The following is a 72089-nucleotide window of genomic DNA, read 5'->3' as shown; positions in this document are numbered from 1 at the left end:
TCAAATCAATAGAATTAGAAATGAAAAAGGAGAAGTAACATCTGACACCGCAGAAGTACAAAGGATCGTGAGAGATTACGACAAGCAACTGTATGCCAATAAAATAGACAACCTGGAAAAAATGGACAAATTCTTAGAAATGCACAACCTTCCGAGACTAAACCAGGAAGAAATAGAAAATATGAACAGACCAATCACAAGCACTGAAATTGAAACTGTGATTAAAAATCTTCCAACAAACAAAAGCCCAGGACCAGATGGCTTCACAGACGAATTCTATCAAACTTTTAGAGAAGAGCTAACACCTGTCCTTCTCAAACTCTTCCAAAATATAGCAGAAAGAGGAACACTCCCACACTCATTCTATGAGGCCACCATCACTCTGATACCAAAACCAGACAAAGATGTCACAAAGAAAGAAAACTATAGGCCAATATCACTGATGAGCATAGGTGCAAAAATCCTCAACAAAACACTAGCAATCAGAATCCAACAGCACATTAAGAGGATCATACACTATGATCAAGTAGGGTTTATCCCAGGAATGCAAGGATTCTTCAATATATGCAAATCAATCAACGTGATACACCATATTAACAAATTGAAGGAGAAAAACCATATGATCATCTCAATAGATGCAGAGAAAGCTTTCGACAAAATTCAACACCACTTTATGATAAAAACCCTCCAGAAAGTAGGCATAGAGGGAACTTTCCTCAACATAATAAAGGCCATATATGACAAACCCACAGCCAACGTCGTCCTCAGTGGTGAAAAACTGAAACCATTTCCACTAAGATCAGGAACAAGACAAGGTTGCCCACTCTCACCACTATTATTCAACATAGTTTTGGAAGTTTTAACCACAGCAATCAGAGAAGAAAAAGAAAGAAAAGGAATCCAAATTGGAAAAGAGGAAGTAAAGCTGTCACTGTTTGTGGATGACATGATACTATACATAGAGAATCCTAAAGATGCTACCAGAAAACTACTAGAGCTAATCAATGAATTTGGTAAAGTAGCAGGATACAAAATTAATGCACAGAAATCTCTTGCATTCCTATACACTAATGATGAAAAATCTGAAAGTGAAATTAAGAAAACACTCCCATTTACCATTGCAACAGAAAGAATAAAATATCTAAGAATAAACCTACCTAAGGAGACAAAAGACCTGTATGCAGAAAATTATAAGACACTGATGAACGAAATTAAAGATGATACAAACAAATGGAGAGATATACCATGTTCTTGGATTGGAAGAATCAACATTTTGAAAATAAGTATACTACCCAAAGCAATCTACAGATTCAATACAATCCCTATCAAACTACCACGGGCAGTTTTCACAGAACTAGAACAAAAAATTTCACAATTTGTATGGAAACACAAAAGACCTTGAATAGCCAAAGCAATCTTGAGAAAGAAAAATGGAGCTGGAGAAATCAGGCTCCCTGACTTCAGACTATACTACAAAGCTACAGTAATCAAGGTATGGTACTGGCACAGAAACAGAAGTAGAGATCAATGGAACAGGATAGAAAGCCCAGAGATAAACCCACGCACATATGGTCACCTTATCTTTGATAAAGGAGGCAAGAATATACAGTGGAGAAAAGACAGCCTCTTCAATAAGTGGTGCTGGGAAAACTGGACAGCTACACATAAGAGAATGAAATTAGAACACTCCCTAACACCATACACAAAAATAAACTCAAAATGGATTAAAGGCCTAAATGTAAGGCCAGACACCATCAATCTCTTAGAGGAAAACATAGGCAGAACACTCCATGACATAAATCACAGCAAGATCCTTTTTGACCCACCTCCTAGAGAAATGGAAATAAAAACAAAAATAAACAAATGGGACCTGATGAAACTTAAAAGCTTTTGCACAGCAAAGTAAACCATAAACAAGATGAAAAGACAACCCTCAGAATGGGAGAAAATATTTGCAAATGAAGCAACTGACAAAGGATTAATCTCCAAAATCTACAAGCAGCTCATGCAGCTCAACATTAAAAAAACAAACAACCCAATCCAAAAATGGGCAGAAGACCTAAATAGACATTTCTCCAAAGAAGATATACAGATTGCCAACAGACACATGAAAGAATGCTCAACATCATTAATCATTAGAGAAATGCAAATCAAAACTACAATGAGATATCATCTCACTCTGGTAAGAATAGCCATCATCAAAAACTCTACAAACAATAAATGCTGGAGAGGGTGTGGAGAACAGGGAACCCTCTTGCACTGTTGTTGGTGGGAATGTAAATTGACACAGCCACTATGGAGAACAGTATGGAGGTTCCTTAAAAAACTAAAAATAGAACTACCATACGACCCAGCATTCCCACTACTGGGCATATACCCTGAGAAAACCATAATTCAAAAATAGTCATGTACCAAAATGTTCACTGCAGCTCTATTTACAATAGCCAGGACATGGAAGCAACCTAAGTGTCCACGAACAGATGAATGGATAAAAAAGGTGTGGCACTCATATACAATGGAATATTACTCAGCCATAAAAAGGAATGAAACTGAGTTATTTGTAGTGAGGTGGATGCACCTAGAGAGTGTCATACAGAGTGAAGTAAGTCAGAAAGAGAAAAACAAATACCGTATGCTAACACATATGTATGGAATCTAAAGAAAGAAAAAAGAAAAGAAAGAAAATGGTCAGAAGAACCTAGGGGCAAGACAGGAATAAAGATGCAGACCTACTAGAGAATGGACTTAAGGATATGGGGAGGGGGAAGGGTAAGCTGGGACAAGTGAGAGAGTGGCATGGACATATATACACTACCAAACGTAAAATAGATAGCTAGTGGGAAGCAGCCGCATAGCACAGGGAGATCAGCTCGGTGCTTTGTGACCACCTAGAGGGGTGGGATAGGGAGGGTGGGAGGGAGGGAGATGCAAGAGGGAAGAGATATGGGGACATATGTATATGTATAACTGATTCACTTTGTTATAAAGCAGAAACTAACACACCATTGTAAAGTAATTATACTCCAATAAAGATGTTAAAAAAAAAAGAACCTGCTGTATAAAAAAGTAAATTAAATTAAAAAAAAAGTTAACCAGATTGCTCACATTTTCTGCATAATTAAGACAATTTTATAAAAGGCAAAATAAATTATAATGTAACAAGCACTTTTGTTGGAAAAGAGTACCAAATTACATCCCTGATCACAAGAATTGTTTATTGTAACCCAAGAAGCCAAAACTATAAGTTAGGTTGTTCTCTTCTTTGTGTTACTATTACCTATTCATTATAAATGGTATGTGTGTGTGTGTGTGTGTATTTAAAACACACAGCTCAAAATGTGAAAGATTGTGAGCTGCTTTTTGTCCCTGGATAATGTGTAGGTAGAAAAGCAATTTAAAGCAATAGAATGCATTCTTTAATGTCAGTACAGCTTTCAATGTGACTCAAACTTAATGATTTTTGAGGGGAGGAATAAATGGGTTGAGCTCCGTCAGATGTCTACTCAATTTCACACTGTAGATAGTATTTTAAGAGAAAATGTACTATGGAAGTTAGAAAAGTAATTACTCTGCAACTACAGAACGATTGTCTTTTTAAAGATGTATGTATAATTTGGCCTTGGCCTCAGAGAAAAGCTGTCACAATGTTGGGGGAAGATCCACTAGCACAGAAATGCCCAAATTTAGAAGAAATGGGGAAAACAATCACGGAAGATATAAACTTAATGAAGTATACAGTATTGTCATAGGGGATTTTTAAAACCCAAGGAATTTATGACATAAATTACAAATCCAATCAATCCATCCTAGTCTTTCTTAGGTATCCCCAATTGGTCAATACTCTTGATGGGCTTTTTATTATTTTTAAAATATGTTCATTAATCAACCTTTTACCTCCCTTTCATTACTGGCCTCATTCTCTTGCTAGTTTGCCAAGAGAGTTCCAAACTATGAAGCCAAGTATTTGTTTTCAGAAGAGTGTTTTCTGTCTCTCCTTAGTATAAGCTTTAGAAAGGAAAGGCCATCTATTTGCCTCTCAAATATCCATCCTTAATCTCCTTGGAGTCACTTATCTGTTACTATACATGTACCACATGCTCTGCACTGGTCCAGGCGGTGGGGAAACAAAAAGGAACCAAAGGGTCAAGTGCCTTTTCTAAAGGAACTTATGTTCAATTCTTTTAGCAAAACTATCCTTACCAAATTCTATACCAGTTCAGCTTGCGGGATTTTAGTTCCCTGACCCGGGATTGAACCCAGGCCCCCGCGGTGAAAGTGCCAAGTCCTAAACACTGGACCGCCACGGAATTCCCACAGTTATCTTTATTCTTTATTAGAGTTGACTGAGAATCATTCTTCTTTTACACTGCAGCTTCCAAAGACTATATAGCTTTTACCCTCTGAACACTATTTTTGTATATAATTTGAAGCTGCATGCATACATTTTCCTCTTGAGAATTTCCTGTGACTCAACCTTGATTTTTTTTCCTTCCTTCAAAACAGCAAATTTTAGACAAATGAAATTATTTCTAATGCATTTGACAATATAAATGTATTGAAGATCTAATAGTACCATGCTCAATTCTCAGCAGCAAACATAAGAAATGAACAAAATAGACAAACATCCTTGCCTTCAAAAATGTTAGATATAGTTTTATATATATACACAATTACCTTTGCCGTTTGGGTGACTACAGCTGGAGTAGGATAGTGTGTCTGTGTCTAGAAAATCTACCCTACTCATTAAGAAAGCATTGTCAATGTAGACTTGACCATGCCTGGAAAATACATTCTATGGGATTTCAAATCATAAGACAGCAAAATAGAAAAGGTAAAATAAAAATCCTAACCAGAACTAAAATCTTCAATCACAATGAACTGTTTAAAATGACTTTAAAATTTCTATATTTAACTGCAAATTGTGGGACATAATTGAAAAGTGAATGTGTGAAAATCCTAGAAGTAAGGTAGAAATCTACACTTTAGATTAAATGTATATCCCCCACTACAATACTATCGCTAAAATATTGTGTCTATTCCTTCTTTACAACTCATATTGAAATTGGCCAGTCTGCCTGATTGCTATGCCTCAGGCAAATCCATGAACGGTATTCCTGCGAGCTGCTGAAGAAAGGGCTTCTTTGGTCATAATCCCTGAGATCCTGCATGGCCTGAGCCACAGGTGGGTGTGAATTGGAATGCTCCCTCTCATCACTTCTCTACCATGACAGTGATGGCTAGAGTGGAGAGCCTTCAGAAAGGGTCCTCTTGCCAGGTGGTTATTTACTTTTGCTTGGAGGTAGGGGCCTTTTCTGATTTGGGGAGTGATGAGGAAGGGTTGGGGGTATTGAGACAGACTTGGGCTAGTGCTTCTGGGCTTTCAATTTTCAAATTTTAATATATGTGCCACCTTTTGCCTGAATGTATCCTTTCCATTTGAATTTTACCCCTCACCTTTTGCAAATAATTTTATTATCTGGATCCACAACTTTTGCTTTCTATTATATAATACATGATCATTTAATTGATTTTCACTAACCAGGACTTGTATAATTTCCCAACCATTCTTTCTGACTCTTCTTTAAAGCTCTGTGCATCAAATATCCTGACTTAGAGAAGGAAGAAATCTTTGTTACCTAGCTCAACCTTTTAATTTTATACACGAAGAAAAAAAGACACAGAGGTAAATACCTACACAAAATGGGAACAAAGGCCACCCCAAGGAAGGGAAACCCCCAGGCTTATTCCTCCCGCCCCCACTGTACTGCTAGGCAGAGGAACCTATGCAGTGGCTGCCAGAATTCTTCATGAACGTTACTTTAGGGGTGAATGAAAAGAGCTTCAATTGTCAACAGGATAGAGAGGACTTTCACCTGTGTGAAATATAAAGAGACTTGCCACAAAATTTAAAGGATACTTACATACTGTAGTTGTGTGTGTGTGTGTGTGTGTGTGTGTGGTCTTGACCCCGTTTTGAGATCAGTTCTCCTTCTTGAGCAGTAGATTAAGTCCACATCCCAAAGGACCTCCCTCATTGCCCCAGGGCCGGGTACCAGACAACCAGGGACAGCCCCTGTCCCCCCAGAGCCTGCTGAAATTATTCAAATTAGCCCATCCTAAACCTCCTTTCCTGCCCCTTTTTTTTCCCCACGGAAACTACAGTAAAGGCACCTGTCCAGAGCTCACTTCCCTCCCTCTGCCTGGCAGTCCACCCCACTGTTTCCCTGAGTGGCCCTGCGCGCTGTGCCCTGTTCTCCCCAGGCAGCTGGGAGTAACCAAACCATAAACGTTCCTGTCTGTGCGATGTCTCTCTTGAACTGCAACTGGCCTCTCCTTACCTAACCCATGGCAATGTGGTCAAACAACGTACATGTTGGTTTTTCAGTACTGCTTCGTTTGAGAACGGTAAAAAGGCATATGAATATAAATGGAAACAAATGCGGCCAAACATATGTTTATTTAACTCCGCACAAATAAAGGATGTCAAAGTTTTACAAGAACTTTTTCTAGACTATTTGAGAACCTGTGGGCTAATCATGCCATCTGGTGGAAAAAATAAATAAATGCAAGGAAGGTTTCTTGGTACGTGTGCGTATATGTGTTCTATTAGGAAAGTAGTAAAGGGATTGTAGTAAATTCTAGTACAATAAAGTGACATATTCAATTGAACCTATAAAAAGATCAGTTTCTAAGAGTCATGGCATCCAAACTCATCCCAAATATATCTAACAAGTTCTACTAATTAGTACAAGACCCCTCACCTGTCATTTATACAGGGTAAATGTAAGCAAATTGCTTAATTTCTCTGAATCTCAGTTAATTTACATTCATAATATCAGTTAATTCTCACAATATAACATTACAAGGAGTATATTAGTATTCTCGTTTTTTTAAAAAGAGAAATCAAATTCTATGGCTTGAAAAACTTAGGCATTCTATAGCAGTTAATTCGTCCAGCTTATTAAGCCTTTGAATATTATTTCATTTATTAGAATTTTGGTTAAATGGCACACAAAAACCCATGGTCTTCGGTTTTCTTTGAAATTCTTATAAATAGAAAACAGTCTCTATTTCATTCTAATACACAGAACTTCTATAAACAGAGACCCCAATGTGATATGACCTCCCTTTGGACATAAACTACAAGAAGAAGCCAGTATGAAGGTCTCTAGGGAAAAATAACATCTTGTGAAAAAGGAAGAATGGGGAACTGCTATTTGCTTTGGCCTGAGCAGGGCTTTTGAGACCACTGGAGTAGGAGGAACCTGTATTGTGGACTCTTTCCTCTCTACCCCTCAGGAATGTGGATCTTGGTATATTTTGGCTAACAGTCTTCTATCAGATATGTCTTTTCCAAATACATTTTTCACAGTCTGTGGCTTGTCGTCTCATCCTTTTGAGCTGCAGAGTTTTTGTAAAAGTTCTTTATCAAGTTGAGGAAGTTCCCCTCTATTCGTAGTTTGCCGAGTGTTTCTGTCATGAGTAAATGTTGATTTTTGTCAAATGCTTTTTCTGCATCTATTGATATGGTCATATGCTTTTTCTTCTTTAGCCTGGTGATATGATGGATTACATTAATTGGTTTTCCAATGTTAAATCAACCAAATGCTCTAGAGCTTCAAAAATAAATCTATTTTGTGCTTCTGTAGATGAAAGAGCAGATTTAATCAGTAAGATGGAAAGATTAAATTTAAGAACATTGTGGATATTGCTAGTTAGATTGTATGTAGTCAGAGTGTAATTAAATCCAAGGTTAAAAGAATTTAAGATGAAATACCATAAATACATAAATTTAAATATTGCTGAATTTTACCTTGACTTGGCACTCCCATTTTGCTAATTATTTGTACTTGAAAGTTAAAATATAAATGATTTAATTAACATAAATTGCATTTCTAAAAAACCAAAGATCGATTTAATTCATACATTTCCTTTTACGTTTAAAGTGCTTTTTTTGGTATTTTTTACATGCAGAAATATACTCTGTATTTTCAACATGAAAATACATGCCTTTTCCCAACCTGCTCTTCATAGATAAGAAATTTATATAAATTATCTCTTTCCTTGAAACAAAACATTTTGTTCATATTTAGGAATCAACCTAAGGAAAACTTTGATTGGAATTATAATAATTTGTTTCAAAACTTAGATAGACAAGGATGTGATAAATGATACTTTTAACCAATCCAGGAGTATCCTTTGTATTTCATATCTTTCCATATCTTTTTTCCCCCAAATTTCCAATTGTATTTGTTCAAGAATTTTTCCTGAATTTCTGCAAAATACAATGCCTCACATAATTCATTCCCAAGTGGACTCCTTCCTCAGGTAGCCCTTGGGAGTGACTGCGTTAGCCACAGTAACAGAAACACCGTAATTCTGAAATTCCTTCATTCGTACAATTTCATATCTACTCTGCACTTCTTCCTTTTTGTCATCATTGAAAACTGTTCCACCTCCAAAATCACTAATTCAAGAAACTGAGAATCACTAATTCTTTCTATTCATCCAGTCCATAGATACCTCTACTTCATCCTGTATCCTTTAGATGCCTGCTTTGCACACAGCACCGTCTATTCAGCTGAGATCCAATACCCCTGCTTTAAGAAAATCTTGACAATAGGCCTCTTTGCCCTTTTGTCTTTCTTTTGTATTCATAGCACAACTTTAACCATGGATGAGAACAACTGTCCATTTTTTCTTTGAATGTAACTAGTAGTCTGCATTTCAGCAAAATTTTTTAGTTCTTCCTATTTGGGCATTTTCAATTCTGTGCTCCTCTGTAGAGACACCAGATTTCCTGATCCTGAGTCATCTTTATCTCTTTTCCATATTCCATCATGGTGTTATTTCCATTTTTTAAATTAATTCATGGTGAATACCTCACTCCTTTCTTTTAAACTATAAATTCAATTTTGAGCTGTATGTTATGAGCAGTGACCACTGTGTTACTTAATCCAGTGACTCTTCCTTAGCCCACATCTTATATGATCTCTTAGGAGCTTTGAACACTTTTACTGCTCCCTTGTTCTAGATACACTTTTCTCTCTTAGCTTCAATGACACAACACTCTTCTGCTTTCCACTATACCTCTCTAGCTATTTCTCATCCTCTGCTGGATCAGACTTCATCTGATCTTTGATGTTGGAGGTCATCAAGAATCAGTTCAAAACTCATTTTTTTCCCTGCTCATTTTTATTTTGAAATTTTTCAAACCTACAGTAAAGAAAAAAGTACAGTACTATGAACACAGGATACCCTTACCTAGAATGACCAATTGTTATAATTTTGCCATATTTCCTTGATCTTTCTATGTTTATACAGGTATATATTTTCCGGTCAAATTTTTGAAAATAAATTAAAGCCATTATGACATTTACTTTTAAATATTTCTGTATGCACATCTCAGTGATGAGAAAATGACTCTCTGGAGTTGCTGCTTAGGCATTTTACCTTCCGACAATTCTGCTCACACCCAAATTCTATACATTTAAATAAGGACCTGAGTTTAGGATACCTGCCCCAGGTTCCCACTTTGCTCCTCCAGAGGCACCTTTTAAAATGACCACTTAGAGTTAGTGACCTCTCCCCCAACCATCTTAAAAGTGATAGGTACTTGCTACCCTGCCCTCTATTTCCTGCTCACTCATGACCTCGGTCAGAGCATTGCCCTTTCACTGGCTCATCGCACACCGCTCCCCACCCCAAAACCATTTCTAGGATCTGTAACTAGGGAATCTTGTGGCTTTTCTTCCTCTGCACCTTCATTCAAAATGACCCCAAGGTTTTCAACTTGACTTCTCCAAAGTGGGAGCTCAGATCCTGAGGGGGCTACCTGCTTGTGTCTTCACATTCAGCAAATCATAATCTGAATATTCTTAGTATAATACATCAGCTACTGCCCCCCCCAATACAACCTCTTAATAATAAAACATTTTCTTGCATACTATAATACTGTTATCACACCTAAGAAAACTGATGTTAGTTCAATGATATCATATAATATAGAGGTCATATTTAAATTGCCCTACTTGTCCTCAAAATGCCTATTTTAGTTGGTTTCTTTTATTTCTTTAAGAATCCAATTAAGATTTGCACATTGCATTCGTTATTATGTTTCTAAATCTAGGTTGGAGAGTTTACACACATTTACTGATTTATTTAGTCTTTTGTGCCATTGAAAGACTGGATATTCCTGAATTATCTTGAATTCCTCTGATCGAACAGAATTTTACCTAGATACTTTGGGAAATTCTTTTTGGTCCTAAATTAACGCTGAGTTTCTAAGAAATAACCACTGATATCTTTCTCAGGGAAACGACTTGGATCTTTTTTTATTGCTCATGTTAACCAGATATCTTGTTTTGAAAATAAGCCAGAGAGCTTGGAAGTCTGCTCTGGGTCTTACATCTCAGCGTCTCAGCCACTTGCTATCACAGTAGCTCCATTCCCCCAAACCTTACAAAATCCTCTGCCTGCTTAATTGACTCAAAGCAACGTTTTTGGAGGCTGTTTCCCTGCTGTGCAGCAGTAATCAAGAGAAGTCTGTCATTCCTTCTGATCTCCTTCTTTACGTTAACAATTTTTACTTTTTTTAAAGAGTCTGTTATTAAGTGATGTTTTCTTAGGAGTCTGCAAAACCTTCCCAAAGTGGGATGTTCCTTCAGCAGAATCTCTTATTGGGAGGAAGTTGATTAGTCTCGTATCCACTCCTGAGAGAATGCACGCCAGAGTTAAACACTGGTTTCCTAAGTGTTGATTGCTGTGCTGCTGCTCTCTTATAGAATACTGTGATTATTTTCTCTTCATGTCCCAAACTCCACTAGCCAAATCTTTTGTTTGTCTCAGATTTCTACACAAAATATTTTGGGTCAGAGTGAATAATTACATCACAGATTAGAACAATTTTAAATTGTATGTCATATATCGCTATTCCTATAAATTCATCGGCCAGTCTCCGCTGTAAGGATTCTCAGTGGATATATTCTTTTTTTTTTTTTTTTTTGTAGCCACAAGTCACATGTGGCTGTGAAGCACTGAAACATGCTGTTTTTAATATCCTATAGATTCCCTCAGTAACTAATATGTTAAGTAAAATCTTTGTCACATGTTCATTTTATATTTATATGAAAGATTTTCATTTACTTTCTTTTTTTTCAAACACACACACTGTATTTTATTTTTACAAGAGATAAATAGACTGACACCAAGCATTGCACATGGATGACCACAACAAAAGCAACAATGATTGCAATTACCAAACATGAAACACACTCATACTATGTCATAATATTGACATTCAGTCCAGTAATCCTCCCTCAGTGGATATATTCTTCATTAAGCTCCAGACTTCTGTTAAGTTCCGGTTACCCTAACCCTTTAGACCCTTCCTTCTCTCTCTTTATTTTTCTCTTATCCCCCTCTCTTCCTTTCTTACCTTCTAGAGGCATGAATAGAACACAACTCCCAAATCTCCTTTTGCTTTATTTCAGAGGAATATTTACCCCTTATCTAACTATACCTAGCTTATCTAAGTTAAACATAATGGGGCTCCACCTTCAATAGTCAAACAGGGGTGCTAGGTTGTCTACAGAAGCAAAGAAGAAGTTCTCTTTCACCATCCATGTAAGTTAATGGTTGAAATTGGTTAGCTTTTAATTTACGTTTCCCTCTGGTGTACTTGTAGGTTAAATATATTAAAGAAATAAATTGGATGCAACAACACCCAAAGCAAATTGTGCTCTACCAAATAACTCACAAAAACAAACACTGATGAGCTTAAGGGAGCAGGGCCTGTGGGTTCAGGGTCAGAGCCCAGCTTGGAGACTGCTGGTGAAGATCACCTCTGCCAGCTCTCAGAGCCTTACAAGACGTGCTCTCTGCAGAACTGCTCTGAAGGACCCCTCAGCACGTTGCTGCCCTAAATGCATAGCTTCCTAGTTGACCTGGGGCATCCTTCCCAACGAGAAAGTGGTTTTCCAACTAAGCAAAGATATAATGAAGCTTTGGAGATGAGCTGCAAGTGGTGAAGCAACTTCAAGTCAAATGGAAAATACATCTCTTTGCTGCTATGTGATCAGCTTTTTCAATCATTAAATTTACATGAACTTAAAAAAAAATAAGAAAATTAAAAGTTCCATTAAGCCAACTTGCTCTTGACTCTGTCCAAAAGAGCAGGAAAAATAGCATGGAAAATTTTCTAAGCATCAAAAGCTGGTATAGGCTCATGAGTTAGATGCACTATAGTAGACATTGCCAATGCCCCACCTAAACCCCCTCATACACTCCAGTTTGGCATGTCCTGGCCTGACTCCTTGTTGCCAGCACCTGCATCTCTGCCTGAGGGTTTTATCAGGAGCCTGACTTGCTGTGCATACATTCTCCAGAGGTGCTGGGGAATTAACATTCTCCAGAGCAGCCCTCAATCAGTGTTGACTTCGATAGTATCCCAGTGGGGTTAAGCTCTGTTTGCTCACAGAGGTAGCTGGCTCCCTGGGGGATACTTTATTGGCTGGCTCTCCCACACCCCTGTAGTTGTTTCCTTCACTTCCTATATAAACTCAAATTCTGTTCTCAGGGTCTATTTCTGGACATATATAAATTTTATGCTCTATAGTATTGCCTGCATGGCTTTAGAAATATTTATGCTCATTTAGTAAAATCATGGGTCTTCTCACATCTTTAGATCACTCTTTAAATCTGTTAAAATATAAATTAAATATCCTTATTATAGTGCCCTTAGGCACCCTAAATAAATTCTCTCCTGTAAATAACTGATACATTTTTAACTTTCATTTTCTCGGAACGAAAAGCAACATGAACTAAATTAAATTATACTTAGGATAAACAACAAAAACCAAACTTATGTCTTCTGCTATAATTTAATATTACTACAGAAGAACATAAGTGATTACAATATTGAGCAGTGTAATTTAAATAAGGTAAATATGGTATAAAATATCTTAATATAAAGTAGGTAAATACCAGTTGAAAAACCAGTTGAAAAGAATAGAGAACTCATTACCCATATTAAGGAACATACTAAATTTCTTCTTTGTTTTACATTTAAAAATCAATCATTGGGGCTTCCCTGGTGGCGCAGTGGTTAAGAATCCGCCTGCTAATGCAGGAGACACGGGTTCAAGCCCAGGTCTGGGAAGATCCCACATGCCGCGGAGCAAACAAGCCCGTGCACCACAACTACTGAGCCTGTGTGCCTAGAGGCCATGCTCCGCAACAAGAGAAGCCACTGCACCGCAATGAAGAGTAGCCCTCACTGGCTGCAACTAGAGGAAGCCTGCGTGCAGCAACAAAGACCCAATGCAGCCAAAAATAAATAAATAAAATAAAGAAATTTATTAAAAAATAAATAAATAAAATCAATCATTATAGCTCTCTGTTATTAACGGGCATCTTTGAGTTTAGGTGAAGAAATGTCATACCACATTGAGATGACCAGGATAAACTGTTACTCAAATGGCACGTTCTGATTTTAGTCGAGAAAAGAGGTTGGCAAACTATGGCCCCTGGGCCAAATCCAGCTAACTACTGATTTTTGTAAATAAAGTTTTATTGGACCACAGCTATGCCCATTTGTTTACACATCGTCTGTGATGTTTTCACATTATAACAGGACACTGGAGTATTGTGACAGAGACCACATGGTCCTCACAGTCTAACAGATTACTTTCATAGCTTTATATGAAAAATTGGCAAACTAATAGTAGAAACATCTATGCATCCAAACCAACCTAGCATTCTTTAATTCTTTTTCTTCTTTTTTATATAAAGAACAAGCTTACTTTTATATTTAATATTGTACAAATTTCATATTTTAATACAAAGGGTAAAATAACTTTCGGAAGTCAATTAAACCTGCATTTGTGATGTTTATGAGGGAGTTGGACTCTCTCCATTTATTTAAGGAGAATTACCTACAGCTGTTCTTAAAACTTCAATTATCTGGTACAATATCAGCAAATTTAACAAGTGTTTTTTCTCTAATACAATGTCTAACCTCAATCAAATGCACTTTTGAAATATTTTATAGCAGTTGAAAATTTAAATGAACAGAGTTTTTAATAGCTGGTTGTTTTGAATTGACTATTAGAAATTTAAATAATAGCTTTATATTGATATTTTTAAATATCAAGTTATACTTGATATTTTTATTCGCACAAGCATTATTTTGCTATTTGTACAAAATGGCTGGTTTTACACTGATGGAATGTTATTTTCATCCACATAGAATTAAATGCCCTTTTTTAGTTGTAATTATCTGCTAAGCTGGTTGTCACACTTTTCAAGCACATCTATCTTGTCAATGTCATGGCCCATAGAGTAGAACTTGACATTGGTAAAAAGAGAATAATTTGGTTTTATTTATTTAAATAGGTTATTAAATAACTTTTAATTGATTTAAGGAAATATTGTATTCCCAATCAAACTCTTATACCAGATGAACTTTCTTAGTTACGTTATTAAGGATGTCTTTTTTGCTATTATCTGGTATGATTTTATACATTGCTTAGTCACTTATAGAGACAAATTTTTTAAAAGTCTTAGATTTTATATTTAATATAGGAATGTCCTTTCTATGGAAGAGTAGCTTTGTCTTGAGAGTCTTTATATTTCAGCATTCTGTAATAAAACATTATTTTAATAATTATTTTTCAAAATTTTTAAATAAAAATTTTCCTGAAGAATAATTTAGCCATCCCTTAATCTCCAAAATACACAAACAGCTCATGCAGCTAAATATCAAAAAAAAACAACAACCCAATCAAAAAATGGGCAGAAGATCTAAATAGAGATTTCTCCCAAGAAGACATACAGATGTTTGAAAAGCACGTGAAAAGATGCTGAACATCACTAATTATTAGAGAAAGGCAAATCAAAACTACAGTGAGGTATCACCTCACACCAGTCAGAATGGCCATCATCAAAAAATCTACAAACAATACATGCTGGAGAGGTTGTGGGGGAAAAGGAACCCTCCTACACTGTTGGTGGGAATGTAAATTGGTACAGCCGCTATGGAGAACAGTATGGACATTCCTTAGAAAACTGAAAATAGAGCTACCATATGACCCAGCAATCCCACTCCCGGGCATATATCTGGAGAAAATCATATTTCCAAAAGATACACGCACCCCAACGTTCATTGCAACACTATCTACAATAGCCAGGACATGGAAGCAACCTAAAAGTCCATCAACAGAGGAATGGATAAAGAAGATGTGGTACATATATACAATGGAACACTACTCAGCCATAAAAAAAAGACGAAATAATGCCATTTGCAGCAACATGGATGGACCTAGAGATTGCCATACTGAGTGAAGTAAGTCAGACTGGGAAACACAAATATCATATGATATCGCTTATATGTGGAATCTAAAAAAAGGCTACAAATGAACTTATCTACAAAACAGAAATAGAGTTACAGATGTGGAAAATAAACTTATGGTTACTGGGAGGTAAGGAGGGTGGGAAGGATAAATTGGAAGATTGGGATTGACACATACACACTACTATATATAAAATAGATAACTAATAAGGATCTACTGTATAGCACAGGAAACTCTACTCAATACTCTGTAATGGCCTATATGGGAAAATAATCTAAAAAAGAGTGTATCTATGTATATGTATGACAGATTCACTTTGCAGTACACCTGAAACTAACACAACATTGTAAATCAACTATACCCCAATAAAAATTTAAAAAATAATAAAATATACAAAAAAGAATAATTTAGCCATCCCTTATTCATCATGATCATATAACAGACTAATTAGTCTACAAAAACTTTTCACATAAAGATATTTCTAATTTAGAATGTGTGTGTGTGTGCATATATGTATATGAGAAAGACCACAGGAGAGCTGTCTTCACAGTTATACAGATAGAGATAAAACTTCCTTCAGATTCACTCTATAGCATAAGTATAGTACGATTTAAAGTGCTTAAATATTTTAGAATACTATTAAGCTCAAAGTAAAAACTAAAATCACACCAATAGTGTCTTTTGCTCTGTGTAGGGTGTAGTGAAGAAATTAATATATAACCAATCATTAAATCTTTTATCTCAAAGTGAAAATTTAAGAGAATAACTTTATATATGACATATTTGCATGGGTTACTCTGCATAACTTTTGTTTTTTTCCAGTATGCTTTTAGCAAATATATTATAATAAAAGCTATATTTTAGCTTTATCTTACATGGAAGAATCCTATTTTATAAAGTAGTTAATTATAAAAAGGCTTGTTTATATAACAAGCTGATTTCTACCTTGAGACTCACAGTGTACATTAATACTGCTTTCCTGAATGGAGTCAACAAAATTCACTTAGCTAACTTTTAGAAAATATATGTTTTACAGTTAAATATATCTAGCAATTATTAATAAAGGAAACATGATTTTTGCTCAGGTAGATCAGTGGTTCTTGGGAGTTCAAGGATCCTTTTGAAAAGCTGCTAAAGTTATGACTTTTTTATAGTTATAAATAATACAACATACTTTAAAGAAATGTTTGTAAGCTTACTTGTTTAGCATGCATAATCAACTCATTCAATTTCAGTTATCTTTAAATTTCACAATAATCACTGTTTTATGAGTTGTGTAATTTTCTGAACACTGTTTCTAAAGCATTTGAAACACCTAAAAGACAAAGAATTCTTTAATGTGTGAAACAGCAACACAAACTATGAACTTTATTAACAGAGAAGAATTCTTATCTTGTCTTTTTTAGACTTCATTTTAGCTGGCAGGCACTGTACTCCCTAGAAGCTTCCTACTATTCTTTACTTTTATAACAGCTTTATTGAGATATAATGCACATACCATACAATTCACCCCTTTAAAATGTATGATTCAATGGTTTTTAGTATATTCACAGATATGTGTAATCATTTCTACAGCCCTATGAATTTTTTGGTTGTTGGACTGAAACAAACAGTCTCGTCTGTCACATACAAGGACTTCATATTAAAAAACACTAAGCCTGTATTTGAATGTCTACATAATATTAAGTATGGTGAACACCATCCTTGTTTAAAATGAGAAAGACGACTTAGATATTTTTAAGTAAATTCTATTTCTGTAGGTCAAAGCAAAAAATTGCACTGGACAAAGTTAAGCACATAAGGAAGATGATATTCAGTGTTACTGCAATAGGGGAGAGAGGGCAGAACTCAGTCTGAGCTCAACTCTGCTGAAACAAAGGGCTGGAGAGTATTTAAGAACTTGAGTGTTGAGATCTTAGGGCATCTGTGTTTGCTAATTGGCCTTACCCCAAAGAAAAATAAAACCCTCATATCTTCATGACAAGAGGTAGTTTTACAACTTGGAACAAGGTGCCCACAGAAACTGGGAGGTGGGGGCTCTGTCTTACTTGATGATGTTTCAAAGGCATGGCTCCCAGGTTCTTCCAAAAGACATTCTTAGATTGTAAAAGTGGCAAGAAGTTTTGAAAACATTTACATCTCAAAGGGATAGAGGAAGAATTTACAAGTTTTCTAAAGCAAATGTTCTAAGAAAAGGAAGGTCAGGGTCTGGCTACGAATCAAGAAGAAGTCTGTCTAAAGTTTGGTCAAACTGAGGGAACCTTAAGGCCAGCTTGGTCAGGTATACGGTGTAACGGGTGCTGGCCCCTTCAAGGTGTGAGATTTCTTTGTGAATACCTTCTCAGTTTGAATTCTGGCTTTGCTGGGCATGAGGGACAGCGGTGATGCTCCGAGAGGCTCAGTAATGGAACGGGGAGGAAGGGTACGGAGGTTCTGTGTTGGAGAGGACAGAAGGGCGTGAGGTGGGTTACAAAGCGGAAAATGTAACTGGAAAGATTATTCTGAGTTCTCATTGCCTTTTTCCAAATGCGTGAATGGTGTGGGTATAATGAGTGACTGGTCGTGTCGTCCTCCCCCTTTTCCTATGGTCTAGTTCTGCCCGGCCCCCAGTTGTAACTGACCAGGCTAAAGGACAACTTTGAGAATTGCCTGGAGGGCAGCAAGGGATCACTGCTCTCGTTAAGAAAATGATTGAAGCAGGAGTATTTGTTTCTACTAAATCCCCTCCTAACAGGCCTGTCTGATCAGCATGTAAAGCGGACACTCTAAGGTTAAGAGTATAGAGAATTACGTAAGGTGATGTCTTTGATTGCTCCTGCTGTATGGAATGTGGAAAGACTGAACCGGAGAGAGAGACCAGCAGGGACCGTATGCCTTCACAGACCTGGCTAAGGCCTTCTTTTCAAAGGAAAATTGGAGCCCCGCCAGTCTCACTTTGCATTCTTTTGGATGGAACCCAGTATACATTTACTGTTTTCCCACTGGGATATTTGAATTCACAGGCATTTGTCATAATTAGATGAGGAAGGACTTGGAAATGATAAACATTAAGAGCCAGTTAATGCATTCATTGATGATATTATCATAATTGCCTCCTCGGAGGATTAAGCAAGAGGAGTTATCACCTACTTGACAAATACAGGCTGGCTGGTAAATGCAGCTGAAATTCAAAGCACATTGAAATTCCTGGGAATTACATGGGTTAGAGCAGCCAGGGACATTACCGTCTGGTGATTAAAGGCACACATCTATTCTAGTGGCTTTATTTTATAAATGAGAACACTGATCCTTAGAAAGTTAAGTTATAGAGATGATTAAAGGCTAAAAGGAGCTAAAATTCCAGTTTTCTGACTTTCAGTTTACGTTTCTCAACTACACTAAAAATGATTTTTTCATTTGTTTAAATATGAAATATTTCAATCGTATAGAAGATGATTTAACAAATATCCATTAACCATCATTCACATAAACAAACCTTAATACTGTTTTTTGTATTTGCCTAAGATGAAAGAAATGTGACTTGCCATCTTTTCTGTGTACTCTGCAGCAGTCTTAATTACAGTCATCCTGTTGTACATTACACCCCTAGTGCTTATAACTGGAAGTTTGTACATTTTACCACCTTCCTCCGATAGTTAACACTGCTGCATGATATATAGGAAAGTTATTAAGAGCGTAAATCCTGAGTTCTCATCAAAAGGAGAAAATTTTTCTTCCTTTTCTTTGTTTTCTTTTTATTGTATCTCTATGAGATGATGGATGTTAGCTGAACCTTCTGTGGTCATCATTTCACAATGTATGTAAATCAAACCATCATGCTGTACACCTTAAAGAGGGATGTATGCCAATTATTTCTCAATAAAACTGGGAAAAAAAGAAATGTAAATTTCCATGTTTTGTTGAAATGCTATTCTATTTCCTGTCTCAAGAAGGAAGTTACGCATCCTGAAATTGGTGTGTATCTTGCTCACCACATTGTTACTTTTCTATCACATGTATATGAATTCTCACTTTCAGTCCCAGTCGTACATTAAGTTATTGATCTACTCCTCTGCCAGTACCCGTGTCTGAATTACTTGAGTTTTGCAGGAAGTTTTGATATTCTGTAAGGCAAGTTCTTCTTCCCAATACTTATGCTTCAGAATGACTTGGGTATTTGTGGTTCTTTATTCTGTTATAAGAAGTTTGAGATCAGGTTGTGAATTTTTGAAAAATAAACACAAAACACCGGCTGAGAATTTGATCGAAATTGCTTTGAATGTAAAGATTAATTAGAAGAGCATTCTATTTTAAGATATTGAGTCTTCTTTTAGATGGGCATACACTGCTAAATATGATTTCTTTTTTCATGTTATATTTATTTATTTATTTTTGGCTGTGTTGGGTCTTCGTTGCTGAGCGCGGGCTTCTCATTGCGGTGGCTTCTCTTGTTGCGGAGCACGGGCTCTAGGCACGCGGGCTTCAGTAGCTGTGGTGCACGGGCTCAGTAGTTGTGGCACACAGGCTTAGTTGCTCCGTGGCATGTGGCCTCTTCCTGGACCAGGGATCGAACCCGTGTCCCCTGCATTGGCAGGCGGATTCTTAACCACTGTGCCACCAGGGAAGTCCCTACTAAATATGATTTGATGGTGTTTTATTTAGAATATACACCTCAGTGTTCACAAGGGTTTTGGTATAAAATGTAATTTTATTATACTATTCTATTTTGGTCTTATTAAAAGTTAGAATACATATATAAAATAGATTGAGGGGTCTCTCTGTTTTCTTATTCTGTGATAAAGTTGGTATTATCTGTTCCTTGAGGGTGTATAAAGGCCATCTATAAAATTACCAAGACCTGCTCTATGTCTCTATTATAGGGCAGCAAAGTTACTGAGTCATTTAATGTTTTCATTTTCTTCTATTTTTCTACTTCTTCTTAAGAAAATTATGGTAGTATGTCCTTCAAAATTACTAGCATTAGTTTTTGCTTTGAATTTTATTATGATTTTAAAAATCTCTATAGAATCTGTATTTAAAGCCCTGTTTCCTCTTAAGTGTTAACTTGTACTTCTATCTTTTTATTGATCATTTTGCCAAAGGTTGGTTTTACTTATTTAGAATATCTTGAGGATACATCATTTGACAGGAGAATTTCTTTTTTTTTAATATTATGCTTATATCAGCAACACAGAAGTTAAGAATTTTTGGAGGCCAAAATTTTTATATAAATATTTCTTTTATCAAAGCCTGATATATTATTAGAGGTTTGACCTTTAGATATAGACAGATGACATACATTCCAGACTTCTCCAATTTAGATTTATTCTTTATACCTTGAAAATAGAAGGATGTTTTCCAACAAGGTCCTCTAACTGTATTTAGTTGAAATCAAAGACTGGATTAACTCTTCTTTTGTTGCATACCTTGTCTACCCAGAGGGAGAGAAAAACCAATCCTGAGACATCCTTACCTGGTGAATAAGTTATAGAGAAGAGGAAGAGTTGCTGCCACTTTCTTATTCTTTCCCTGCCCTTAAGAACATCAATCTCTTTTATTTTAAGTAGTTGGTTTTAAGTTGTCTCAGATTAGTTGATACACATTAGATTATAAAGAAATAAAATAGGTCATCTATAATCCCTGTAACTGAACTAGAAGTCATTTACATCAGACCTTTAAGTATCCTTAGAATAATTTTTTACTTATATCCTATAGTTTTACAAATTGCATGATTCTTTTTTATTTGGGGAGAGATGTGATTAAAATAAATTCAGCTACTTCCATTCCAGAATGAATAATTGCTTCTCTCAATATCAAAAGGCCTTGTTCAACAATCTCATATTTTTCTACTTAGAATATCTATCCAAATAACATATATCATACTATTAATATATTAAATGCTCAGATAATGAGCTCTTTGGGTCAATTGTATACTTTATTTTGGCTCAAAGTAAATATATGATCTTTCATCAAATGTTGTGGTAGAGCAAAACATTGTGTACAATAAATGTGAACATTCATTCTTTCAAAAAACTAGCCAATTTATTGATGGCTGTTTAGGGGATAGAACTCAGTGAGGTCAGACTTTTCTATTTTAACTTTACTGGCTGATAAGCCAGTGATTCAACTGTAACTTTTTTCAGAATCACTGGGGATACTTTAAGAAAAATATTCTGATCACAGTCTCAGAAATTCTGATTTAATTTGTCTGGGCGGGTCTATGCATTTGTATTTTTTTCAAAAGATCCCTTGGAGAACCACTGAAATGGGCCAACATGTGGGGTCATGACCCAGAGTTTAAGAACTACTAGACAAAACAAGCTTCAAACACCCAAAGCACTGAGTTCCGGCCAAGTGATCTTTCTCTAGTAAAACACTGTAGAAGACTGCTTAATGACTGAGAAGAATGCCATTAAGACCTTGGCAAGATAATGTGTGAATAGTAATTGAATAATGTCACTGTGTTTTTAAAATTCTGCTTTTGCTTCCTCATGATACACCCACCTAAAACCTTGAAATTCAGGATACTAATGACCTGCTTAGGGCCATATATAATAACGAAAGAATTAACTTTTGTTTTATGTAATTGCTCCTGATTTTATGTCATTTTTATATGTGTGTGGTTTATGTGGTATATGCTCTTTGTATTAAATTATTCAGTACCATTTCCATCTCTACCATTTCTCCACTGTAAACAGGGAATGAGAAATGACACCTGTTATAACACAGAGTACAACAGTTCTAAATTCCCTCATCCTATAGCTATCAAAACCTTGAAGCATTACATTTGTAGAGCTAAGTGCATGACACCCCTTGATATACTAGGCATCACTGCACACCCATTATTTGCCAGGAATAGAATCATCCCTGGCCCAGAAGACGTTACTGTCCAGCAAGAGAGCCAGTTTGCCAAGCATGTCATTGCAACTAATGTACTATCCAAGTCAGTAAACATACACGAATTGTATTGTTGACACTCATGTCATTGGCCCTGGTTACAAAATGGTAGTCCCATAAGCAGTCCCTATCCTTGTAGAGGTAATTGTCTACCTGAATATAAGTATCTATTATTGAAGGAGGCATTATTAGTTCAGAAAAAATTTCTTATGAGTGGGGATATATATGTAAAGACAGAGTTAAGATTTATAACTCAGTTGATTGTGTCCACAGGCCAGTTGAGCAAGAACTTTCTCTTCTGCTGTAGATGAACAAGCAACAGGAAAACCAGCAAACTGGTAATAAGTGTATATTGGGCACAGCAGTGAGTTGTCAGTGGACAATATTGTGGAAATGTATGTAGTTGGAAGAAGCAATAGCCTGTGAGGACCACTGGATCAAGAGAAAACAGTTTACCAGGGTTTGATATAAAAATTGATGGGATGGTTCAGAAGACAGCTTGTACAAAAAGAAAACTCAGATTCAATATATGGGCACTGTGCTGCACTGTCATTTTTTATCAGCCACGTCATCCTATCAAACATATAATTGAGTTTCTAAAGAGCCATAGTTAATCGTTTCCCTATCTCCACATCTCTGTTGTCATGGCAATAAATGTGGAAGACCCACTGAGTGATCAGTCACCTGAAATGAATGAGAGAAAGTCTGATATGAACTTCTCTATTTTCCTTTGCTTGAGAAGAACCAGACAGAAGCCCATTAAATGCGATCCTATTAAATACTGATTTCTCCCAAATTTCTGTGACTCGCTCTTATTTTCAGACTTCAGATCATCTATCAGAGTAGATGTTCAGGTTTTCTGCCAAAGTAGAAGTTTTTCATGTGGCTCTAGTTGTAAAATATAGGCTCTTTTAATTATATTTGTAAAATCTTTCTCTCCTTGATTTATGTCTAATGAACATATTCAAGTCAATTATTTGTCTCCATATATCTTATCATTAGTGATTCTACTATGAAGGAATACCTATCAATAGATAATTGCAAATTTCGTTTTTTAGCAATAGAAGCAATTATAGACATCTTTGCCCCAAACACAATGGAAACGGCACCTAAAATCGATATTACTTCCTGGATGAATCCATCACGAACTTTTGGATTCTAACATTTTTTTGCCTCTTGAAGTTTCTGCCAATGGAACGAAGTAAAAATAAAGTCCATCCACGTTATAAGATACAATTAATACATCTGGTAAAACGATTATAACAAACATGGTGAATCCCCAAATTTTAGTAGTATAGTAACAGGATAATATCTCGAAATATTTTGAAAATATTTTGAAATATTTACTGGTGCATGGTATTTTGTAACTCCTACTTGTCTCAAATCAACTCTCTAACCATTGAATCAAATCATTGTCTTACTTCAGAGGAAGTGCAACTGAGAACAAAGTAATCATTACTTTGCTTTAATTTTCCAAATTATTGTTTTTTATTTTAGAAAGTACAAACAGTAAAACTTAACTTTTTGTGGTGTACAGTTCTGTGGGTTTTCACAAAGGCATAGAGTAATGTATCCACCACTACAGTCATGACACAAAATAGTTTAATCACCTCCCAAATCCCTTGCCCTTTTATAGACAATCCCTCCCCCTGACTTGCAGCCCCTGGGAATCACTCATCTGATCTGTCTCCAATAATTTTGCCTTTTCCTACAATCTGTGCATAATTTCTTTCACTTATCAGAATGAATTTGAGAGTCATCTATGTTGTTACGGAAATCAAAATTTTATCTTTCTTACTGAGAATATACAATGGAATATTTGCCACAGTTGGTTTATCCACTTACTGGCTGAAGGACATTTAGGTTGTATCTTGCTTTCGGTGATAAGAAATAAAGCTACTATAAACAAACATTTGCATGCAGGATTTATACAAACATAAGTTTCTATTCCTCTTAGACAAGTAACTAGAAGTGGAATTTGCTGAGATTTATAGGAAGTCTATCTCTAACTTTATACGTAAAGGTCAAATTGTTTTCTGCTATGGCTGCACTGTTTTGCATTCCCACCACCAATGTAGGAGAGTTAGAGTTGGTCGACATTCTTGCCAGCAATTGGTATTGCCAATTTTTTTTTTTTCATTCTAGTAAGTATGCAGTGATATCTCGTGGTTTTAACGGGCATTTTACTAATGAATAATTTGAGCATATTTTCGTGCACTTATTTGCCATCCACGTATCTTCTTTGATGAAGTACCTGTTCAGTTCTTTTGCTTATTCTTTAATATCAGGTTGTTTCTTTTCTTATGGTTGAGTTTTGAGAGTTCTTATATAATCTGCAAACAAGCCTTTTGTCAGAAACATGATTTTCTCCCAGTTTATAGCTTGTCTTCTCTTTCTTTTAACTGTATTTTCACAGACCTAAAGTTTTTAATTTTGATAAAGCTCCAATTTTTCTTTTATGAATTTTGCTAAAAACTTTTTGACTGACCCAACAAGTTTTTTCTTCTATATTTTCTATGTATAAGTTGTGAGCTATGGGTCAAGATTTTTGTGTGTGTGTGTGGCACCACTTACTTAAAAGATATCATTTCTCAATCAATTTATCTTTGGATCTTTGTCAAAAATCGATTTCCCATATTTATGTGGGTTTATTGCTGTACTGTCTATTCTGTTCCAATAATCTATGTATCTATCCTTTCACCAATACCACACTGTCTTGATTACTGTAGTTTTATACTAGGTCTTGTAATTGGGTTGCATGAGATCAGTCAAGGTACTTTTGATTGGCAATAATTATGCACTTCAGAGAAGCCTGGGAGACTCAGGGTATAGAATTTACAGTATTGACCCAAAAGTCTGCAATAAAGTGTTTCTGTTCCTAGAAAACAGAAACAACTTAAATTTCTCTGATTTTCATAACAAGTTGTAAATGTCACAAATAAGTAGTAACATTTAGCCAGGTCTCACAAAACTATCTTTACTTGCATGTGATCTCATTTGGTATGTGCATTATTGTGAGGACTTGTGAATGTATAAATCAATCACCAAATACTCCAGCTCCTTTTGGTCCCTAATATACACCAGGTCCTAGACTGATCCCTGCCTCACAGTATTCAATTAAGAAAGTCTCTACCTTTGATGGCCTTGGAGTTAGGGGGTGAAAGGTAAGCATAAAATTTAGAGCAACATGATGCAAAATTGCTCTTCTAACTTAAGGGGAAAAACCCCACAGAAATATTCTTTGCTTTAAAAGTCAAGGAAAAAGTAGAAACCAAATTTAATAAAGCTGTAAAACAACTCTATATAGTTGGCATTTTCATATTTTTGTCACCTTACTTCCTGGAGGCATTTACCTTTTCAATACAGTCATTGTAACAAAAATCCAGCACTGTTGAATGATCATAATAAATCATCTGTTCAAAGGAAAAATTTTAATTTATAACACTGTTAACGAATGCGTTTGCTGTAATTATACATGGATCGATCCATAGCATTTGAGAGGGGCTGAGTAATGTTGATTTTCAGAGTTATCCATAAATCACTGAAATGAAGTGCATGTACTAAAGTTAAATTGTTGAACGAAGTTGTACTTTTAATTATGCCAATTATTCCCTGAGCTATGTGATCTGGGCAAAGGGAATTAACGTAAACTATGAATTATGTCATACCTCTAGCTCTTGGCTAAATCAGAGATAATTTGCATATGTATGGCTTCACTTCTATTTCTATTTACATTTAAATGATTTGACAAATGGAAATAGGGGAGCTGATACTTAGAAATACTGTGTTTACTACCTGTGGAAAATTAAATGTGCCATAAAATATTCCCAAGGGACCACAATGGTAAGATACTCTCAGATGGGCCTGCAGAGTTGCCGAGAGAAAATCTGAAATCATGGGTCAGCTCCAAGTACAAGTTCCAAATGTATTCGAGGTCTCTGTATCCAAGATTATTTGGTCTGCCTGGGAATACAGAACCAACCTCAGCAAACATAACATTCATCGTTTTGATCCAAATGTGTTGCTTGCTGTCTCAAATATTTCCGACTCTCATAAATTTCTCTATATATCTCTTTATACTGGTAAACATGGAGAGTAGGAGCCAAAAAAATAACCTTTATTCTTGCTGTATTTCAGCCTGGTAGACACTGAGCTCCAGGGGCATGCTATATATAGGAGACAGGAAAACTGACCGACCATGGATCAGGGATAATTCATGGATAAAATTTATATAAAACTTCTTTTCCTGATAAAGTTATGACTCTTCCTTCTAGATTAATGTTACATTTTCTGATAAAGTCTGGTCATTTTATCAGAAAGGTAGTGTTCTTTGCACTTAGGAAATAAAATTATGAAACAAGAGTATAATTGAAAAATGTTTAAATTTTTTTCATTTTGTCAAATTATTTGAAATACTTTTTACTTAAGTAATAGATTCATAATCTTTATATCGTTCTTCTTTAAATAGTTTCAGATCATACCTTTCTTGTTACTGCCCCCATCAAACATCTACACACACTTTAGGTGCAACTATTGTCTATTTGTTCTGTATTGTGCCTCTGACACAAGCCTTTGCACATGGAAAGGCAGAATGACAAACTAGAAAGGAAATGAGTTTTGAACACTGCGTTCAAAAACTTATCTCAAAAAAACAATTTTAAAACTTGTGTTTGTAGTATTAATAATATTAACATGTATCTAGGGTCTGTATTTAAGACTTCAGGCACTGTTTAAAGAACTTAATATAAACAAACTAATTCATTTACCTATGAGGAATTCTTATTATTTATTATAGAGATGGGGAAAGTGGCTACAGGGAGACCAGGGAACTTGCTAGTAAGGGGCAGTTTGCCTGGTTCCAGCATCTATGCTCTTTAAGCTGTTTGTCATGCTTTTTATTTTCACAAAGTTTGTGACTATGCCTTCTTTAGAAAACAGAATCAGCTAAAATATGCCAAAGTGATTTTAATCTAGAAAATGGCTATCAGAAATTAGATTATTACTGGCTAGTATCTCATTTTCAACAAATGCTTTCATAGGATTTTCATAGTGCAGTTTACCAGTGATTTAAACTTAGGAGGTTATAGAACCCAATTAGACTATTTGTTTGTAATCAAAGTAAAACTTGCAAAACTATTCATAGCCTTTCAAGGACCATAGGCTCATAAAGTACTGCTAGAATTTATTAACCAAAGCTATTTTAATTATTTTATAATTTAAAACATGGTAAGGTTTGCAACTAGATGTACCAAAGCTGCTTCTTTAAGAAATTTTAAAGTTATTCTTAACAGGATATTTCAGAGTACTGAGAGGAAGCTTGGAGATGGTAAGACTGTTTGAATATCCAACGAACTGTAGAATTTAAGGCACAACAGTGTTTTTTTTTTTTTACTTATTTTTATTTATTTATTTATTTATTTATGGCTGTGTTGGGTCTTCATTGTTGCACACGGGCTTTCTCTAGTCGCGGCGAGCAGGGGCTACTCTTCTTTGCGGTGCGCGGGCTTCTCATTGTGGTGGCTTCTCTTGTTGTGGAGCACAGGCTCTAGGTGTGTGGGCTTCAGTAGTTGTGGCACGTGGGCTCAGTAGTTGTGGCTCATGGGCTGTAGAGCGCAGGCTCAGTAGTTATGGCGCACGGGCTTAGGTGCTCTGTGGCATGTGGGATTTTCCCGGACCAGGGCTCGAACCCGTGTCCCCTGCATTGGCAGGTGGATTCTTAACCACTGCGCCACCAGGAAAGTCCCACAACAGTGTTCTTTATAAATGGCTATTAGTTTGAGAGTATACAGGTATGGTTTAATGGGATATCTATTATTCCTATAGATAGTTTAAATAACATATCAGCATAGCCACTATCATCACTTTATCAAGGAAGTGCCTTGCAAAGTTTTGGGTTTTTTTTTCTATGTGAAAAGACATTCTGTGTAAGAGTGAAGATCAGAAAGATTTAATGCCTGTTCATTCTTAACATTTGTGAAAGGGAAACTATAATGGGGACCTAGACATAAGAAATCTCACATGAGATGGGAAAAATTCCAATATTCTTGTAAAAATATTTATTGAATTTGTACCCACATTCCATGGGGGGGTTAGATTAGGAAAAAAAACAGGTATATTTAGATGGACATTTTAGATGGAAAGGGTTGGCTACCATTCGAAATATAGCAAACAAAGGTGACAGGCATAGCCTCTGGGTGGAGCCAATATTCCTCATCTCTTGATGAAGGCTGGGCAAGCAGCTCAGGGGAATAGCAAGGGGCTGATTGGGCAGAATAAACATTAAAAGTTGTGTCCTAGATGGAGGACTAATGTGAAAGCCAGACATTACAGGGAAAACAAAACAAAACAAAACAAAACAAACAGGGAAAAAAAAAAAAAAAAAAGCCTGACTCTTCATTCAAAAGGAATTAAGGGACCAACTGAGCTCAGACAAATGCCAAACAAAAAACTGAAGACCCCAAGAATATAAAGCAATTATGATTCAGCAAAAGAGAGATTGTTTAGAGTCAGTCCTGTGCCACTGTGACTTTTCTCCATTCCAGACCCACTTCTATAGGGCTGCACTGGAAACAGTGAAGGAATTAACTTAGACCAGGGTCTTCAAGCATTTCTTCTCAGTCTCCTGGGTCAGATAATCATTGAGCTAATACAAAGGATCTGAACTGTCAAATCAGACTCAGAGATCTTGTTCAGTACGAAGATTTACTAAGAATTTCTAGGATACAAGTAATTGCGAAGCACAAAGTAGACAGAGGCATGGGATTGTCAAAGAGTTCCCCAGGTCCTTTCTCGCTGGTTCAGACTACATTAACATATGAAGTCTCTAGGTAATGTATGATGCTACATTAATTACATGGAAGGGAGCTTTTTCAGTCATGAAACATCTCTACTTTATATTCAGGTAGCTATATAACTCGTGTGATATTTTCCAGAGAGCTAAGCCCTGTAAATCCATACATTTCATCTTGTTTTCTATATGCAAGTTAAATAAAACAATGACATTGTGCTAATATGGGTCTCCCTTTTGGATTCCTGAGCTACTGATATCTAAGCTGTCTCTCAAGCTAGAAACTTCAGGCTCTCTGGACTTTTATCTTCTCAATGCACTTTGGCAAATTTACTGCCGAAACTTAATTCCCTATTACCTTGCACTGCTAAGTTCTTATCTTTTCTTGGATTATTGCAATGGCCTCTAAGACCTACTCCTCCTCCAGTCAGTCCTTGAAACTGCCATCAAAATCAATGTCTTTTCCCCCCTCATCAATACAAGTTTTATTTTATTACCCCCATTGCATTCACTTTAGTTGTTTTCACATTGTCAAAATGCTAAATTTAAGGACCTATAATTCTCTAGCTACTTGAAGCAGAACTCCGTAATTTTATACTCTACTCCAGCAATATCAAACTGTTTAAAGTATTTTTGATTCTCCACGTAACTCTGATTATCATTGCTCCACATTATCTGCCTGGTAAGAATCTAAATATTTCAGAACCCCTTTTGGATGTTGTTATATGTTTCAAGTTTCCTCTATATGTTATGCACAATTCTATACTAGCACTTTGAATTGAAAATAAAATTTAAAAACACATTATTTTCACTTTTTGGTCTACCCTGTTCTACCCTAAGTTCAGGAGACACAGTCTCTCTGGAAGTCATCTCTGTTGGTTAAACCAATGCTATTTATTATATGTCATATATCTGGAAAAAGTTCAAAAGAAAAAGATAAAGTTAGTAATATCCCTTTAAGAATTTTATGTTAAACTAAGTCTCTTAACAGCAAGAAAGGAGCCCATTTTATAGAATTCCTGTAAGTTATGGAAAGAAAACTCACACATTATTTCATGTAATACAAGGTTTGTGTCAGAACCTTGGTTGAGAGAACACAGCAAAGGGAATCGTGTTCTGTGGATAAAATAATTTTGACTGGCCATAAAATAAAAAATAATCCAAGTTCAAGGGTGGGGGGATGACACAGGTTAATGAGTATTATCCTTTCTTTATTTTAAATGTTACAGTTTTTCAACAACGTGTAAAATAGGTATCCAAATAATTGAAAATGCTGTATACCTCAAAATAGAGAGAACAATTCTTATTAGGTTCCTTGTTATTAACAAGACACTACTGAATAAAGCAGACTGTAGATTTCTCAAAACTCTACAAAATATACTTGCTTAATTCACAGAACTGATATTGGAAGAAAGCACTGTTTTAACTAATTTATATAACCTATGCAATATATATTAAAGTATTCTTATGATTTAGTATATTCTTATTTCAAAGTGTTCATTAAGAAATAAAACCAATACCTAAAATTGTGGCTATAGGGACAAAGAAACTTGAGGCACATTTTTTGAAAAGGAAATGTTTAATCTGTGCTTGGTAAACCTTATGTAATGATAAGCAGTTATGAATAATGCATAGGGAAGAAACAGATTTATGTTTCTGACATACCAGATCGCATTTGGAACAAACCCTCCCGAATAGAGCAGTAATTCTTATCAAGGGATACATTGCACTTAGATAATTAAACTGCTCTTCCCTGTATTTCACAAAGACACAAACTATCAAAGTCTGTAGCATAATCAATTTTATGTTTCCTCTGAGAAAAATTTTGGACATGAAATGTCTTATTTATATGGTAGAAGAACAATTGAAAAGAATCTCTATCCCAATTCATGTGTTTTTATTTCTAAAATATAAAAGTTTTCAGACATTTAACTTGAATGGATGCAACAGAGCTTGAAAAACAGAAGGGTACAATCTCCTCTGTAATGAAGAACCATGACAATATTTGATTGTACCCTGAATGATTAATAAAGATAAAACCAATGTTATGGAACTTTATTTTTACCTAGTCTAGCTACTGGGTTGGCCAAAAAGTTTGTTGAGTTTTTTTCCATAAGATGGCTGTAGTAGCACTTAGTTGTCTTTAACTTCATTCAAAACAATTTTGTTAGATTGTATTGTGACAGCTGTCATATCAGTGTGCATTTTTAAAAAAAATCAAAATTGGTGAATTTTTGTGTAGCCATTTTAATATTGAATATAGAGGAAAAAGAGCAACATTTTCAGCATATTATGCTTTATTATTTCAAGAAAGGTAAAAATGCAACTGAAACACAAAAAAAGATTAGTGTATGGAGAAGGTGCTGTGACGGATCGAATGTGTCAAAAGTGGTTTGTGAATTTTCGTGCTGGAGATTTTAATATTTTAAATCTCTGGCTATATTTGACATAATAAAAAATTAAATATGCAAAACTAACGATTATGCACTGAGCCTATACACAGCCAAGACTACCGATCTCTTATTGGGTCTGCCTTCCTCTTTGTCTATTGGTGGGAAATAATTGTTAATGGGCTATAAAGAAGGAGTTATACATATACTATATTAAATCCTTTTCCTCTTTGTATTTTTCTCTAAATTCAATTCTATATTTCCATTTATTTTTCTCATGTAATACTAATTTTTAAGATCTCAGCTCTCTTTGAAGTTACAAAATTATTTGATTTTTTCCTATATTGAGAAAATATCTTTTAATTTTTTTCAGCTTTATTGTGTTATAATTGACAATTAAAATTGTATTGTGCATCATGATGATTTGATATACGTACACATTGTGAAGGAAAAAAACTAACACACACAGAGTGATTCAAAGTTTTTAAAAATATTTAACACAATTATTTTATTTTATTCTAACAACACCCCTGCAGTATAGGCACCATTATTATTCCTATTTCAGAGAAGAGGAAAGAGATCTGCATAAGTCAAGTGATTTGACAAATGGCTCGACTGGTAGGTAGTGTACGTGAATTGCATCAAGGCATTTAGCAGGTTCTTTGTCATACACACTTGAGAAAAAACCTGGCTAGCTTCAAATTTGGGTTTTATTACTTATCAGCAGCATGCTGTTAGACACATTATTTAAACTCTTTAAATCTTCATCTTCTCATTCATGAAATGGGGATAATAAATCACTTTAAATCGTAATATTGGGAGAAATAAATGAAACCATGCAAGTTAAGATGCTTAGCATACCATAAGTGCTCAATTAATGTTAACTCTATTATCTCTAAAAAGGAGCTGAGAAATACTAATTTTATCATCACTGTGGAGCTACCCAATTCCATTTTGTGAACTATGGCCAATATACTTTTGGAGAATTATAAAACGATGCCACTGTTGTTGATCTTTAGAGACATTAAAAATGGCATTGCAGAAAAAAATGAATTAAATCATTGCATAGAAGCTTGGTAGAAGCCACAGTTCCTTCTAAATAAAAATGCAGGGATCAAAAGGCAAATATGTCAGCCCTTGTCATTCTCTTCCCTGACTCTCTGCTCCAAAATACAGAACGTTTTGTTCATCTGATTTATTGAAATAGAGAAACATCATATGTATTATTTTATTTTTTACAGAAACAGAATACTACCATATGTTATTGAAAATGATTTCATCTCGGGAAGTCTTTATGCAACTAATTCAAGCATGTAAATATATGTTAACTTACCGAATGTTCACAATGGAACTTCTTTCTTTACAAGAGGAGGGATTTTTGTCTTTCTTATTTACTGATGTATTCTAACACACCAAGAAAAGTCCCTGACAGTTAATGGATTTTCAATAATCTTTCATTGAATTAATGAAAACAACAAATACATAAACAAAATTGAATCTATTATCTATCTACCTATCAATCTTCAACGACCCACTGCCCTTTCATCATCTTGCATAACAGGATAAAAGAGAATCAAACGTTCTGAAGAAAGAATATCATTTATAATATTCCTTATTATCTTCAGCAGTAAATCTTTAAAGTCGGTGTTTAGATTTGGTATTCAAAATCATATTGCAGTATCATAAATCTTTCCCAAGTCTTTGAATTTCATCAATAACATAGTCAACATCAGTTTGTCTTGTGGCAGGATTAGAAAAGACCATTCGAAAAAAATTTACCTTGTCCCCATAAGGCTGGTAGTTTAGCATGGCTGTGCCTTCCTCTATCATTTGTGCTTTAATCTTTGGAGCAATCTGTGTATAAATGCAAATATCATTAAAAGGAAATTTTACAAATAAATACTGTTCCACATCCTAGATGGCTACATAACTATCATTAGCTTGAAGTAAATTGCAGTCAATTTAAAAGTGTCAGGGATAATTTTTAAGAAGCAGCTTAGTACAGAGAAAAGGCAGAATGTTCTATCTTCATACTGTAGCTCTTGTTACTCCATGATTCACGATTACCAAACTCACAAAATAATGCAAGTGTGCTAGAATACATTAAAGAAGGTTGTGTGACGTTTTATTTATATTTATATGGCAATTCAAGTAGAAGTATCTGGGAGAGGTAAAATGAAATAGAAAATGGAAAAGTAGTAGTATCTTTTGGTATTCTAACTTCCGCTCTTGGAATTTACAATACATCTTGAGTTTTTCTACAAGGTCACTGTTTTGCAGCAAAACATAGTTTCTTTGTAAATTTTACAGAGACAAATTCTATTTAATTGTCTTGCACAGCTCCTAAAACAATACCACGCACGTGACATTAGATCACATTACGGTCTTGGGTTATTGTTATAAGACAAAGTGGTACTGAGACTCGGAGAGGAAGAGGAGGGCATTCTATAACTATTGAACGTGCTCCTTTTCTCGAAACTTCCACTCCTGCACACAGTTTACCTTTAAAATGCTACAGATGCTCTCCATTACTTAACTTTCCCATAAGTTTTTATATATGGCAGGGCATATATACATATATATTTGCTTATATAGTCATTATATGGTCAGACATTTCATTTAATGCCCTTCTTTAATATTTTAATTAATCAACATGACCGTAAAATAAAAGGTATTAGTTATTGCCTGCAATATTGTTAAAAACTGCTTTATATTTCCCCTTTGCCCTCCATGCAGGAGCATGCGCAGATCTCTGAGAGGGACGGCTCTCTGGTGAGTGAGTGTGTGTATCTCCAGGAAATAGCTTGCTCTCTGTAACAGGTACTCCACTAACTCTCAGCTGGTAGTAATTACCCTAGTAAAAGGTAACACTTACATGTTAAGAAAAAAAAGTAAGAGCTTCGCTCAATAATTGCCTCAAGCCACAAAATATTTAAACAAGAGGTATTATCAAAAAGCAAAACAAAACAAAAAAATTCTCTATTTTCTCTTAGGACTTAGAAGCCCAGTGAAATTTTCTGATGATATAAAAAGTTGATGCCCTTAAACACTGATATCAGATAGTTTGTGTTCAACTTCTCCTAGGGCAGATCACATTGCCTAAGATAAGTAGTTGTGATGTTGGTCAACTCAAAAGTGGTGGTGATACTATTATAAAATGTATGTATATGATGCATGCTTAAGATAGGTTAAAAACTTACAGTAAATGTATAGCTAAATAACACGTAATAGTGGCGATTCTCTTTATTTTAATATACATTCTTAGGGTCAAGATTAAATCTCCTCATTGCTATGGCATTTATTTGGATTTTTTTCAGTACTGATCACTGATCTGTAATAAAATCTCTCCTAGATTCTTGCTCAGATGACCTTATGATAAATATTTCAAATGTGATAATTCTTCTCCAAGTACCTCTTCTATTGCTCATAAAAATTGTAATTATTTCTATTCTTGTCTTCTCCCCACTAAGCCTTCTAGCTTAGAACTCAGATTCTGTCTTATTCATTTTATACCTCTAAATCCTCTGGAACATATGGCAAGCATTAACTGATGAATGAATTAACCAAAGGGTAAAAAACTCAGTAGATTGAATATTAAGCATTCAAAAAATATTTTTCAATTATATAAATGATGACCAGATTAATTCACAAAATGACTGGTGGGTTGAGATTTCACTTGGTTCCATACAAATATTTTAAAAAATGGCTTAAGACCACATTACTGCCATCCACTAACCAATCAAACTAACCCAGGCACATTATTTAAAAGGCAATATTAAAATGATAAATACCACACCATACACACACAAACTTACCTTTTGCAGTTCTTGACCTCTTCCAAACTTTTTGGGATATGTTTAAGTCTTGGTGGGAAGTACCAGAAGCAGACATTGGTGAACTCAGGCTAAATCAAAAATTAAAATTTTATAAATATTCTTAAAGTTTTACCTAATTCTTTAGTAATTTTATAAGTATCCTTAAAGCCCTACCTAATTCCTTAGTTATCCCAGAAGTATTTAATTTAATTTAACTTTTAATATATTTTAAAATAATTTTTGAGGATCTAAGACATATATCAGGCACCAAATACAGAGATAAAGGAAATGGTGTCCTCACAGAGTGCCCAGTCTTCAGCCATCCATCCCATGCCCATTCCTCAAAATATATTAAATATTTTAATGACAGTGCCAATTTTATATTTGAGTAAGGTCATTCAGGCTGTAGTATGGACAGTCGATTAGGGGAGAGAACAATTGAGGGGAGGAGAATATTAGTTAATAGAATGTTACAGTAATTCAGGAGAGAATGGAGAGGACTTCACTGAAGCAGTGGCCACGGGTATAGATAGGAGAGTTTACATTTCCCAAATCTTCAAAAGATAGAATTGATCTTTGCTAGGTTTTCAAGATGAATTCAAGGTTCTGGCTTCAGTGACTAGATGTCTTTTATATAGATAAAGGGGTATAAGAGAACTTTACTTAAATCAATTTATGAAAGCTCATTTCAGAGAGGCAGATAAATGATCAGAGAATGTACAGTATTAAAAACAAACAAACAAAATTTCTTTACTTCTAGTTTCCACTTAAGACTGAGCAAGACTAACCAAAAATAGAAATAATACAATCAGAGGGAGACAGTGTAGCAAAAAGACCAAGCACCTTTGTTTCCTAATAGTTACTCTTACTAGCATGACTTAAAGCATGCCATTGGGTTGGCTGACTGGGCCTTGAAGAGGAAGATGGATAGAATACTAGCAAAACTCTCCATTTTTTCATTAATATCTACTTAGTACTTTAATAATGATTAACCAAGGATTATCATATAATTTAAAGCCCACTTTTTCTTATGTCATCTACTATCCATAAACCCAACTGCATTCTCTAACATACAAGAAAAAGCTAGGAACAATTAAATTACTCTTGATTCAGTGCCGTCAAAATCAGAAAAGCAATTATAACCAAAGAGTTTCATCTTAAAAATTTAAAAATTGAGTATAATCATCAAATTAATCTTTTGGACCCTTGGCCTGTAAGAAAGAGAACTTAAATGGAAAAGTTTTTAAAACCTAAATGTTCTGCATTTGGATAAAATAAAATATTTAAAATAATTATTACATACAACTTTTAAATTATCTCAAAGTATTGGATAGGTAACATATTCAAGTAAAAAAATACTCAGCGAAGAAAGTATAGATACTTTAAACTGTCTCTCTCAAAAAAAAAAGCCCACTAATAGAGTCCTTACCTTTGCATCAAATACTAGCTTAAAGTTATCTTTTCTCTTTAAAACTTTATAAAAGTATTTTGCAAGTTCCATATATCTGTTGATCTGTGCCTCAAAGCCATAGGTTCCCTGTAGTTAAAAAAAATCAAAAGCTTCATTCAAGTAAGTACCTTTAAATTACACTGAAGTAGTTCCTGAAATGTATTAAATTTATTTAAATGTACTTATTTAAATAAATGTGATTATTATCTTACTAACAGTAGGTATTATATATTCTCACTGCATTCTTATTTCTATCCCCTTAACCTGCTTTTACTCCCTACTGTCTGTGGAACTTGAGGCAAATTACTCAGCCTTTCTAAGTTTAGTTGCCTAGATCTACAAATGTTTGATAACTATTTTGACATGAATTTTTTATCTGTCTAGTATGCAGAGCAAATTTTTAAAAATTATATATAATGCAGTGAGGAATAGGAGAAATACGACAAATAAAGCCCTTGGCATACTGGCTGGCATAGTGCATCTCAAAACTAACAATTGTTGAGCTTCAGCAGTATATCAGGTATGTAGTTTAGTGCTTTGTACTCTTGGTTTAATTTACTCTTAGAAGAATCCTATAAAGTGGATAACAGAGGCACAGAAAAATCGACCAATCTGCCTCCACTCACCTTCTTTCCCTTGGTGATTTCCACTTGTCTCGTGGCTCTAAGCAGTATATACAGGTTGATGACTCTCCCACTTGCATTTCCATCTGAGACCTCATCTCTGAACCTCCAACTCCTGCTTCACATAACTAATAAACATCTCAAAATAAATGTCCAGAAGTGAACTCCTGACCTGTCTGCACAAACTTGTTTCTCCCAGTCTTCCCAATCTCAGTAATACATCAGTTTTATCCTTTAGTTGCTAAGGCCCAAAACATCAAAGTTTTCTTATCCTTGACCCTCTTCTTTTTCTCACTCCCCACATCTAATATTTTGGGAAATTCCACAGGATTTACCTTTAAAACGTAATTAGAATCTAATATATCTTAACCTATTCACTGCCACTACGCTGGCCCAATCACTCTCCACTGCATTACTGAAATTGCTTCCTAACTGGTCCCTTTGCTTCTGTCCATACGTTCCATGTATGTCCATGCTGAGGGTATGTGTTCATAGTTACTCTAGGCTTGTGTAGTGTAGAGCCTTTATAACCATATGAGGTGGTACTTCAGTGTCTTCTCAATACTTAAGGCTTTGTGATCAGAGTTGGCTTCGTGAGCATACAACCTGTGCTGTCACACAGAGCCCATATTCAGAAGGGCTTCAGGCTTAACTTAATGTCTGCTGTCGCTGTCCTGAAATTCTTTAAAATTTTATTTTGGACTTGTGTTTTGAAAGTGAAGTCCAGTGGGACAATGGATCATGCCTATGAGCTAAGGAGATACAGGCAACATACATGTCTGCCACTCCTTGCCTCCCCAGGCACACCTAGCCTTTGCACTGCACAATGAGCATGGAATTCCACTGGTCCTACCGTGTGTGGGAACTCAGTGACAATGCAAATACCACGAGGTAAGGATGCTACACCCACAACTAAGTAAGTGGGGATGCTCGGAGCCCCCAAGAGGCTACACTTTCTGTTTACATCAGAACTTGTTTTCAACAGAGACCGAAGGCAGTGGAGTTCTAAGAAAGAATAATGACCGAGGAACACTTTCATTTTCTTTCTTACAATATTTCCTCGTATGACCAGCTCATTCCACGTTAGCCACATTGATCTCCTTATTGTGTCTTAGACACAACAGGTGTGCTTCAGTCTCAAAGATTTTAAATTGAGATTCCCTCTTGCTACACATCAAAATATTAGCGTGATCTCCTCTTCACTTTCTTCAGATTTTTGCACAAATGTAACCTTCTTATTGACAATTACCATACTATTTAAAATTATAAATACTTACCCCTAGCACGCAACTTTTTATCCTTTTTCAAAGCCTTATTTTTCTCCACAAGAAATATATATGAATCAAAATGTGTAAAAAGCTTTGATTGTATGAACATTTGGTCAGATGCTCCCAACTTTCACAATTTTGAAAAAATATTGGTTTGGAGAAGGCATTAACTAGTCTTTGAAATGCTTAAGAATAGACATGATTAAATATCAGTGGACTAATATTTTGAGCTAACCACTTTATCATTTGATATTTTTCTTTGAGGGCAATCTGGTTCAGGGGGAAGCTGTAAGTAATTAGAAGAAGAAAAAATTGCAGAAAAGTTAACAGAAATAATTGATGAAGAATATTCCTACTCTGAATTCTGAAGAAATGGGGCTAAATATCATTGAAATACTTGGCATAGAGTTTATTACTCTTCAGCAATTTTCCATATAGAGCTTGTGGTGGCATTCAATGCATACTAAATTGGCAATGAAAAATATCAGGATATGCATCCTCCTTGTGAACGTATCTTTAAGTTTCTTGAAAAAAAATCTACAAAGATTGAATAGTAAAGACAATGGCACTTCTATTCTGAACTTAATTGGACTCTGTTAGCCCAGGTCCTCCAAATAGCAGACACCAAGATGAGATTAAAGGTGCAAGGACTTTATTAGTGAAGTACCTGTGTGAAAGACAGTGGGAAGGAGCCAGTCAGACTGGGAGAGCTTTCAGACTGTGACTAAGAAGTCTGACCCTAAGTGAAGGAAACAGGTGGGGAAAGGTGGGGAAGAAGCATCCTGGACTATGATGAAATCTAAGTAAAATTCAGAAAGGCCCTTGGGAACTCTTCACACCAACTCAGCTATCAAGAGAGTCTCGTGTCTCTCAGGAATGGGAATGCCTTAGAATCCCTGCCATGCTCAATCAGTCATTGACTGGGAGAAAACTTTGGAAAGCACAGCCTCAGGGCAAATGCAATTATGAATTTAAGAGAAGCAGATGGGCTCTTGGACAATTAAGCTCCCTATAGCACTCTCCTGGCCAAACACAGTCATTTTATGAATATAAAACCAGTCCAACCCATGTAGAAAATCCAACCAAAATGAAGCTTTTGCATTAGATTTGCTTCTGCATAATAATCGATGTTTGTAGAATCTTACACTACTATATGACTTTCTTCTTACTTACTTTCGTAACCTATCAGTATTTTATGTAACTAATTTTATTTTTAAGAAATATGAATTTCATTAAAGATGGTTCCTCTTTCTACTATCAATGAAGTATTCATTCTGTAATTATAGCAAATGAGAAAAACTATAAAAATTTTTCATTTATATCTCTGGACTTCATTCTTAATGCCCATTATTTTGTCAAGAGTACTGGTGGAGATTCACATAGCAAATGTTTAAATATTTAATAGTTATAAATCATGCTACAAACTTGCAAGTCAACTCCTCCCATTCAAGCCCATCATGGATATTTACCTGAACCTGATTTCTAGTATATAAAAGAATTCCCCTTTCACGGTATGCTGAAATTTTTTTCCTATTCCCAGGAATGGCCCTACTTATATAACATGTGTTTATACACCATTTTTATGAAGTAGTCTCCATATGCAAAAGATGAGGAGCCTGCTTTCCATCACTACCCAGTGTGAGTGTTGGCATTCCCATGGTGCTATGAATTGTATGAATTTGTGGAAAAATGTATATTTTGGATTTAGGTGAGTTGTCACCTTTGCTCCTTAGATTTAGTTCTCTTCATCCACTAGCAAGTTAATTTCTTTACCTATTCAACAGACATAACCAGCACAACTGTTGGGAAACATAAGCTAAATAACATACGTAAAGCTTTCTAGCCTAATACTTGATGATATTATTATAGCTTTCTAGCCTAATACCATTCAGTGAATGGTAGATCCATTACTATTGAATGGATGTATTCATTATTTCAATGCCTCATTACCAAAAGAATTTAAGGTGAGTTACCAATGTAGATATACTATTCAAAGTGTTTTTTTTAATGCTTATTTTGAACTATGTGATTATAAGGTTAGGAAAAAGCAGTTGATGAAAGAGATAAATTTAGAAGAGAAAATGTTGCCAATATATTATATACTAACCAATATATTATTGCCAATATATTACAGACTAACCAAAGTAGGATCATGAATTTGCCTCTGTGATCATGTTACAGAACATATTTTTCTATTAGTGTTTTGTACTAGGAATTCCATATCCACCAAATAAAAATCTAACCAGCTCTAACTGCCTCTGATACTGACATCTGAGAAGAGTCCCTTAGGGTCCACAGGGTGGTTAATGTAATGTAGAGGACCAGGTCCCCACTATATTAAAGATGCTCTTAGTTCATGGCAAAGCTTTCATCTGAACAGAACCTAATGCCCATCTTCCTATAGAGTACTGGGAAGACGGTGATAGAAATAGCTTCCTAAAAGCATGTCAATCATTTAAATTAAATTTTAAATAAGGGGCGGTTAAAAATTATAAATAAGGGGCAGAATGAGGGTGTAGACATGTCCTGCTGTTGTCATAGTGTTTGGAGAGACAATATATGTTGCTCTTGCCTCTAAGGTAGATTGAACATTCAGGCAATTAATAAGTGTTCACATCTGGGAATCTATATTGACTTCAAGTAGCTTGACCTATTTCCAATTACAATTAGAAAAAAGCAGTTTTTTTAAAAAAAAAAAGAAGCTGCAAACAAGTTTATATTCCTAACAGATTTTATTCCTGCCCCTTGATAGTAACAGTAAAACAAGCTAAAAATTTTTCCACCTCAGTAGAATTTTGAGCTCAGAAACCAAGCTTGCCATTTGCAATTAGAAACAGAGCAGTTTCTTTGAGAAACTTTAAGAAAATAAAAAGACTATAATTTGGGAAAAGGCACCCAAAGAAAGCTCTAAAAATTGGAATTGGTTATACTGGGTATCCAAATAAATAAGACCTAATAAAAGAGATGGCAAATTCCTACCTTTGCTTTCCACGTTAACCAGAGCTTAAAGATATCAACATGTCGGCCACACTGAATACTTTTATCCCCAGTGTCAAAGTCAACATTGTAGAGTTTATCAGGCTGGAAAAGGTATCCAGCTTGCATCTGGTTACATGCTCCCAGAAGACCCCAAAAAAGGAATAATATATCTACTATGTAAGTCATACACATTTCAATTAAAAAACCACAATTATTTATTTCAATTCACTTAGCGTTTCTAACTTACATGCATATTTAAATAGAATTTTTGTTTATTTTATATAAAAAATTATGTTACTTTCTTAGGATTTTAGTGTATTAAGTTCTTTGGATTTATTTGGAACAGTAGATGGTGTAATTAGATTACTACTTGTCTGTTTTTCTTTACCTTTTCTTAAAAGCCTTGACGTTTTTCTGCTCTTCTGAAGTTATGTGGCTATCGTGTATTGAAGTTAACAAGAACTGGGTGCCTGGTTCACTTTAACTAAACTCTCTCATAAATCAACCATCTAGGTGCCAGTCAAGTAAACTGCTCTGATGGCCACAGGAGGTACAGAATAAAATAATCCGTTTATTTAATTTTGTGCTTTCCTAGCCATTTCCTCGCATATAAAGGATGTTGAAAACATTCCTCCTCAGTGTTGAAGAATGGAGAAATATTATTAAAAGATAATCACTAGACAAAAGCAATGTTTTCCATCACCCAGTTGAAAAGAGGCTTTTCTCAAAAGATGTGTGTTGCCACAGCATAACAAAGGCTAAACCTGTGTGCATTGACTGGGTATAGTTTAAATAAATACCAATTATAACTTTTTGAATAAGAAGAAAATAACAATGTATCTATTATGTGTCTATTATATGCTGGACACGTCACAACTATTTTATCATTTGATCCTACAGAAGACTTATGGCATACCTACTACTATTATATCATTTTTATAGATTGAAGAAATGAAAACTTTACCATGGTAAGTAATTTTCAAGATCATATATCTATACAGTGATAAGTTTGGGAGCTAACAAAAGGGGAGTTTGTCTGGGAGTCTACAAACTCCAATTTCTAAGGGAAGAAAACTCACACTCTTGTAGGAGCAGCTTATGGATCTAGGGAGAGAACAACAATGAGGTGTGGGGGAATGGAATAAAAACGATACCTTGCAAAGGAGAGTACTTTATGTACCCTGAATCCAAAACCAGTCAAAGATGTCACAGAAAAAGAAAACTACAGACCAATATCACTGATGAACATAGATGCAAAAATCCTCAACAATATACTACCAAGCAGACTCCAACAGCACATTAAAAGGATCGTACACCATGATCAAGTGGGGTTTATCTCAGATATGCAAGGATTCTTCAATATATGCAAATCAATCAATGTGATACACCATGTTAACAAATGGAAGGAGAAAAACCATATGATCATCTCAATAGATGCAGAAAAAGCTTTTCACAATATTCAACACTCATTTATGATAAAAACCCTCTAGAAAGTAGGCATAGAGGGAACCTACCTCAACATAATAAAGGCCATATATGACAAACCCACAGCCAACATCATTCTCAGTGGTGAAAAACTGAAAGCATTTCCTGTAAGATCAGGAACAAGACAAGGATGTCCACTCACATCACTGTTATTCAACATAGTTTTGGAAGTCCTAGCCACGGCAATCAGAGAAGAAAAAGAAATAAAAGGAATACAAATTGGAAAAGAAGAAGTAAAACTGTCACTGTTTGCAGATGACATGATACTATGCATAGAGAATCTTAAAGGTGGTACCAGAAAGCTACTAGAGCTAATCAATGAATTTGGTAAACTAGCAGGATACAAAATAAATGCACAGAAATCTCTAACATCCCTATACACTAATGATGAAAAATCCGAAAGAGAAATTAAGGAAAAACTCCTACTTACCATTCGACAAAAAGAATAAAATACCTTGGAATAAACCTACCTAAGGAGACAAAAGACCTGTATGCAGAAAACTATAAGACACTGATGAAAGAAATTAAAGACGATACAAACAGATGGAGAGATATACCATGTTCTTGGATTGGAAGAATCAAGCTTGTGAAAATGACTATACTACCCAAAGCAATCTACAGATTCAATGCAATCCCTATCAAGTTACCAATTGCATTTTTCCCAGCACTAGAACAAAAATTTTCACAATTTGTAGGAAATACAAAAGACCCTGAATAGCCAAAGCAATCTTGAGAAAGAAAAACGGAGCTGGAGCAATCAGGTTCCCAGACTTCAGACTACACTACAAAGCTACAGTAATCGAGACAGTATGGTACTGGCACAGAAACAGAAAAATAGATCAATGGAACAGGATAGAAAGGCCAGAGATAAACCCATGCACATATGGTCACCTTATCTTTGATAAAGGAGGCAAGAATATACAGTGGAGAAAAGACAGCCTCTTCAGTAAGTGGTGCTGGGAAAACTGGACAGCTACATGTAAAAGAATGAAATTAGAACACTTCCTAACACCATACACAAATAAAACTGAAAATGGATTAAAGACCTAAATGTAAGGCCAGACACTATAAAACTCTTAGAGGAAAACATAGGCAGAACACTCTATGACATAAATCACAGCAAGATCCTTTTTGACCCACCTCCTAGAGAAACGGAAATAAAAACAAAAATAAACAAATGGAACCTAATGAAACTTAAAAGCTTTTGCACAGCAAAGGAAACCATAAACAAGACGAAAAGACAACCCTCAGAATGGGAGAAAATATTTGCAAAGGAAGCAACTGACAAAGGATTAATCTCCAAAATATACAGCAGCTCATGAAGCTCAATATCAAAAAAGCAAACAACCGAATCCAAAAATGGGCAGAAGACCTAAATAGACATTTCTCCAAGGAAGATATACAGATTGCCAACAAACACATGAAAGGGTGCTCAACATCACTAATAATTAGAGAAATGCAAATCAAAACTACACTGAGATATCACCTCATACCAGTCAGAATGGCCATCATCAAAAAATCTACAAACAATAAAACGCTGGAGAGGGTGTGGAGAAAAGGGAGCCCTCTTGCATTGTTGGTGGGAATGTAAACTGATACAGTTCATTATGGAGAACAGTTTGGAGGTTCCTTAAAAAACTAAAAATAGAACTACCATATGACCCAGCAATCCCAATATTGGGCATATACCCTGAGAAAACCATAATTCATAAAAAGTCATGTCCCACAATGTTCACTGCATCTCTATTTACAATAGCCAGGACATGGAAGCAACCTAAGTGTCCATTGACAGATGAATGGATAAAGAAGATATGGCACATATGTACAGTGGAATATTACTCAGCCATAAAAAGGTACGAAATTGAGTTATTTGTAGTGAGTTGGATGGACCTAGAGACTGACATACAGAGTGAAGTAAGTTAGAAAGAGAAAGAAAAATACCATATGCTAACACATATATATGGCATGTAAAAAAAGACAAATATTTCTGAAGAACCTAGGGGCAGGACAGGAATGAAGACATAGGCATAGAGAATGGACTTGAGGACACAGGGAGGGGAAAGGGTAAGCTGGGAAGAAGTGAGAGAGTGGCATGGACATATATACACTACCAAATGTAAAATAGATAGCTAGTGGGAAGCAGCCGCATAGCACAGGGAGATCAGCTCGGTGCTTTGTGTGCACCTAGCGGGGTGGGATAGGGAGGGTGGGAGGGAGACGCATGAGGGAGGAGATATGGGGACATATGTATATATATAGCTGATTCAGTTTGTTATACAGTAGAAACTAACACACTACTATAAGGTGATTATACTCCAATAGAGATATTTTTTAAAAAAGGAGTGAGTGGGGAGTACCAGCTCAGGCAGTTGGTAATGGGAAGACGAGCACTTTATTTTTAAATCCAAATCCACTGGATTGTTTGTGAATAAGAGAGAAAGAAAACAAAGCTATGAATGATAGCTACATAAAGTGTGTGTGCATTTCTGACAACTAAGTAGAGATGGGAATACTCAGGTTGAAATTTATAATTGCATCTCTCCTTGGAGGAGATCATGAGCTTATCTTCTTACATAGTGTTACATTTACTACTGATGGAGATAAAATACACAAACTTATAAGCAAAAAATATTTCATCCAACCCATAAATTTGTGCTTTATATGCTAAAAATATATCACCGTTATTGATAGTCATCCACACTTAAAATGAGTCTTATTTTGGCCTTACACTCTGGGATAACAAATTGGCCAGTGGGCCAGATTTGACCCCAAAGAGATCTTTTGTCTGTTCGTTTGTTTCTGGTGTTTTTAAAGGGTGGGGCATGAATGAGCAGGTTTTCTATAGTCCTTATCAGTGTCCATTGTCTCATCCCAGATCTTATCCACACATTGACTTACTAACTGTTGCCCTTTAGTCATTTGATTCTGTGGCAGTTTAGTTACCCAGTGGTTGCTAATTAAAGATCAAAGGGGAAGGATCAGTTTTCTTCAGTAGGGCAAATGGTGCTGCACTACATTAATTCAATGAGGCCACAATTATTTTGGTTTTGAACATTCACAATGAAGCTTATCATTACCAAGGCGTCCATTATGTCACTACTTGAAAACAGAAATTATTTACTTTTTCCCCAATCAGGATAGCAGAGCATTGAAGGGGGATACCCATGAGTTTATGTGAATTCCAGATCACAGAGTTGGCCCTAGGTGACAAAACAGCTCCAGTTAGTACTCACGGTCTAATGAAAGAAAACAAGCCTAAATAGGTTCTTTCACTTGCACAAGCAATGGCCCGGGTCTCACCTTTCAATGCCACTGAGTTTAGAGGAGTGGTTTCTGGACAGCAACAATCCACCTCCCCAAGCTGCCTGTAACAGATACAAAGGATTTGTGTTCCTATTTCTTTTTAAATAGCACTGACTGCTTTTTCCTATGTTAAATTTATTTCAAAAGTTGCTGAAGATTTGTTATTCAAGATAATTATAAACTTGGCTATAATTATCCTACTTAGAAGAACAATGCATTTAAAAATTTCCTCCTATGAGTTTTCATTGTCTATTCATGACATAGTAAAGTGTTTTTTCTAATTAATTCAAAGAGATACCTTCTGTATAATTTCCAGAGACAGAAATTTTTAAAAGTTGGCATCAGATTTGGCAAGACTACAGAAAAATTAAAATATCTACCATATTATATAACTTTAAATTTGTCCAACTCTGGTCAAAGCCAAAGACATTTTTGCCCAAAGTCATTGTACCAAACTAATAGCATCAAAACTTTTGATTTCCATAACAGCTATTAATTAAGAAACGTATATTAGAGTAATGGGCTAAGTCCTTTTGATTTAAAATTGGTTTAACTATTTCTTTAAACTGATTTTCTAAATTGTTGGTTGACTATTAACAGAGGTTTAGACTTCTTTTAAACACTTGATACATTTGTAGCTCTTTCCATGATAGTATATTAAGTCTAATTTAAGATAATTTATGCAAATAAGACTATTCTTTCTTGATATTTATTCTTTATAAAAATTAGGGTTACAGTAATTTTTGTCTTGTCTGCACTGTCAATTAAGAAATTTTAAGGACTATTCATAGGATACATCTTTTTCAAAAGGTGAATCATGATCTAGACTCAAGGATGTGACTTACATCCACATGCATCCAGAGTTTGTGCATCTCACAAATATCTGCAATGTCATGGAGTGGGTAGAAGGCCCCAAACACTGTGCTGCCAGCTGTGGCAGTGACATAAAAAGGAGTTTGGCCCTGGTGATGACAAAAGCTGCATCATTCTTACAATCTCATGAAGTCCACTCCTATGCTAATATTGCTACTTAACCATTACACTTCTGGACATCAGGAAGCTGGATAACTTTGACTAAGGGCATTAAGTATTTAATAATTTCAAAGGTACCTACAGTAATGGAAAAAGTAGCTTAACCATAAGATGAACTAATACCACTACCTCTGAGTCTCAGTTATTGTTATTTCTCTCTGAATTTATTTTCAGAAAATCATACCACAACAATAGAGATGACCAAACCCCTTTATTAGTAAATATCCTGATAACTTTTCTTTTGATAGTTAACAGAAACAAAATTATCAGGAAATACTACAATGTTAATTATTTCACTTCAGTTTTAGAAGAAATTTCCTACATTTAGGGATTATTTTATTTCCTTCAGCAATTATCTTATCAGTTGTTTTCCACTAACAAAAATAGGTGAAGAAAATTAAGATGCATTTGTGTGTTAAATATGGAACTTCAGAACATGCCTTCCTTTTAGCTTGTAATATATTTTTCTCTAACTCAGCTGGAATCATCTTTCCCCTTAAAAATGCAAATACACATTGATTTCTTATGAGTGAATAAACAAACCAATTCTACCAATTAGAAGAATACATAATATTCAAGATTAAAAAATTAGTTTTTATTGTCTCCCAAAGGTATTTATAGGTGTAAAAACAGCTATTAAGTAAATGTTTAGTTCTTTAAAACCAATGTTAAATATCATGTTATTTGAGTTAAAGAATGCTTAGTTTACTATTCAATCATCTTAAAATCAGCATTACTTACAAATCAGAAGATTCTGATTTTTCTAAGAAAGATACACATTATTCTTTTCTTTCTTTTCTTTTCTTTCTTTCTTTCTTTCTTTCTTTCTTTCTTTCTTTCTTTCTTTCTTTCTTTCTTTCTTTCTTTCTTTCTTTCATCTACCTAATTATTAACCTTTAATTATAAAGACTTCTTAGTATCAAGGTAGAAAAATCAAGTATCCAAATTGGGGGAGTGGGGGAAGAACATGGCACAAATTCAGGTGGCCTCACATTTCTTCACAGAGAATTTCTGGGAAAAAAAACCCAAAAGCCAATATTTTCCTACTCCATCCAGTTTTCAGACTAAAATCCTGTCTTTTGATGATTCACAAGAAGCATTTCTCTTAAAGTCAGGAATAAGATAAGGATGCTCACTACCATCAATATTATAGTATTTTTTTCTGAAGAAATACCTATTAGCTAGCTAGATGATTATAATGATGATAGATAGATAGATAGAAAAGAAGAGGAGAAAAAAACCTAATTTGAGTACATATGGTTGTATACCTGGCATTCCTAACATTGTTTATTGAAAAACTCTTGAAAGTAATAAGAATGTTGAGCAAATGGGTGGTTACAACAGTAAATTAATTAGGTTCCTATTTTTTTAAACTAATTGTTCTGAACAAACATAGAACATATCCTATTCATAGCAGTAAAAAAGATATAAAGTATCTGGGAGAGGGATTCTCAGGAAATGTTCAGGATTTATATAAAGAAAACCAAATGACTTGAGATAAGTATTGAATTATAAACTTATAAAACATATTTGCAAAATATTTTATATTTATATATTTTATAGTCCAAAACTTTTCAATATATAAATATTTTTTACAAGCCAATAAATAATAAACCACCAATAAAATATGGGCAAAGAACATGAACAGATCATGGTAATACACAATTGGCTGGTCCATATATTGGATATACATTGTCCCAAATAACTAAATGTCATCTTTGTCTATCAGAATTTTCAAGTATAGAAGTATTGATAATATTCAGGCTTCACAAGGTAGATAGGAGTATCAATTAACTGAAAAATGTTTGAAGGGCAAATAAAAATCTTTATGAAATTGTAAGTGCAGACATTCTTTGAACCAATAATTCAACTTCTAGAGATTCACGTGAGAAATATTCAAACACACTCAAATATATTTATATAATTATATTCATTTAAGCATTGTTCTTAAATACTAAAATCTAGGTGAAAACCCTTTCAAATAAGATTTGTGAAATTATGTTACATTTATAAAATGGAAAACTCCAAAGTAATTAAAAAAGAATAAGGAAGGTCTGTATAAATTCATGGGCTAAGATTCCTAAGATATATTCTAAAGCCAAAAAAATTAAAAGAATAAGTTGCAGATTACAACACAGAATTTGATATGCATAAATGTATAAATACATTTGATATGCATCAAAATGATCTTCCAGAATATATGTATTTGTAATATAGGTTATTTATGAAAAGTAGGATTCAAGACAAATGGAAATATATTTTCACTCTGCAGATTTCTAATGCAGTTGAATTTTTCATCTCCAAACATCATTATATTGCTAACTGGATCTACTTAAAACAAGGAACGGATATGTGACAGTCTCACTGATTTAGGACTATACTTAGTAAAGAAGTCTTAACCGTAGGATAGGATACCTTCGGTGCTTGTTTCATAATTACTTCTAGTTAAAATTATTGAAACTAATATGGGAGAGTATTCTTGCTAAAAATTGGGATAAGAGAAAAATGGGATTTTAACCTTCATACCAAGCATGATAATAAAAAATTTTGAGACTGTATTAAGGAACATACCTTTCATCACATTTTACTTCAATTACGTTATCAGTTCCCATACCAAGGATTGCTGCAGCTTTTTTTACTGAATAATGACCCTTGGGCAAAAATGAAGACAAGAAAGGTATTAATTCTCCCTCCTTAAATCATCACTTACACTAGTGCATCACTCACACTAGGGCTTATACGCATAGCTTTGCATGGGTTTGTGCATGGATATATATATATATATATATACACACAAGCAAGTAGAGTTCTCAAGGCATAGTTCCAGACCCTTATCATGACATTTGTTGAGATGAAGAAGGTTGTAGTACCTCTTTCTAGGAGGTACTGTCACAGAACAGGACTCTTTAAATGCAGGAGTTTGAATATTCTCGTTCTCTGTATACACATGAATCGTGTCATTTATAAATTTAGTGACAATATCCTACAGGTAAATCCTTACATGTTATGGACAGGTTTAAGTCTTGAATTTCCTTTTCTTTTTTTAAAGAATGAGGCCTGAAGAAATGAATCAATTCTTCTTCTGCTTGCAGTTTTTAATTTTGACTTTGACATCAACTTTGATTTCTTGCCTTCTAGGTGACTACTATCTCCTTGTATCATTTGCATAATGTAAACAGTATCAGTAAGATGGAGGTGACAGCTCAAAGATAAATTTGGCCTGGGTTATTTTTAGCTGCCCGGAAAAGACCAGATATATGAGAGAAACAAGTAAAGAAATTTAAAACCCTAACCATATTTTCATTTCAATGGAGAATGCATAGATGAAATAGGAAATGTTTTTTTTTAATCTGCATTGTGGAATTTCAGCTTATTTGCTCATTATATTTAAAAAGTATATGTGAAATGATGAAAATGACATTTGTAAACAAGCATCTTCAATTGTATTAAGTTCTATAGTAAATTACATTAAATATGCAGCAGTGGTCTCTAATTTGATAATATACATTTATATAATGCCAATTTGAGTTCGGCAAAGGAAAGACATTGCAAACATGGGGACATTTTAAAGAAAACCCTGTGTTTCCAAGTACTTTTAGATAGAATTCTCAAGCTGGGACTACAATTACACTTTACGATTATAAATGTTACCATGGTAGAAAAGAAAAAAGTGTTCGGATTTATTAGAGGGATGAATTGATTTTTTTAAAAAATGTATTGTTACTAGGCACAGGGTTGGAACATTAAAACTAAAGGAGACCTCAATGGATATATTGTCAGTATCAGAAACATTTGGCTGAGGACCTATAAAAATAAAGCTTTCTTGTCAACTGACTCTTACAGTCCTAACTGGAAAAAGAAAACATTAAACACATTCTCGTTCTTTTCATTCAACTTTAAAGTGAACCATTATATCTTTGAATTTTCTATGTCTTGCTTTTTTTTTGGTAAAGGTAGCAAAATGTTTTATATTTATAATCACATTTTTTCTGTTAGTTTCTCCTATGTTGAAATAAAATTTTAATGCTGACTTATCTGTATTGCTAATCTATAGAGTCTATACCAACTGGAAAGTTCTTTTTCCCCTTTCCAATATTAATCCATAGATCCAGACAGAGATTACTGAATATATTTAATGGAAAAATGAAGCTAATATTCTCAGTCTTTCAATTACTTTATCAGTGTATCTTAGAAGACTCTTAAAAGTTGGAAAAATCTAAACTTGATACTTACTTGTTCAGAAACAAATAATACAATGCATGGAAGTGCTGTCATGCCTTTTGTTTTTATCTCTGGATATTGCTTATAACGAGCTACTAATATACCATAGAGATTTGATATACTCCCACCTATGGAAGAGAAATCGTGACTGTTAATCTAGTTTCAAAAATCAGAACGGTTGATTGAAATCATGACAATTTGAGAGTTTTCTGAAACTAAAATTGTGCCAAATTACTGATGTCATTTTTAAAATAGCCTTCCTTGAAAGTGTTAAGAGAAAGCTCAAACAACGCAATTCACAACTTTAAGATTTCTAAAAACTTTCTTTATAATTATAACCAACACAACGGCTTATGAACATTTATCTCTTGAAAACAGTCATATTAGTTGAAATATATTTTGAGTGTCTCCTGATATTTCTTTTCGCTCATAAACATTTTTCTTACCAGGTGAAAATATTCCATCTGCTTCTGTTTCTCTCCAGCCAATAATTTCACACATTTTCTTAAGAAGAATTGTTTCCATGACAGTAAATACTGGAGCTATTTCATAGGTAAACCTATAATATAGAAATTCTACTGTGAATTATATTACATGGAAGAGGATAAATAAAATCATGTGCTAGATAAGATTCTACACATTTTTGTATGTTATAATAGGCTGTGCAAGAAATGGTTAAATTTTATATGTTCTGAATGGTCCCTTCCAGATCTAGAGTGCGTTAGTTCTACAAAGGAAGTATCAAGGTTTCCATGGTTTTGTGTGGTAGCTGGGAATTTCATTTTCCACCAAAAGGAATTTGAAAGTAGCTCCATCCCCTCAGCACACACACAACACTGTTTGGGACAGAAAATGCCCAGTTATCAAGAAAATATTTACACATTTCCTAGGGGACAAGTTAGAAAGACAGATATCTAGAGCTACAGACAATATTTTGCAGAACCTGAAAGAGCCTTTTCTTAAAACTGATTGATAAACATTTTTCACCTAAAGACTGTACCGTGAGCAAACACACCCCCAAAAAAGGCTAAATACGATTATGTTTTCAATAACAGCTTGAAGCAAGTAGACGTTACAGGAGCCACATGGGCCCCATGGAAAAGAATTCAGAGAGCACTGTTACGGGCACTCTCCTCTGAGTCTCCCTGGGAAATTAGCTCCAGAGAAAGAAGCTGGGATTTAAAAGAAGGCTCTAAGCTTTTCTCTATATGTATCCTATGCAATAAACAGTGATGTATGTGCAATGAGCTCTGAAATCAAAAAGTGGGTTCAGTTATTCTCAAGAAATCCTTTTATTTGTCCTCAAAAAATTGTAAAGACCTCTCTAAGTGTAATTATATATGATGCCGGTATCAGGCACCACGTATGTGCCACTTCAGATGTCCTCAACTTTCTCTGTCTCTAAGGCCTTTGGATGTTATTCAGGCCCAGCCACCACTGTGACCACTTTCACTCAGACTCACCCACAACCCAATAGAGAGTCGCCTCCCACCCACACTTGCAGTCTCTGACCTTCAGCCCCAGGGTCTTCCTTTTGCCCTTAGTATCACAAGTCATGGAATCAGCTGGTAGTCCCAAGAATGCCCAGTTATTATGTGTGGGGAACTTTAACATCCCATCGTGCAGTCCTTGGGCTGTAAGAGACCTGGTTGAGAATAAATTTGTTCCCCTTGCTTCCTCCAGAGGGACTGACCTTAGAAGCAGTCACTTACAGGGGGGCATACATCCCAGGAGATCATGCACTCACTTCTGCTTATACCAAGTGGTAGCCAGGTCTAAAATGCCCCTCATGTTACCCTCTGCCCTGTCCTGACTCCCTTCATTTCCCCCAATCCTGCTCTTCTGCAGGGCATGCCCTAATAAAGTGTTAATCTATAAACTCTGGCCCCGGGCTCTGCACAAAAACACAGACTAAGAAAATCCATTACCTATTAGAATTAGGCTTCTAGTTCCAAGAAGAACAAAGTTTACATAGCAAGCCTACGGATGTCCATTTCAGTGAGGCTCATTTCTGCCAGTGTTCTGTCAATTTCAGCTTCTACACACATTACATTTTTGATCCTATTTCAATTCCATGGAGTAGACATTATTATTTTCAGACAAAGGAGACCCATTAAATGGTAGAATTAGGACTTAAATTTGGTTCTCTTTAATTCCATCTCACATGCTTTTCCATTTTCTCAAATTATGGTAGGAGATATCCATTCATTAAAATGAGAAAAATTCAAAGGTAAAGAACCCTCTCTTAAATCCTTTATCTTTGCATCTTCCATGTATTCTTTCCACTATTTCTCTGTTTAAACCAAGAATCTATATTTTCTTCACACAGAGAATGATTAAGTTTCATAACAATTGGGATTCCAAATAACGAAGCAAGATTTATAAAATGATTTTTGTGTAATAATTTATACAACATATAAAATGCATCATATAGTCTCAAAAGATACAGGTTTTTACAGTATTACTCTATGCATGTTTAAAGGGCCATAATCAAGCAATAAGAATTAAAACTAGCAGTAAACTGTGCAGGTTATTTTTATATGCATTTCACATCTATAAATCCCTGTGCATCATTAAAATCCCAATGACAACTAAACAGCTAAAATAAACCACAGTTTTCCCACATAGCAAAGCAGTCACTTCTCATAAAGGTTTAGTTCTTGGTTTTAAAGTTTAAATTTCTACCACCTATCTCTTTTGATTGCTAGTTAAATTATATTAACATCTGACACAGACTGATCCTTTCAATTTCATATCCAATCATTTCCCTATCCCTTTAACCTTGAAATATATTGCCCTAAAATTAATTTTACTTCAAAACGTTGCAGCAGTGTATCTAATTTTCATATAACTGTTAAGTTTTGCTGTGGCAAAGTTCAAAATTTTTAAGGAATCACATTGGAGTTCAATTTAACTTTCCCTTAATAGTTTACTTTCTTCACCTTCGAGCAGATTGAAGTTCTAATTTATATTCAGGAAACTTTTCACATACTTGTCTGTGTCTTTTTTCGACTATGTGCTCTGGGCTGTTGTGGGTAGTGTTGAAATGATTCCAATCCTGGAGCTGGACTCCCAGTCTGCACACTAATAACTCAGACTAAAAAACTGGACTTTACTACTTACCAGGAAATTCAGATCCTGAGATTTTCTAGAGAGAGACTGTCCAGAGGACCAGTCAAAATGTCACCCAGGGAACAGGAACCATCTTCTTTGCATTTCTCTCGGGGTATCAACTATTTGTTTCTGATATAGCAAACATCCTATCCAGCCAAATGTTAACTTAATGTTAATGTTGTAACAAAGCAAAACAAACACCATTCACATTATTCAGATATATAATTCTAACAAAATATCTACAGTGTAGAAACTATTGATATTTTACAGAAAACCTAGGAAGTTTGCCCCTACAAAGTATAGCTAGCAACTGTCAGCACAGAGATTTGACCCCAGACCAAACCCCAGATCTTCCAACCTTAATCTCTTCATTTTGTTAAAACAACATGGCATACCATTTCTTCCCACCTAGTGACTTTCTAAATACAGCCTGTCATGTTATCATTATTTTGTATTGTGTTCAGGTAATGTATGTTTTTACTTCAACATAAAATATTAATATGTAAAGCAATACTAATTCTTTGCTTTCAAAATTAATGATTTCAATGATCTGGGTTATTTGAGGCATTTCTAAATAAATGGCTCTCTATATTGAGGGAATTGAATTGTAATTTGTATTTTTTAAAATTTATTTATTGATTTGTTTTTATTTTTGGCTGTGTTGGGTCTTTGTTGCTGCCTGCAGACTTTCTCTAGTTGTGGTGAGCGGGGGCTACTCTTCGTTGCGGTGTGTGGGCTTCTCATTGTTGTGGCTTCTCTTGTTGCGAAGCATGGGATCTAGGTGCATGGGCTTCAGTAGTTGTGGCTCGCAGGCTCAGTAGTTGTGGCTCATGGGCTCTAGAGCGCAGGCTCATAAGTTGTGGCGCATTGGCTTAGTTGCTCCGCGGCATGTGGGATCTTCCCAAGCCAGGGATCAAACCCATGTCCCCTTCATTGGCAGACGGATTCTTAACCACTGCGCCACCAGGGAAGCCCTGTCATTCATATTTCTACATTCTGTTTGTTGACACATGTAATTTATATTCTTTTCTCAAAAGTTCTCACATTTTCTCAAAGCCTACATTGTGAAAAATGATTTTAGAATATGGACTAATAGGGACAAATAATTCCAAGTTGAATTTCACAGGTTTTAGTGTAACCTGGCCTGAACCAGATCTATAATATCTGTGCTAATTGACTGACAGCAGCTTTAGAAAATCAAGGCAACTCTCAAGTTTTCCTAGTTACGTAAGCCCGAAAACAGCCAAGTAGTATCCAGTTTATTACAAATAGTTGTTATAATGAGACAGCTTAGTTCAATAACCAAATGAAATACATATGTAGTAGTTGATAATTAAACCAACCAGTTTTCTTGGTATTTTAGGAACTAAGGATTTGAAGGATATATCAGGTCATATAACCTGGAATTAATCAGTCCCTCCCAGCCTAGCCAAATCACCGAACTTGAGGGTACTATGAAAATTGCAAACAAGAAATGGAAGAAAAATTAAAATGGCCATTAGGCAAATGAAAAAATTATCAATCTCAAAAGTAATCATGGAATATCATACAATACATTACTTTAATAAATTCTTAAAATGTTAATACTGGTAAATTAATTGATAATTAACACATTAATAATATTTTAATAATAAAATTATAACATTTTACCCATTGGATTGAACAAAAAGTAGAATTTACTTACTTAAAATAGTAGTCCTAAAAAAAGTCTAACAACACTTAAAAGCAAGACTTGAAAAGATAAAGTTGACCCAAAAGTAAGTTAACTACCTACCAAAACAAAACTCAACACACTGAAGGATGACAATATCTATAAACAAAATAACATAAAATTCACAATGTCCTGATTACAATAAAAATGATAAAATATGCAAAGAAGCAAAAAAAAAAAAAAAAAAGTAACCCACTACCAGGAGAAAAATCAGTAAATAGAAACCGAATCAGGAATGACAGATAATAGAATTAACAGATGAGGACTTTAAAAACATCTATTACAATAAATATATGCAAGGATTTTTTTAAAAAGAAAATAATAAAAAGAGAAATGGAAACAATAAAACTAAATTAAATAGAACTTCTAGGGCTGAAAAAATAAAATATCTGAGATTAAAAGTTCCCTATAATGGCCTAATAGAAGATTGGAGGTTATAGGGGGAAAAAAACCCCAAAACTAACAAATTTAAAGTAAAGGCAATAGAAACTATCCAAACTGAAGTTACAGAGATAAAAAATGCTGAAAAAATATGATCAGAACCTAGCCATACGTGCAACAAAGTAATGAAATTGAATATATCCTTAATAGGGGTTCCAGAAGGAAAGGAGCAGCAGAAAAATATTTGAAAAAATAATGGCTAAAAATATTTCCAAATTTGATGAAAACTACAGATCCCAGAAAGCTCAACAAATCCCAAGGTGAGTAAACAGAAAGAAAACTACACCAGGATACATATATCAAATTTCTGAAAGCTATTATTTTTAAAAACTATAGCAACTAGAAAGAAAGATGCATTAATTACAGGGGACTAAACAATAATGATGGAGAACTTCTCATAAGAAACAATGTAAGTCAGAAGGCAATGAAAAAGCTTCTTTAAAGTACTGAAAGAAAACGAACACTGAAAACTAGAATTCTATGTCACAAACAAAAGTGAATTTGTTGACAGCACTACAAAATGCATTAAAGGACGTCCTTCAGGTTAAATAAAAATGATAAAAAGATATTTTAAAAACTTGACTCTACACAAAGGAATGAAGAATATCGGAAATAATTAATGTATGGGTAAAGTTATCAGGTTATTTATCTTATATTAAAATATTTTAAAAAACCATTTGTCTTGTAAAGCAAAAAAAAAAAAAAAGGTAACATAAGGACATAAGAGCAAGGACTGCCTGTTGGATTTGGCAGTATAGTGCATATTGGCTGTGATTGCTAAAATGTTGTAATGAAATATTAACAACAGGAACCAGTCTGTAATGGGTTGACAAAGAAATGCTAGTACTATTTTTATTTTGGAAAATAGAATTTTTTTTTTATAAAAACCAGGTTATTTATGTTAATATATATAATAGTTTTATAATTGTTGCTTTTAAATAAATTGATAAATATTTTTAAATTTATTAATTTTAATTGATACTTCTAATATAACCAAATTATTAGATATAACCCACATAAAACAAATTCTTTGAGGTTTTCAATAATTTTTAAGAATGTAAAGGGATCCTGAGACCAAAAATTTTAGAACTCTTGCTTTATAAGATGCTGCCTTCATAAACATCGATGTAGATACAAAATTATTCTGAGGTAGAAAATAGGATTTCCAATGGTATTGTCTTATTTAAAAGGAGGCAATAAGTTAAATTTCTTTTTCCTCATGAAGATTTATTATTCATTCTTTAATGATGGACAGGTATGACAACTATGCCTAGTGTTTGCATTTGAATCTCAAATGATCATTACTGAATACAAAGAGGAAAAAAATAACACCTGGATATCATAAAATAAACCAATAACACAAATTGGCTCATGAATATTTATTTGCACATTAATTCATCTGTAGATAAAACAAATGAATAAACTCATGAATATTCCCTGAATTATTTATCTATGGGATCTTTTGTAGAAGATGTATTATGCAAAAATTTTGCTCCTTACATAAATGACATTTGAATAGTTAAAAAAATGCTCTCCCATTATAATCACTGGATACTACCATGCTAATAAAAGCAAAGATGAAAAATGGGGATTTACATAATTGAACACCATTTGAAAATGAGATATTAGCTTGATTCTTGTTTACACATTAGAAAGCTTTAAAACTGTCAGAGATGGTGATGATTAACCAGAAGAGAGCAGAGGATAGTACATTATCTCTCATCTCTCTAGTTTGTAATGGGAATCAGGATGGAGTTCTATTCATCTATTAATTCTCATTCACTTAGCCTCCAGTGTGATCTATATATACAAGATGATAGGACCTTGTGTATATGTCCAAAATATATTTATTTCCTTGTGAGAGTTTGAGTTAATCACTGATTAAGTTTATCTATTTTGCTATTAACTCAGTTTTGCCTGCCTTCCCCAAATTTCCTTTATTATTTGAAGTCCTACTTATTCTTACAGGACTCCCCTTAGTCTTTCTCAATATCATAAAATGAAAATAGTTTTCTGTTTCTTTATTATCGATATAGAATATTTTAAGTTTTATTCTGGGTTTTTACCTTAGAGTGTTTATTATATATCTTGCAATGTAATTACTTTTATACATTCTACTTCACTGACTACGTTATCAATTCCTTGAAGTAACTAGCATTGTGTCTTTCTCACCTTTGTTTATGATGATCTGGTGCAAAACTGAGAACTTAGTAGATGGCTATCTTGTGTTAATGAAGTTAATTAAACAACCTCAGCGAGTTCTAGCAGCTTAGTCCAAATCTCCTGGTGTGAGGACCAAAAAATAAATTTTATCCAAGGAAGTAAACCATCAAGATAATAAAGATATCAAGATACAAGATAATAAAGCATTTTTATATTTTGTATTATTACTGCATAGGAATTTAAGAATACCTTATTTCTTACTATAAAAGAAAAAATATAAAATGTATGTTCTTAAATCTTGGGATAAATGCTAAATATAGTCTCTTTTTTTCTCTAAATTATATCAAGTGCTAATTACTAAATATTAGGTTATATGAAGAGATAAACTGTTCGAGATGTGACCTAGAATTGAGGCATCTACAGTATCTACGACAACAAGGTTCCACTTTTGGGGGGGGTCAATTTTTAATCATATCTTTACCTCATTCATCTCCTAAGTTGCCAACAAGATCTCAAAAGCCTCCTAACTGAATTTATTCTCTGTAATTATGTTTCCTTCTAATTCTACAGACCACAGCCAGGTGAGTTACATTCATTTAGTGATTTATTCAAAGGACATTTATTGACTATAATGTGTATGTAGGGGAGGAAAAATAATTTTCTGTCCACCCTTCTAGTTTCTTGGCTGAGACCCACCTGTAATAAAGACATATTAACAGGAGAAAAACAAAAATAAGTTTAATAACGTGTCTACCTCATGTATACATGAGAGTTACTCAGGAAAAACTTTGTAACTCCCAAAATGGCCCAAGCCACCGCCTTAAATACCATCTTTAGCTAAAGACAAAAGAAGATGTTGGGGGTTTGGGGGAGACCAGTTATGGAAGGTTATCAGGAAAAACAAGGGTATGATTGTTATGCAGATTTACACCATTGCCTTCTCCACTGATGAGAGTTTCTAGAGATTTAGTCATCTTCCTTTTCCAGTTACAGAGAGGGAGGCATCAGAGAGCTCTGATCATGAAATTGCTTCCAATCTACTACCATGATTATTACTATGACTATTCCTTTGCAACCAAAAAAATATGTTTTTGTTTTTGTTTCTGCCATTTCTCATCCTACTATCATTCTTCTGCCTCATCATTCACATCCTCTCATTGGAAATATTTCCTACTCTGATACTATCCTGTTGACAAACTTCCTGTGTAAATTCTCACTTTCACAGAAAGCAGCAAATGGTGTTTCAGAGGAAAAACAACCTTGGATTTTATTCAAAGTGGAACAGTTATTTTCTTCCTGACAAACTATAGACTTGCAAAAACAGAGTGATTTACCTTTTGATTTTTCAAAACCTTGAAGTAAATAACATAAAATATGTAGGATTCCTTGCTGCTACTAGAAACCATAAACAACTTTCATCAATGAAATGGTGAAATTTACATTTACACTGATTTTCTCTTGATTACCCTACCTCATGCAATCGTCTAATCTAGACCTTCCACATACTGCTTTTAGATTAATTGTAGTTTTTGGTTGCCAGCCAAGTTTAATTATGAAAGATACAGAAATGATTGTAATAAATACTATTTAAGGGATTGTGCTGTAAATAAATTAGTGACCATTTCTTTCTTATAATTAGGAGAGAGGTTTCCATACATAGGGTAGTATTTTATATACACATAGGATAAAATTGTAATTTATTCTACCAGAAAACACATCAGTTTGATTTTATTTTAGATTAAGTCCCACCAGTCTGGTGTAGTGTCTCAACAATTTTCCTTTTCTGCTATGTTTAATTCTTCAAAACTGAATTATCTTAAGGATTTTTTTAAACCTTAAATGACCACATAAGGATTAGTTGTTTCTTTCTGGAGAAAAATCATGGGGAAAAAAAAATTTCCCTATTCAGAGCAGATGCAAATTATGTTTAAACAGTTAAACATTTCTCTGTGTGTCTTTGTTCATATTATTCCGTTTGCCTGGAATACTTTCCCTTTTTCATACCTAGCCAATTTATACTTCAAAATCAGTTCTAATCTTATCATATTTATGAAGATTCCTTACTTCTCCTAGAGTTACTTATACCTTACCTACTTCTCCCAAGAGGCACTTGAACCACTATAGTCATATAATTGATTGAGTCATAGCAACCAATAAGTACAAACCAAGTACAAACCAATATCTTCAACTAGAATGTGATCTTTTCAGGGTTAGGAATGGTGCTTACTTTATTCTGTATTTCTGGCATTTAGCATTTGCCTAGGATGTAATTTGCATTCAATTAAGACTTTTCAAATGAACAAAAAAATTATTTCATCCTCAGAACTGAATCTCTGAGAGTAAGAATCGCTTCCCTTCAAATACGCTGCGAGGAGGATCCCTAGTCATCCTCTTTTTATTGAGATGAGTTTTACGTGGCTTTCTCCATCTAACCCAAAACAAATTTCCCCTCTGCCCAAACTGGTCACCATAATGCAAATGTGAATGAGTCCAGCTGATCTGAACCCAAATCCTAATTCACTTTTTAAAGTTAACACTGGCCCTCAAAAGTTACTTAACTCTGAGTCTCGATTCCACCTATGTGCATCTCAGCAGTCAAGTCTGCAGTATCCTTGCATCCAGGGAAGGCTGAAGAACGGTGACTGAGGAAGGGATTTGAAAGAAGGTGGAAAATGTAAGAGCGAAACTCTGAGATAAAGACTCTGGATGAGCGTAAGCATGTACGATTTACTTAACTCCATTTCCTAAATCATCAAATCGTTGTTTTTTTGGTTTTTTTTTTCATCATAGGACAGCAGTAGCAGGAGTGGAGCTACAAAATCAGGAGGTTGAAGGAGGACCCATATTTCATGACAGACTTTTGTGAATTTACTTCGCATGAGCAGTAGCAGTGGTGAGCAAGCAGTAAACGTGGTCGAAGTGATGAATGATCAGTGTGACTTTTGCATCACATGACACCTTAGTTGTAGTTTTGGAGAATAAAAAAAAAATGTTGGGAGGAATGTATCACTTGACACTTAGATATTTAATAAATTCACCTGTTAATTTTCTTGCTTTAAAGGAATGAATTTTTATAATTGTGCAGTACTAACTTACAATATAGGGAGATGAAAAACATTGTAAACTACATGAAGCAAACTTAAAATCGACATTTATAACTCAGTCATAGCTACAGTCACTCTCTTTAGCTCTCCTTTTATTTACTTTGATGCCATTGTAGGTGAGATGTATTCCACCACCCCAAACCCACCACTGTTTTCTTTTCCAGATATTTCTCCAAAAATTATCTTTCTGCCCTCCACTTCTAGGTGCACTCTGCAATCTTTTCATCCTTCGCAACAAACAAGCCTCATTATTAGTCCTGGACATTTTAACCCTCGGTTCTATTCCTTCAGAATAAGTATTATATTCTTAAACCCAAGGGCAATGTCTTTCAAAACATCATAAGATGGTGAGTAAATATGCTTAATACTGTACATAAACCATCCCTGGTATAAAAGGATACTGGGTGATTGTATTAACCTCTATGAAAGAACAAACAACTTTCTTGCATAGAGAGTTTAATGACGCTTGGAGAAAATAAAACACTGATAAATTTAGCTAATAATAAAAGTTAGAAAAAGCAAGATCCCTGAGGCTTTATGTTTCAAATTAATCAATACTAAATCCTGAGATCTCCAGGGCCTGGACACCTGCATTAATACTTTTCCATTAACTCCTTCCTATGTTTAGTCTCTTCCCCAGTCAGCAGAGGCATAGTTCATGACTTTACTCTCTCGGTCAATATTCTCAACATCGTGTTTTATTGTTTTCTGGCCTCTTTCCCACTCAGAAAATCTTCCTCAAAATTTTAGAACAACTACTACTATACTTCCTCTCCCTGCAAAGATAAAAGCCATCAGACTCCAATTTCTCTAAAAATTCAAAGGTATCTGCATCCATCTGGTTTTCAATCCCAATTATCTAAAGCAATATCCCTCCTCTATGGCCCATCCTCATCTGCATCTTGTTCTATCCTACATCCCTTAGGGACCTCACTCCCTCCTGAATCCTTTCTTTCGCCTGTGACTTCAACTTCTTCCCCTTTACTGGAAACAGAGCTCCAACAGAGTGTGTTGTGGGTTGGATTGTTGAAACTCATACATTGAAGTCTTAACCCCCAGTACCTTAGAATGTGTCTGTATTTGGAAATAGGATTTTTAAATAGCTGATTAAGTTAAATGGGGCTATTAGGATGGGTTCTAGTCCAATATAACTGGTGTCCTTATAAGTAAAAGAGATTAGGACACAGAAACACATAGAGGAAAGAACAAGTAAAGACACAAAGAAAGATGGTCATCTACAAAGCCAGAAGGATAGACTTCAGAACTACCCAATCTTACTGACACCTTAATCTCAAGACGTCTAGCCTCTACAACTGAAAGAAAATAAATTCCTGTTGTTTAAGTTACTCAGTCTATGGTAATTTGTTATAGAGCCCCTAACAAATTAATACAGATTTCACTGGCCCTTATAGAAATTCAAAGCTGTTCCAACTTTAAAAACTCCTCTATTTTTGAACCCACATTACCCTCTTTTCATCACACAATTTCTTTTTCTCTTAAGAGTCGGGCTTCTTAACTTAAAAGATCATTCTACCTGTATTTCCTCCACTTTTAATCGATTATTCAATTCACTTCAATTTGGACTCTACCTAAAAGGTATTGAAACTTTTTCTTTCCTTTCTTGTCTCCAAATTTTAATCCTGTTGACCACTCCCTCCTTCCTCAAATACTTCCTTAACTTGTTTTTTATAATATCATATTATATTGATTTTCTTCCTACCTCTTAGAGATGATCACACCATCTCCAGCTCTACTGGGCTCCTGTTTCTCTTCCATATTTGTTTATTTAGGGTTCAACCCCTCACTCTTCAATTCTTATTTTACTTTCCACGCTTATGATTTCAAAGTTATATTTCTAGTTCAAGTTGCCGGGCTTTAAACTCATTTGAAAAATAAACTAATATTCTAAATTGACATATTTAAATCAGGACTCATTTTCTCTCCTTCTTGCTCTTTCTCCTGTTCCTGTGAATGACATCATTGTATATTCACTTTCCCAAATGAGAAATGTCTCAACCCTTACTTCCCCTTTTCTCCAACATCTCCCATTAATAAATTATGTATTTTTGACTTATCCTTTTCAATATTTCTGTGTTTTTATTCCTCTCTTAATTACATCTCTAATATCTTGGTTCCCTAAGCTCCACTCTTGACAGACAGACACTGCATTCATAGTCATCAGTTTGAAGCATTAATATAACTTTAAAATTATCCTGCCTAAAATCCTTCGGTGGTTCAAAGGCCCAAACTATTTAGTATGGTATATAAAACCCTTTCTGGTTCTGTCTATGCCACCAGGTTAAGCACTTTTCTTTCCCCAGCCTTCACTGTCCATATTCAAGAGGAATCTGTTTAACTCAATTTCAAGCTAAAGTCATGTTCTCTGATCTGGTCCATTTAAAATGTAATGCCTTTAGTTTGCAACCTCTTCCTTAACCCTCTGCTTAGCTAATTGGTCCTCACCCTTCAGGTCATAAATTACACATTTTCATTTTTTGGAACTTTCCATAGCCATGTAAGACTGAATTAAGTTCCCTTCCTATGCAATTCCTTGGAATTTTATGCTAATATATTTCAGTATTTAGACAGGTAAGCAGTCTATGTTATGATAGTGTTTGTTATGATGTGATCATTTATCAGTTGCCTCTCAGTTTCCATTAGTTTCTGGACTTCTTAGGGGACTTAATAAATACCTGTTAAATGAAATAATAAATATATCAGTGTTTAAGCTTTGCATTAGAGGACATTTTTTAAACAAAACTGGTGCAGCTTTTTTTTTTAAATCTATTTTCAACATCTCCTTACTGTGTCCCACACAGCATAGAGCCTTGTATAGTATATATTTTCAAGGACAATATGAACTTGATAAAAACAAAGAAGCCCTAACAAATATAGCTAGTTCAATATTAGTTCCCCTGTTTCTATATTATTTTAATAATGATATGTTGTTAGGGAAAAGTTTTGTGAGAAAATTATAAAAGACTTGAGAATCAGCAGTAACATTTCTTAAACGCTACACTCTGGCCTCAATTAATAATGCCCTAGAAACATTCATACTGTGTTCTTTTCCTGTGTTTTAACTTTGTCAGTCTTATATTGTTTCTCCTAACATGTTGCTGTAGATAAAATAAATAGCACCATGTCTCTTATATGACTTCAAAAATCCATTTTTCTTAAATAGAGGCATATTCATAAAACTAGGCTCTTCATGATGGGTAAAGAAAATTGCTTACTTTAATATCTTAAAGGAATTCAAAGAGCTAGGGTGTATCAGTGATAACCATGAGAAAATGTTTTACAAAACAATGTAAGTCTTCCAATAAAAGAAAAAGAAATGTATTTACTTAGCTAAAAGCATTTTATAAAAACAAAATACACACCAAAAGTAAATACCATAAGGTGTGGCAGCAATAGATTCCAGACTTTGAGAAGAGTGGATGAGGATAGAATGATAATCAGAGCCCGAAGCAGTCAACAAAGAAACAAACAAACAAAAATGCTAAATAATTGCAAAGCTGTTTGCATATATGAGCAATTGAAACTCAGAGACTGATGGGTTTTTGCAAAACCTTTGAGATTTAGTCTAGAAAGTACACTTTAAATTTGATATTTCCATTTTTCTTTTTTGAAAGCTCTCAATGTGAAGTACTTTATAAATAACTTCTAATAGCAACTTAAATTGCCTCTATGAGAATGAGAAATAAAACCTCCCTTCCAAACAATTTGAAGTAAGTTCTATATTGTCAAAGTGAAAATTGCACTGGACAAATTTAACAGGTAAGAAAGACTTTACTAAAGGCTATTGCAATAGAGGAGAGACGCCAGAACTCAGGTGGAGCTCAGCTCTAAGGGCCTGAGAGTTTTAAGAGCTGGGGTTGGGGAAAAGGGGATCCATAGGCTTTCTGTGTACACTAATTGGCTACATCCAAAAAAAAAAGTCAAGTTTCTCATATCCTTGTAACAGGAGGTAGTTTACAACTTGGAGCAAGGAGACTACCTAATTTAGGCTACTATCCTTCCACCAAAATTCGAGATAGGGGAACTATCTTCCTTGATAATTAGACTTCAAAGCAGTGGTTCCCAGGTCCTAGAAAAAGACATTCCTGGGGTTGTGAAACTGACAAGAGGCTTTTTAAAAGACATTTCAACGAAGCAGACAAAAAAGTTCTCTAAGGTAAAAGCTCTAAGGGACTCAAATCAGGAAGACATCTATCTAAAGGTTAATCAAGCTCAGGGGAACTTCAATATCATCTTGGTCAGTATCATTGATTAAGAAAATAAAAACAGAAAAAAATGTAATTCCAAAAGTTGGCTTTCACACCTCCCTCAGCCTTTAAATATCTATTTAAAACATATAGCCATTCTCAAAAACAAGTTAAATCTCTTTATGGGTAAGGACAAAACTAGAAATACACAGATCGAGACTGAAGCCCAGGACTTATTTAACTTCATATTGTGGAGCAGGCAGAGGTGGCAAGAAGTTCAACTCCTATAAAGTACTAAGAACACATATAGTAAAAATATAACACAAATGGGAAGAATATATAACAACTTTAGGTTACTTGCTATTTCTGGAAAGGAAGTGAAGAAAGAGAATGTTTGGGGAGAGGCTCAACAGAGGAGCTACCTATCATGATAACACTTAATGCAAAAAACGCAATGTCACCGGTGACCTTGTGCAAATCGCAGTTCTTTTATAAGTCAGGTTTCTTGTTGGCGAGATTCGTTTAGTAATAATTGCTCAGACTATCATACAGAATTGTGAATATCAAACTAAATAATATTTGAAGGCTCTTTTTATAAAAAATCAAGTGCAAGAAACAAACACTGTCTACTATGGGTCAGGAAAAAAAGCTTAGTTATGGGAGTAAGGATGAAAAACATCTTGTAGACTTCTCTAAAAGCGCACATGTATTCTAGCAAGGAAAACTGGTCTATAATCAAATGATCTGAATGCAATATTCAGAGTAGAATAGATAGTAGATGCAAACAATTACATCTAGAATGGATGGACAACAAGGTCCTACTGTATAGCCCTATATTCAATGTCCTGGGATAAACCATAATGGAAAAGAATATAAAAAAAGAATGTATGTATATGTATAACTGAGTAACTTTTCTGTACAGCAGAAATTAACACAACATTGTAAATCAACTATATTTCAATAAAAGAAAGTAGAATAGAGAGAAAAGAAATGTATAATATATAAAGTAGCATGGGAGCATGGAGAGAATGGCCAACTCTGCTTGAGAGAATTCAGAAGGTTTTGTAAGTAAAGGTAACATTTTAATGGGAAGCAGCCACATAGCACAGGAAGACCAGCTCGGTGCTTTGTGACCACCTAGAGGGGTGGGATAGGGAGGGTGGGAGGGAGACTCAAGAGGGAGGAGATGTGGGGATGTATGTATATGTATAGCTGATTCACTTTGTTATACAGCAGAAACTAACACACCATTGTAAAGCAATTATACTCCAATAAAGATGTTAAAAAAAAAAGTAACTAGATTTTGAAGTTAAGTTGTAAAGAAGAGTAGAAAAACATCTCAAGCAAATGGGACTGTGGGTATAAACATATAGACTTTTGAAGGTCCTAGTTATGACTACACACTACAGTGTGTTGAGTGCATTGGGTTAAAGTTGGGGAAGTGGGAATGCAGATTGGAGCTATCTGCATTCACCTGGCTCTGAGACAAACCTTGCCCGTGTCTTGTGAGTACTCAGTTATAGAAACTTGTCTGGATGGGCTAAGAGCATTTGCATTATCCCCTTGGGCATTGTCATTTAAACTATTCCATCTCTCTGCAAGGATCCAACCTGTTAATGCCCAATTCTTGGACTTTCACTCCTCTCTGACCTCACGGCCAAGGTAATCATTTTCTTACCATGAGAACCAAGAAGAAGATGACTAAAGGGGAAACGACCTCTAACACATACACAACCTGGAATGTCAGAGAGTTGAGTTAAAGCATAACTATTTTACCTCCAAATTGCTGCTAATGCTGAAAATTACAGGGATGTATCTTAAATTTTTCAGAGTTGTGTATGGAAAAGATGAATGTTAGGGTGGAGTTTAATTCTACCAGCAGCTATTGTGAGATGAACTACCCCAAGGCATGCCTACTTTAAAAGGTATTTGTCCTTATTCAGCCTCTCAAAGCTCAGCGGGTCAGCAGCTCTGAAGGATATTATTCTATGTTGAGTATAATGAAATCCATGCTTTGTGCTCTGAGACAATAGTTGGGAATATCCTTAAATTTGGCTGATGGGGCATGAAATTCAATTACTGCTCATTCAAGTATTGCTTCAACTATACATTTGTTCTTTTGTAAAATTTAACAAATGGAAAGGAAGTAGAATGTCTTCCAGTTGAAAGATATAATTGGCATTATTATCCTGTAATTATAATTAGTTTTATATTCCATTACTTTTTGAAGCCTGGTATCCAGAGAAAGAGAGAAGAGAGAGAGAGAGAGAGAATAATAATAGAGCAGAATAAACTTGAATAGTTTGACTAGATCACTTACATCAACTCAGCAAGTTTTTCAACTTAACTTTTCACAGTAATTATCTATAATATAAATAAGTTAGCAATACATTTTGTCATGAAATCATCTCATTTAATTATTCTATCAAAGATAGAGCATCTTGGATGGACCTAGAGATTCTCGTACTGAGTGAAGTCAGACAGAGAAAGACAAATATCATGATATCACTTATATGTGAAATCTAAAAAAAGGCTACAAATGAACTTATCTACAAAACTGAAGCTGGGACGAAGTGAGAGAGTGGCATGGACTTATAAATACTACCAAATGTAAAATAGATAGCTAGTGGGAAGCAGCCGCGTCGCACAGGGAGATCAGCTCGGTGCTTTGTGACCACCTAGAGGGGTGGGATAGGGAGGGTGGGAGGGAGACGCAAGAGGGAGGAGATATGGGGATATATGTATATGTATAGCTGATTCACTTTGTTATACAGCAGAAACTAACACAACATTGTAAAGCAATTATACTCCAATAAAGATGTTAAAAAAGAAAAACTGAAATAGAGTTACAGATGTAGAAAATAAACTTATGGTTATTGGGAATGGGGGATAAAGGCGGAGGGAAGGATAAATTGGAAGATTGGGATTGACACATGCACACTACTATATATAAAATAGATAACTAATAAGGACCTACTGTATAGCATAGGGAACTCTACTCAATACTCTTCTAATGGCCTATATGGGAAGAGAATCTAAAAAAGAGTGGATATATGTATTTGTATAACAGATTCACTTTGCTGTACACCTGAAACTAACACAAAATTGTAAATCAATTATACCCCAATTAAAAAAAAAAAGATAGAGCCTCTCCTCTGAAATATCTATGTCAAATGATACATCACATTCTCTTAAACCAGAATCTGCCTTCTTGTTAGTTTCTCTGGGACCCAAATAACTTCATCCTCTCTGAGAAGGTGAAAATAGTGGATCGATCTCCCTTTGAAACTTTCGATTTCCACATGATGGATTACAGTTATTTTGGAGACTAGCTACAATTTTTTTATCAGCCTAGAAAAATATAGAATAAATTATTTGTTTTCATGAAAGGATTGCAGCATGATTTTTATAAACCTTCAATTTCAACATGTATTAAAAATGCTGGAGCTTAATTTAGGCTTCTCTTGCCTTAGAATGCAAACCATGAATCTTGCAGATTTGTATTTATAAACAGCCATGGTTTTACTTAGAAACTTCAATGATATCAAGCACAATGTCTACAGATGAACAATACAATCTTCCTTACAACCTTACCAGGGAGTAGGTGTGGTCAATAGCAAATAATTTCAATTTGTTTTTTACACTCAAACATTATTTTTTTAAGATAAAAGACTATTTTGGAGGAAAGCATAAATATTAAATAAAGCAAGAAGAATAAATATTACATTTGAATTTTTACATAGATTATCTGAATTTACCTAGCTTTACATATGTTATGATGTCAGACTTTAGTTAAAACATACAAATTCAATATAAATGAAAGACCTCAGACAAACTATTTACATGTGATTTAAATAATCTAATTAATTGTTTCACACCCCAAAAATGATAATCGAAAGATTGCTAAAATATTCTAATTCCAAACTTTTACAAAATCCATGGTGATTGTTTAGATGGGAAATACTTAAATCCTTTATGTACTCTCTCTTCCTACCCTCACTTAAGCCTTTCAGATAAATCACAATTAGGAATTTTAATATCTAGGAACTAGCTGTGATTCAAATAAAATTTAGACAAATGGTATTGTAGTAGTTTCAGAACCTCCATTATTCAGATCCAGCTGTTTTGGTTATCACACAATAAGCCTCAAACAAAATATCTTGCTGAATCGAACCAGTGTCCTTTCTACTATCAGTCAAAATAAAGTTGTTACACCTGGAAAATAGCCTTAAAAAGGTATCTGCATCTGCTACATCCTCTTTTATCTCCTCCCCACCCAATAACATGTATACCTGTCAACTGAAATGCTAATAACAGGGTTTTTTTTTTAGTGAGTGAACTACTAGATTGAAAATTAAAATCACTTTTCCCCAATCCACCAGAAATGAGAACTAAACATTAAGTTGAAATACCACATCCAGGAAAAAAGTCTGAGTTTGATAATTTTGTATTTTACATTCTAGTAGCAACTTGACAAAGACGTAGTTTACATCATAAAATTCACCAATTTTAAGTGTATATTTTCATGAGTTTAACAAATTATATATTGCATTTCACCAGCAATTAAGATACAAACCATTTCCAGTTTCCTTGTGCCCGTTTCTCTGTGTCCAGACCCAGGGAATCATCATCCCCTGATTCTAGCCCTAGGAAATAACTAACCTGTTTTCTATCACTGTAGTTTATGTTGTATTTTCCAGAATCTCATATACATGGAGTCATGGGAAATGTACTTTTTTGTGTATGACTTCTTTCATTCAGCATTATATTTTTGATATTCATCCATTTTGTTTTGTCTAGACAAAACATCCAGAACATCCTTGAATGTTTGACAAAGCTCATGCTTGAAGCCATCTGAACTTGGAATTTTCTTACAATTTCAACTTCTTTATTAGATATAGGACTATTCAGCTATTCTATTCCTTCTGGAGTAAGTCTTGACAACTTGATACTTTCCATCTTTCAAGAAATTTTTCCATTTATATAAGTTGTAAAATTTGCGGTAATTTCTTCAATTTTTTTCTTGATCAGTCTAGCCAAAGTTTATTATTTTACTGAGCTTGTCAAGTAATCAGCTCTTGATTTCATTGAGTTTTCTCTGTTCTTTTCTTTTTCTATTTCATTGATTTCTTTTATCATTATTATTTCATTCCTTCTATTTTCTTTGAGTTTAATTTGCTCTTTATTTAGCTTCTTAAGATAGAAACTAGATCATTTGATTTATATCTTTCTTCTTTTCTACTTTAAAATTTTAAAACTATAAATACACTTTTAGGTGTCACTTTAGCTGCATTTCACAAATTTTTATATAACGTGTTTTCATTTGTATTTGGTTCAAAAATTTTCTTGTGATTTCTCCATTGCCCAGTGGGAGTGTGCTGCTTAATTTCCAAATTTGGGGGGAGCTTCCAAATTTTTTTAAATTTTAAGTTCATCGTGGTCAGAATCATACTCTGTACAATTTCAATTTTTTTTTTTTAATTTTGAGACATTTTATGGCCCAGTATCATGCTTATCTTGGTGAATGTTCCATGAGCCCTTGAAAGGAAGTTGTATTGTTCTTGACTCAATGGAGTACTTTTTAAAAATCAGTTATTTCAGATGGGTTGACTGTGTTATTCATGTCTTTTATTTGTCTCCTTTCACCATCTAGTTCTTCCTAATACTGAAAAATAAAAGTTAAATTCTCTAGTTATAATTGTGGATTTATTTATTCTTCTTTCAGTTCCATAAGTTTTGGTTTCATGTACACTGCAGCTGGTTTTTTTTTTA

The 72089-nt window shown here is 34.6% G+C and overlaps 1 protein-coding gene across 1 annotated transcript; it reads right to left on the bottom strand.

Moving 5' to 3' along the window:
- Positions 1–33083: 33083 nt before the first annotated feature.
- On the bottom strand, positions 33084–53370 carry LOC137776229 (glutamate decarboxylase 1-like). Its single transcript, XM_068562467.1, has 12 exons — positions 53327–53370; positions 52026–52138; positions 51592–51707; positions 49930–50009; positions 47799–47853; positions 47172–47288; positions 46324–46388; positions 46146–46223; positions 41539–41689; positions 36648–36755; positions 35236–35307; positions 33084–33257 (listed from the first exon to the last, which is right to left on the bottom strand). Exons 1-12 carry the CDS (start codon positions 53368–53370, stop codon positions 33084–33086), a joined length of 1173 nt encoding a protein of 390 aa, XP_068418568.1.
- Between the last annotated feature and the right edge of the window lie 18719 nt (positions 53371–72089).

This window comes from Eschrichtius robustus, chromosome 14 (assembly GCF_028021215.1).
Source record: "Eschrichtius robustus isolate mEscRob2 chromosome 14, mEscRob2.pri, whole genome shotgun sequence".
NCBI classification, from domain to species: domain Eukaryota; kingdom Metazoa; phylum Chordata; class Mammalia; order Artiodactyla; family Eschrichtiidae; genus Eschrichtius; species Eschrichtius robustus.
The sequence above is the reverse complement of the archived record's forward strand: the minus strand, read 5'-3'. Positions and strand labels throughout refer to the sequence as shown.

Excerpts from the sequence above, each read along its gene's own strand:
- LOC137776229 (XM_068562467.1), bottom strand. The coding sequence starts at position 53,370 with ATGAGGGGCATTTTAGACCTGGCTACCACTTGGTATAAGCAGAA. Across the intron at positions 47,854-49,929 it reads GAAGTAAAATGTGATGAAAG|GGGAAAGATGATTCCAGCTG; the intron begins GTATGTTCCTTA and ends TGCATTTTTAAG. Across the intron at positions 47,289-47,798 it reads TATTACAAGCTAAAAGGAAG|GGCCAAACTCCTTTTTATGT; the intron begins GCATGTTCTGAA and ends TGTCATCACCAG.